Here is a 71651-nt window from a genome sequence, read left to right as displayed (position 1 = left end):
CAGCCATTCTTTGATGCAGTCACCTATTTGTCCTATGTAGAATTTACCGCACGTCAGTGGAATCTTATAAATTACACCCCTTTCACATTTTGCAAACATATTCTTATGTTTAGTAGTGCGGCGTTGTTTTTCCCCCGGTGTAGTCCTAGCGCACATTAGCTGGAGCCGAAAAAACCGCATTAACGCCTTGGCGCTTGGCAACTTTTTCTTTTTTTGTTGTGCGTCACTTTGTGGAAATAGAGCACAACTTGGATTCTTTTCTTGTTGTCATCAGGATCTTTCCTTTCGTTCATGGCGCCGCCATTAGTCTCCTTTAATAATGCTTCTCGCTAGCGCTCTTGTCATTCCCAACGGAGAGCCCGCATCTGACGAACGTTTGGCCTGTGTTGTGACATTGAGTGACATGGTGTAGCAGCAGCTTTTTTTGACAGAATTTGAAAGCAGGCCTTGCCAATACCCCTCTTAACTAGTTTCGAGGGGTTAAATTATAAGGTAAGAGTCCTTTTTTTCTCCTAGGTGAGTACATCCACCACACATGGTTTTGTCCTGAAAAAGTTAGTAACAAGTCAAAGAATTGAAGGGAGTTGTGCGTGACTAGTTCATGGGTAAGTTTTAAATGGGTTGAAGAGAGCCTAAAGGTGTCCATGATTTCTTCAATTACACTTTGGTAACAGTCATTTGGTCTAGAGTTTAAAATCACTCAAAAGTCGTCAACGTACAGTCTTTGTCAAAAGTTTAGAGCCCAGGGGGTTCACTTCTAAGCTTTATATTGGGACTCCAGGAGCATTCGTGGAAGTCCTACCTATTGCAGGAGGCAGTACCAGAAATCTTCTCACGTTCAGGAAATTTGTAGCGCTAGAGATTCATTAAGAGCGACACAGCGTGGTTCAAAAGAAAACCCCCTGGGCTACAAACTTTTGACAAAGGCTGTACCTGGCACTTTGCACAACACGCGCGTCGTCTAAACAGCCCAAAAACGACCGGTCAAGCTTTGCTAAAAATATGTTGGGAAGCACTGGACAAACGCTTGAGCCTATGAAAATTCCTTTCTTTTGGGCATAAAGGCCCTTATCAAACTCAACAACAGTCGAACGAAGGTACATGGCAAGGAGCTCGAAAAAACTTTCACTTTTGATTCCGCACCGCGTTTGAAAGGCCAAATCACCTGATTCTTCAATAAGTTCTCTCAACGCAGTGGTGTCTTTTCAATAAAATTTTCAGTCGTCAGTCCAGCCCTTTTCCTGCGTGGTTCTCTCTTGCGTATTCGTCTTCTTTGGGTGGTAAAAAATTCTTCAGCATGCCATACCAACAGACCCTCCATTCAGCCTTGCGTGAAGTGTGTCCTGCATGAACACATGACTGGACATTTCGTCAGCTTCAGCGCGTGGTTTGACGATGGCGCAAAGGTAGATCAACTGGTAGCGAAAGTCCCGTAGGCGCCAGCGTGACGACTGAGCGAAACAGGAGTTTTGTGGCGCCACATAGCAGATGCGGTTCTATGACGTTACAAGTAAACAAATTTGTGACGTCATAATAAAGTATATTTTGCGCGTATTGTGATTTTTTTAGACTACTAATAACAAGGCCAACGACGACCAAGACTGAACTGTGCTGGGACAAGTCAGTACTCAATCGCCGCCGTAACTCTTCAGTCGATTTAACTTGATAGGAATTTTGACTGTCAAGTTAAGCCAAGTGACGGCAATGAACTGGGTTAATTCCTGGCCGACTTTTCTACGCATCATTCTGCCTCCGTTACCGTTGGCTCTAATTGTCCTTCACCGCGCGTCATGGAAACCCATGTTGCGGCTTGTTTCTGCCGGCACCGCCCTAAATAAATGAGGCCTTGAAGAGAATGTTGCAGGCCTATGAAAGTGAATCACTTGGCTTGAGTGATCTCACTGTACCTATGAATGAGTGATACCGATGGAAGTTGTCTTGCATCGAAGCTGCGTTTAATAACTCATGATTACAAACTTAGATGCGTCTCGCCATAAAAAAAGAAATGACTGCCTCTCTTCTTCCTCTCATTTTGTCTCTGCGCTTTTTACCTCTCCAGCACTTCCTTACTGTGCGTGGTGGTGGTGTTTATTTATCGTTAAACAAGTTCTGCGTTTTCTATTCACTAAAGCAAAACCAAAAACTGTATATCTATAGCTTTCAAGTGATTAAAATATTCAGGTATGTTCAACCAGTCATAAGCATGTCTCCATTTGGTGTTCTCACCCCATGTCAAAATGCACTATTTATTTAGCAAACTCAATTCACAGTGAAGGAATATTTTGGGAAGGCCTGTGCTTTAAAGGGACACTGAGGACAAATCTATAAAGTTTTTTTTCTCAGCAAACTCCTGTAGGTACGCACTGCGTGGGTTTTGTTGTCGCTTGCCCTCTTGTCTGACAACGAAGTTCTCGCGGAGAACTCCGCCTGCACTTCAGCGACCTCAGCCCAAGAAAGCGTGCAATGCTTTTGAGGACTGTAGCTACTGGGCTAGCATGAATGCCAAGAACATCCGAGCGCCGACTAGGCGGCAGTGTCGTCAGCAAACAAAGCTACTGGTGGAGAAGCTGTCATCGCCGATATGCCGTGACGACTGATGAGTTCAGAATGCTACATAATGAAATTTTTAAAAGGCACTAAGCACAACGCTATCAAATCTTTTTTTTTTTGCTGGCAAAATGCGATATTTCGGCATTTGGTGGCTTTCTTGCCACTTGTACGGCAACGAAAGGTGCATTCATTGCTAAGAGGTTTGGATTCAAAGTTGAAACACTTTTTCCAGCCGCTACGATTAAAACTCAGGACTCTCTGATGACGAAATAAGAGAACAGCCTCGTAAAGCGGTGGAAACGGAACGAGGAATTCGTGACTGCTGTCGTCGAACGCTGCGCTCTCGCCTAGCAGCAGCCGAAATGAGAACTGCTGCCGGCCGGACGTTGAAGGCCTCTTATCAGCCGTCGCCGCTTAGTTTACGTTTGCACCAAAGTTGCGATGGATCCCGTTGCCCGTTCCGACAACAAAGATCTCTCAAAGAACTGCGGCCTGAATTCAGCAATCTCAACCCCACAAAGCCTTCGATGTTTTCGAGGGCTTAGGCAGTGGGTCCGGCAAGAAAGTCCTCGCTCCGAGGAGTCGGCAGCGTCGCTGTCGAGGACGAGCCACCGTCACGACTGATGTGTAGCGACTGGTACGTGCGGGCATATTTCAATTCTGTTATAATAGTCCTCGTAGGGCTGGTTTGCAGCCCAGCGTCTTGTTACGTTGACGAAGCGAACACGCCAAGCGGTGTGTTTACTAACGTGGAGGCGCGTTGAACATTGGCTATACACAGCTCTTTTTCCTTGTCGCAGTGGCGTGCCGTTGCTCAAACTTCGTCCAAGGAGCACTCAGAGAGGCACTTGGAGGTCCTCTGTTGCTCCGCCCTTGTAAATCGAGGCGCATAACGAAACCGTGTGGACAAGCAGAACGCATAGCCGCGAAGCACACCAAAACATACCGAAACTCAGCTGGCCACGTGTTGCACCGCCAACTGCAAATTTTCTTTGATCTCCAACATTCAGGTTGTCCTTTTTCCGTCTCCCTCGTGTGATAAAAGTGAACTAGTGGTTTCGAAACAAAACTTATATACTTCAATATCGATCAAACACGTAACCTTCATGAACCTTTGTCAGCCTCAGAGATCGGTAGTTTCTTTTCTCCTATTTCACCATCACGTTTGTACTTGCGAGATTGGCCTGCGTCGGCGATACCTGTATTTTAGTTTTTGCTCTTTTCCTCCATACAAGAGGTTTGTTTTCAAAAAAGTAGTGTTTTTGTGCTTGGTAGCTGATATTCTATCGATACCAGCCAAGTTCAGTTTCTCCTGAGTACCCCTTTTAATTCTGTAATGATAAGGCTAGTAGAAGAAGTTGCGCAGCTAAGCGAACACGCCAAGCGCAGTGCTTGCGGCTGTGGAGGTCCAAGCAACATTATAGCTAGCCGCAGGCGTTTCCCTCTGCGTTTTCCGAAGCGTGTTCTCGAAGTGAGTGAAAGCAGCTTCTGAAACCCGCCAGCAGCAATCGCTTACCGATACGAGGTGCAATCTTAATTATTCGCAGTGATAAAAATTACCGTACGCATTTACCGGCTGAAGGTGAACTAAGCTTACAGACACCGCCTGATTTCTCTGATTATGCAGTCGCCTCAGCAATTGTGGTCAGAAACGTATTGAACTCAATGCTACCGATGCTCCTTACTGTGGGCCTGGGGACCTCATAGAGGAGTCTTATTCAGGGCACATTTATATCAAAGCGCGCATTGTTAAAAATGCTATTATTGAGACGAATGCATAGAACAGAAAACCGAGGCGATAAGTCGCATTTTCGGAGTGTTGGCATTCTGACGTCCACTAATAATTTTACTTCAGGGCCTTATTGTGGTCCCTGAAGAGTTAGCGCGCTCACAAAACAGCTGTCGTCGCGCTTCAACGAGGCCTGCTGGGCACTTGTTACCGGTAGTATAGATGGAACCGCGAATCGGGATCGATTGCGGAGCTTCCAGAGAATCCCAAAAGACTCACTCAAGAATGCATTGAGCAAGCAGTGTTGAGGACGAAAATGTAGATAGCACACTTCCGCATACAGTGATACCCTGCATGCCTTTCGTTGTTCGTATTGGCACAGCATTCAACAAACTGGTCCGCCGCGGCTCATCTAGCGGCACTCTACAATACCCACCAACAATGCTACTGCCCTGCTGTGAATTTGCAGGGCTGTTAAGGCAACGTACGACGTCACAATGCCCGATCTTTTTCTTTGCAGCAGCCTCCATCTTCGATGTTATTGCGACGCTGAATTGTTATCGATCATTAGGAGAAGCGACTACGCAGTACGTACGCGTACCTTGGCTATGAGCGGGCACACGGGGACTCGAAGTAGCAAGCCGTGCTCTAGCATAGGGTAAACTGCGGTAAAAGCAAACAAAAAAAAGTCGTAGGTGCGTGCCGAGGGAAGAACTTTCTCCGAGGAGAACTTAGACGGGCACTTGGATTTCCTCTGCTGCTCTCGCACTTGTAAATCGAGGGGCGTCAAAAACGAAACTGCGCGGGTGTGAATAGCGGGCGTAGCCGCGAAGCGCCGGAGAGGAACTAGCTGCACTTGGCGGCGCCAAGTATAGGTTTTTCTTTAGCCTTCCAACGTTTAGGTCAACTCTTTTCGGTAAGGTTAGACACGTTCTGTCGCAGCTTTACTCGCGAAGAGACGCGAGAGCTACCTCTCGGGCGGCGACAGTACCGCGTTAGTTTTCTTGGTCTTCTCTTCGATGCCGCGAGGCCCATTGGCTGCTCTTAGTCACGTGGCCAGTTTGAAATTGTCCACGTTGGGCCGCGCTTCACACCTTCTAAGGGGATGGGTGCGGCTGCTTCCAGCCGCGGGTACCGCTGGTGGCAGTTGATAACTTCTCGGATTTCGAACTCGTGGTGTAAACTTCACATACGCTAGGGCAAGATGCTCGGGGTTGTGCCTTTGGGTATAAATCCCGGCCGAAACTGAAAGTCCTTTTGGTGGTTCCGCACTGCAAAATCGGAAGAAACTAGACGTGCCGCTTGGCCCTGTGTAGTCTGGATTGACAAAACTGGTTCGGTTTAGATTGGTTTTATGGGGTTTAGCGTCTCAAAGGGACTGAAACTTAGGAAAAGAATTTTAAAAGTGAAGACCCATTTGTCCTGTCATCTTTTTTAATTCGTGGTCAATGCTCCCTTTAGCTAAGTAACCCTCGCCTTTTTCACATGTCAGGATAGAAATATACTGCGAATCTCAGATGTAACAGCTCGTTCATCTAATGCGATAGCGTTTGAAAGCAGTACATAGACTGCTGCAACATTAAACGGGTACCGTAAAATGCTCCTTTCAGTTAAGCCACTCGCTCATTCACGCTGTAATTTGACTTAGAGATGGCATACTACAGTCTGGCTTTTTCAATACCAAGTTTGGATGATGTACTTATCTGATTTGATCAGAATTATTTATAAATACGGATCGTCTGGAGCATTGCCGATCTCCCGTAACAAGCAGCTTTCACATAGTGCGCGTTTAGCATTGCAACTGACTTTATTGTATTGAATACGCATGTCAGAAGCTGTTTGCCAACGCATCTTTAACGTGCCTGGGCGAGATTATGGTTATAAATGCCACTAAACCGTTTAGTTTCCGTAATAAAAAAGAGATCGAGGCACAAACTACGTTTGTGTTCCTTAAATATGTTTCTGTACGCACGCTAGCCGCGCCCTGCTGAAGCTCCTCATGAAGGGAGTAGCAGAAGTCCGACATCTCAAAGCGACCCCAGCGCCACCGCCTAGGTGACGATAGCTTGAGTCTGCTCCGCTGCCCGGCGGGCCGTCGTTGTTTTCAAACTGACCCAATCCAAGAACATTGATTTAGGATGTCTTTTGCCGTCTTTCTTCTGTGATAAAAATACACCAGCAGTTTGGAAACGAAACCTCATTGAATATTCAGGCCCGTAACCTTCATGCATATTTGTAGGCATCTGAGATCTGTGCTTTTTCGGTGTTTTTGTCATCGCGCTTGTACTTGAGAAATTGGCCTGTGGCAGCAATATCTGAATTTCGGTTCTTACTGTTTCCTACCTTGCAAACGCTTTGTTTTCAGTTACAGTGGTGTTTTTGTGATCAGAAGCTGGTGTTCTATCCACGCAAGCGAACTCTAATTTCTCCTCATTGCCCCTTTTAAAATATTGCTCCCAGAGTTTTTTAATAAGGTCTCAAGTACGCAATGCGCATTTTCGCTTTTGAGTGGTTCCAAAACTCTTCCTTGTTCGATTCTAGCGCAACTTTACAAAAAATGACCTACTAGCGCTGTCATTTTTATCTTATCTTAACGAAGTAAAGACAAACGTTAGCAGACTTCCATTGTTGTATCTGTAATGCTCAGTAGCCACTTATCTTATCGGTCATGCGCTACTGTCGCGAGTCGTACCGAAGAGATTACAGCAAAAGCCTGCAGAGCGGAGTCCGCAAGAAAAAAAAAAGAAAGCAAAGCGCGTACCATGCCCTTCTTGCAACTCACCTCGAACCCGTTGTTTTTGCAAAACGCTACGCGCCGGACAAAGAGCCCTGTAGCCTTCTGTAGCAGAGTGACAACACTGGATGCATAGACGCCGGCAGCCCATGAAACCAATCTAAAGAAAGAGCTCAAAAATAACATAGAAACAGGCTTCTGCCTGCAACGCTATGTGTAGTGCAAGAGGTGCTAATAATGTAAATTAAAGGCCTTACGTCCCAGAAATGTGTGGCGGAATACAAATGCGCAGGTTTTTCTAGACTTAGCCCATAGAACAAGATCATACGTACGACATTTTTGTGAGCAACACCCGCGTTGAAAACTGAAGCCCTTTACGTAATTCCACACCTTTTCGTGTTAGTTGGAAATGGGCACGCTCTCATTAAGGAAAACGGGCCCCTTTGAAATAAACTCGCCCATTCAGCGTCCTTTCCCAGGAATTAAATAGGGCTGGGATGGAGAATAGTGATCGCTTTTAGAAAATGGTTCAGTACATTTTTTTTCTGTGTGCGTTATAGTCACAGTTGCTTGAGCAGAAGCAATCTGCCCACCTCTCTGTCAACCTTTGGACTACTCTATACCAATAACCATGCCTGCACACCATCGCATATAGCCGCTGTGGTGGCTCAGAGTTTATGGTGCTCGACTGCCTGACGCAAAAGACGCGGGTTCGATCCCGTTCTCGGCGTACACATTTTGATTTGGGCGAAATTCTAGAGGCTCCTGTACTGTGCGGTGTCAGTGCACGTTAAAGAACCCCAGGTGGTAGAAATTATCTGAAGGCCTCCACTACGGCGTCCCTCATGGAACCAGTCGTTTTCGTACGTTAAACCCTATAAAAAACTAAAAATCCAAACACTATCGCATAATTATCTGTGTGAAATTATCAAACCGAAAAAGAAGTTTGGGCAAGTTCTTAATTCACTAAATAGAAACAGCGTGAATTGACACTCGGGCGAAGGTCTTCGCGGTGGCTGAGAGGTTATGGTGCTCGGCTGCTGAAACGAAAGACGCGGGTTCGATCCTGGCTGCGGCGGTCGAATTTCGATGGAGGCGGAATTCTATCGGCCTTTGTACTGTGCGATGTCAGTGCAGGTTGAAGAACCCCTGGTGGTAGAAATTATCCGGAGCAATCCACTGCGGCGTCCCTCACAATCTGAGTCGCTTTGCGGCGTTAAACCCCCATAAACCACAGTCGGACGAAGGAATACATGCAAGGACGAGCGCTTGTCCTTGTGTGTCTTCCTTCGTCCCAACCTCAATTCGGGCTACATGTTTCTACGCAATCCAATATCAACGCGCAAGAAAAGGTAGAAAAAGATAGCTTCAGTTTTTTTTGTTTTATTTTATTAGGGTTTAACCTCCCAAAGCGACTCAGGCTATGAGGGATAGCACGTGAGTGCATTCCGCTGTGTTAAACCACAGTCCTCAGACGTGGGGGTTGTTCAGCAGGAAAACATCGCCTGCAACGAATTGTATATTTTTCTTCTTCTTTCCACGGCGCTGGCCTTCGATCACTTGAGGAAATTGTTTCGTGCGAAAGCACTACTTCACAGGGTCAAACCCAACCAAGAATATTGTGGCATCCCTGGCCCTGAAGGTGCAGAAATAAAATAAATATTGCCGCAACTGGGGTTCGAACCCCCCCACGGCGCGAACAGAACAGCTCCGCTGGCCACTCCGCGACAGCACTATGCCCCAGCCGATCGCGCCTCGGGTTAAACTACAACACACTCACGCGCTACGCGCATTGCACACCCTCGTCTTCATCGGCTTCCATCTGGGGCGTGCTGAGATCAGAGCAGTTTAACCTCAATCAGAGCTTAACCTGAGTCTAATAATCGTTACCAGCCGTGCCAACGACCCAGCAAAGCAAAACCACGAGCCAACCAGGCTAAACACATGCTTTCGCATGTCCACTCAGTTTAACTACGTTAAAACCCTACCTTTATTTTTACTAACCACTGTACACAATTGCATATATATCCAGCACGAAATCCATAAATCCCATGCAGCTCTTCTCCGCAGTGCTTTCGGCCATTGTACACTATACCCGTATCGGCTTTTCCCTCAGGCATGGCGAAAGAAGTATCGCATCACTGTCTTTTCCCAGGTAATGCGTCGCTGGTGTCACTTTCCTTAGACGGAGCCTAGACTTCTTGCTGGAGAAACCATCCGTGAAAATCAGCCGGTATTGAAGACGGACAGTCGAATTCCGCCACGGCCAGCTGCTGAAAGGTTCGCGCGTCGATCACAACCAGGGCCAACTTCCTTTCGTCATCCTCTCGAAGAATGGAACTAAGGACGACGCCGTCATCTTCTTCGACGGCTCCCGGACGGGGGACGAATACGGGTTCGGATGGGAACCATCCTTCCCTTTCCCAGCGCAGCCAGTCACCCGTAGAGACGTCAAGCTTGGAGATGAACGGCCTCTGCTCCTCACCCTCGACGTTACTCAGAGTGTACACGAAGTGGTACGGTTTCCCGTTCAGATTTTGGTTGATTCGCGGCAGTTCACCGCACAGCTTGTTCTTTGCCAGGCACTGCGGTTCTACACAGACGCGCTCGTTCGGTGCTAGATTCAAAGGTAGCACAAAACGGCGCATATAGCCGCTCTTGCCCGAGGTGGTGTTATTCCCTTTCAGTTCGAAAGCCCTGATAATGCTGTCATCGTCGAAGCAGATTAGGTCTACCACAAGTTCCTCTCCGCGTTCAAAAGCATTAATATGATGGAACGTGAAAAATGCAGCGCTTTCGATCCCTCCAGGATGTAGGCTTCCCGTGTTCTTGTTCATAACGTGAAAACGAACATTTTTCTTAGAATCAAATTTAAGGGCGTCCATATAAGTTTTCTGATGGAAAAATTTGGCTTTAAGCATGGATGGTATGTGGAGAACTAGAGATTGCTCAAGCACCACCACCCAATTCTCTGTCAAACCGAAGCTATGGATGTAGGGCGCCGCCACCCGGGACTGCAGCGGTATCTTGCCCACGGCCGTCACATGGTCCACTGAACTCACACCGCCTTCCATGCCACCAGGATATCGAACCAAGATGAATGTTGGACGTGCCCCCATCTGCGTGCCAATGTTGTACGTGGTGCCGTCCCCCGGGTCCAAGTGCGGGTGCGCGGTGGCGATGTGCACAGCCACCAAATTCTTGAGGTTCTTCCTCTCAAGCGTCTCCAGCGTATTCGGGTCAACGCGGAACAAGTGCGGTGTCTCTGTCATGGCGTAGACCTCGTCGCCTATGGGCATCACATTTACGAGGGCATTGTCCGACATGTCTAAGGAGAAATAAGACGACAGCCGCTCGAACACGCTGGAGCAAGGGTCGGGGTGAGCCATTGTACCGAACTCCGAGACGACGATCCGGTTGGCTTTCTGGTTGCGGAGGAAGGACTGGCTTCGCAGGAAGCGGTTTCGGTATAACACCTGGCCATTCTCAATGCTGAACTGTCGTATAAGTGCGAGACTGTCGAACGCGTGGTTGTATCGATCAGCGCCCACTGATGCCATACCCGGCCCGTTCCGAAGCAACTTGCCTTGCAACCAAGCGGGTAGCTGTCCCTGCAGTAAGCCTGCGACTGGTTCCGACACCTCTGGTACGCACGAGCGCCCGTAAAACTTTCTTAGGTCGATGCTTTCTGCCGGTGACTCCTCTTGGCACGCTGCCATCGTGTGCTGGAGGTTGTTGCCCAGCACGAAATGCTTTTAGTCCTCTGGCGTCGGCTGTTTGTTCTAGGAGCCCAAGGAGCTGTGGCGTAGAGGCGGAACGCGGCACCTGTGTCGCACAAACGAAAACCACCAATCCGAAGAGGTGGATCTGCTGCGAAACCACTTTGTGGGCTCTTTGCGTGTCAGTGTGGTTAGAACCGCTGATGCCAGTTCTCCGTCGACATAACACGCTGAACAACGGGGCGTCAAAGGGAGATAAAACTCAAGGGCCATGAGAAAGATAAGGCCTTCTTTTCAGAACCTAACAAAGCGCAGCGCTCTTCTAGCCCCGGATGATACTATTTATCTCACTCGTGTTTACGTAGGGCATAGACTTCTGATCCCTTATTACTGTGGCAGGGGCTCATGCACTTGTTCTGTAAAAAGACCGTACTCTTATCCGAGCATTCGAGGCTGTATTTAAGTTCGTACCTTACGTAACAGTAGAGGAGAATTTACAGGGTCAAACTAAAGGGTCACATTGCCAGTTTAGATGGTCAAAGAGCGTTTACAAGTTAAGAGATTCCCCGTAAATACGTTGGCTTTGAAACCTCCTCCTCTTTTTACTATGAGTGAATGTATGGATGTACAGTGTGGTCCAAAAGTAGCCAGGCAATGGGGTTTGTTTCTTAGCCATGTTAGAGGAGCACTTATGCACCTCTTAAACTCTAAATCTGTCTAAGGTAAGGAGAACCCTTTTCCTGACATTTCGATACCTTTTGGGTTTAGGGGTGCCGTAAGGGCTCCATAATATATCTGGCCAACAAACTCCGCTCCCGGTTACTTGTCGTAAAGACGGTAAATTCATCCATAATAATGACCGTATTCTGGAACAGAAAAAAAGGCAACTTTGATGAAATTTTCTCAATTTGTGTCAGGATGACACCTGCTGTTGTCGCTCAGACATTCAACCTATAACTTACCGTTTGCACATGAGGCGGCCTCATTAATACTTTGTGACTTTCGCAAGTTAATCCGTGGCCTAACGGCGCCATCGTTATGCAATGACTAAGGGGATCTTTCACTAAGTTTCGCTCTTCAAAAGCATCGCTAGCGAAATGCCTTAAAAAATTGCCGAACCTACGATAGTTGTCTTAGGTTTAAATCAACTGGGGTAGCTTTTCTGCAGCCATTAAATACTGCACCTCGCCACCAGGCAAAGCAAATAAAGAGCTTTCGCAATGAATGATATTACGCCCCCATCTAAATTTAGTGTATAGAACGCTCTTTCGCAGTTATCGCTGAGTAATACTGAGGGTACATGTAAATGACACCCAAAATACTTATGGTGAATGCGGAACCACGTTAATGAAACTGGCACTTGCACAATAGCAAAACATGTGCAACACTTCTCATTTTACCATCTCGCTCCGCTCGTACTTCCAACATCACTGCTATGCTGCAGCGTTTAAATGCCATCCTTCCAGCCAAAATACCTATTGAACATATTTGAGCACATTTTACTCAAACTTAAGGAATTGCTAAAAGAGCGATCATATTCGCCACTAGGTATGAAGTCTCTGTTATGCGAGCAGTTGTAACTACGCGCGCTCTTGCCTTTCATTCCAGCTATAAACTCTAATTACTTTCAGCCTTTCTCACGTACACACTCCGACACCACGTCAAGCGCGCTTTCCAGTAACTTCTGATAACCTTTTGCGTGTATTTCTGTGAACGAGCTCGTTGATACATCAGCACACGTATCTTCCATGCTACGATTCCGAGTGCAAGAAGAGGTGCTCTTGAACCTTGTGTATTTTATTCGGAAAGATGCGTTCGTGATCAGCGTAATAAATAGAGCTGGACGGCGGCTGTTGGAAGTGTAACGAGTCTGGTGTTTTCAACAGAAGTGAACTGAGTCCTTCTGCCAGCTTGCACGAAATATTTCAGAGTGCTGATGCCAGTCATAACGACCCGCGTACGCCTCAAACGTTTGTCGTGGAGATTGCTGCAGTATTCCAGACTAATTTCACCACAATTGCCAAGAAAAGTTCACTCGACAGACTGGCCGAACTCTGAACGACAGAAACGTTTTAATAACACAGGTCTCGTGGCTGCAAAGGGGCGAAGGTTTTATCCACAAAAAAAAAAAAGAAAAGAATTAACCTATGTTGCTCTAGAAGCAAAATAAGTACAAATTGAAAATTGGCCTGTCTGGACAGATTGCGAAGTTCTAACAAGATATTTTGTCGCCGAAAACGGAGCTTTTCTAAGGTGGAAAAGGTCACAAAACTAAATACAGGTGTCGCCATGGGGCTCAACTCAACAACATCAAATATATTTGCGGAAGTGAGCTTGCCGCATGACACCGTGCAATACTGCTGCCTGACATCGAAGCCTTATTTCCGATCAGAATTTTAAGGCGACGACCGTATAGCAGGCACGGACGAATGGGCAAGGCTCAGGATACGGATGCGTGCTCTGAAAGTAGACGCCCTATCCACCGCACTAAGAGCTGAACAGCATTACTATGCAGTTGGCAGTGAGGTTGAAAACTACATAGTTGCGCCGTCAGTCAGCACGAAATGCTTATAGACGACAAAGCATGCACTCGCCGAGTTCTAAACCTTTTTTGCTTTGGTGTTCAACCTTATATATCTATATAACCCTTTTGAGTTGCTTACTTCTCGGCTTGTCGGTCGACGGAGGAGCCGCTTACTTTCTGTGAAAGACAGTTGTTAGGTCTCCACCTGACGGTTAGCCATTCCGCACATGCTACGAAGAGAAATAGTAGTGTACTTGCACAGTTTGGTTGGTTTGTTACTCAACGGCGTAACGCTCCCGTCATGCAGAAAATCCGGCATCGGCGTTGTGAGCGAAATATCTGGATTGATTGAAAAAGTGGCTATGTAACACGTGGAATACAGAAAACTGTTGATTAGAACGTCGCAGCAGGACTCAAACGTCTTTAGGACATGTAAGCAAATGAAGTAAATGAATTGCGCTGATGTGAAAATTGGTGAGATTCGTCGGGAATCGAACCCCAGGCCCTTCATTCACGGATCGCATACGCTATAGCTCTAGTCGACGCAGCCTCGTTCGTACGCCTTGGCTAACGAGGAGCTTTATATGTATCTTATGCGATCTTTCAGACATTGATCCGGATTTAGAGAGAGAAAAGAGTGCCCGTGCTCACGTGTGCAAGAGTAACGGCTGATGGGACCCATAACGCTGTCGCATCCTACCCTTAAAGGCGGAACTTAAGTGCCTCCCAAATTTTTATTAATGGCGAAAGAACGAACATGCATTCCACGAGTCTAGGTATCCCGGGGATGGTATTGAACTCGGAACGGCTCTCTAAGGCTTTCCTGGCCACGATTTATTGGCGAGTTTACAGAGTTCAGCAGGAGCCAACTTCACGTCGGCTGACAGTGCGCCCTGCTTCTCGCGGAGTGGTCCGACAAGTGAGTCAACCTCGACGAGAAAGCGCAGGGGCTATGGTGAGCTCGCGCAGTCTCTGCAAATACAGCCGGTGGCGAAAGTCCGCTCCAGCACCGCTGAACTGGACTCGCCGGACAGCCTAGCACGGCGGCCTCCGAGACGCTGGAGGGCGTCGTCGAGAAATCGGTCGCAGCATTTCTTGTGCCCAGAGAGCGAAGCGAATGAAGTGTAGCGTGGCCACCGCCGCCCAGGACTGTTCTCAGCGGTTCCGATGCTCGTCCATCACTGAGCAGGGGCCCCGATGTGCGCCACGCCCTGCACAGCACATCGTCCGCCGCTGAGATGGGTGATCTGTCGTTGACAAACGGGGGGAAAGAAGCTGCAATAAAAAAAAAGAAATGAAAAGAGTCAGGTTGAAAGATTTCATGGGGGTGGGGTGAGAACTGCAGCATATATAGATGACCATCATGTATATTTAAACCAGGGTGTCGAACCGGTATTTTTTCGGGTTCGGTTCGGGTTCGGGTTCACGCCTTTCGGGTTCAGTTCCGGGTTCGGTTCCAGAGGGCCATTCCGTTCCGTTTCGAACCGGTTCGGACCGTCTCGAACCGGTTCAAACGGGTTCAAACGGGTTCAGGACAAAAAAAATTAGAACGCAGATGGGTTTCAGTGATATGCATTTTCTTTTTTCTTGCACATCGCTATACAAAATAAAAAATGCAAAGATTTGTTTACGAGAACATAAAAGTGGGCTAGTTGGTAACGGTTGCTTAAGCAGCGCAGGAAACAGGACAAACGGAAGTCTGGAGACGACACAGACGCCGACTAACAACTGGTTATTACATTCTCGGAAAAGTATATGAAGGCGCAGGACACAGTGAACGATCCATAAAACAGAAGAGCAAAAATTAAAACTAAAAAACATACTGCGCATACACATCGTAGTCGAGTCATGACATCTTTTTCAATGCAATTCGAAGACTTTATTCCATAGTAGACGGCACTCCCCTATCTCCTTGACCTTATACAGTTGCCACGAAAGCCTGGCTCCTAATCTACGAAATTGATGTATGGTGAAGCACCACGCTCATCTGCATCAGTATAGTCAGAGTAGAAGCTTGGGCGAGTTGGTGATGGTTCACTTGCCACATAGCGCTAAAAAGACACGGACACAAGAGAGACACAGGACGGGCGATAGCGGCCGTCCTGTGTGTCTCCTTGTGTGTCCGTGTCTCTTTAGCGCTATGTGGCAAGTGAATCATCTGCATCCTTCCTGATCATAAAGGCCTCCGCCATCTCCCTAAAAATTCGATCAGAGTGATTAAACAGGACTTGTCTTTCTAAGTGGGGAAGCAGATGAGCGTGTTGCTACACCGTCTATCAGTTTGGTAGTTAAGGAGTCAGGCTTTCTTGGCATTGTGTAAGGTTCAGGAGATAGGGGAGTGCCGTCTACTATCGAAGATACTCTTCGAATTTCGTTGAAAAAGACGTCACGACTCGACTGTGATGTGCATACGCAGTATGGTTTTTAAGTTTTAACCTCTGTTCTGTTTTCTTGGGGGGGGGGGGGGGGGGTTGTTTCCTGTGCCCTGCGCCTTTATATACTTTTTCTAGAATAAAATAACCAGTTGTTAGTCAGCGCTCGTGTCATGTCCTTTCTTCCTTTTATCGTGTTTACTGCGTTACATTACCCATTTTATTTATTGTCCGCAGAAAAAAGACGAATTTACGGTAAGAGCCGCAAAATAAAATGAACTCGAAATAAATGAAAATCGGCTCTGTGTATACGCTATAATCCACCTTATGAGGTGTAGGACGAAAAACCGATACATTTTGCATCTACAAGACCCTCCTGCTTGAGCACTTTGAGAGACCCCGTAGCGCGAGTAATAGGTCTCGTACGCAGTGTACTTACGGCCCCGTAAGTACGCAGTGTACTTACGGGGCCCCAAAATTGCCGCCGCACGCGCCCGCTACGTTCCCGCGCACTACTGAGAAATGAAACTGTCATGTATCAGCACGTATACATACACACAGATACCTTTCCGTCACACCGAAACCGACTTGCCAGTCACCCCTCCTTTACTACATGGTAAGAAAATGTTCGAGAATCCTTCCACCGCCCATCCCCCGCCCAACGAGAGCCTCGTGGGAGCACTGGCTCTCCCTAACATAAAGAACTTACCAGACATATTTTATTTAAATCACCTATTCGACATCGCCTTTGTGACTGACGTTATATATCCTGAGCCCCTATAGCTCAGTATCTTCAAAAACTCAGCTAATCGTGGCTTCTCACTATAGTAAAGTAAGAAATTTGTTCGTGATCGAATGTTTGCGACTCTTCATGGGGCACTATCAAAGGCAACCTTTGCGTCCACGGAATTTTTTGCGCCCTTGATAGAGTGATATAGAGGGGTTAATCTGGCGTGCATCATTTGTCCACCAACTTGTTTCAGGAATTTATTTCCAAAGCTACAAACAACCCCTTTCTGGCAGCTATGCTTATTAGGTGAGTAAGTGCTTGCCTGTCTTTTCTGGACATGTTCGCGAGTGCTGATTCATTCTGTTTTCTCACTCTTGGCTTTTACTTACCTGTACGGCCTCTCCACAAGGCAGATGACAAATGTTGCAATCGGTCATTACTTCCTCTACCCATACATCTACAGCCTTACCTAAACTTTCTTGATACTAGTGTATTAAAGAGAAGTCAGCGGATGTACAGTGGAGCCCACTTTAATATCCACAGATATAACGAACGCTCGCTTATTTCGAGCGGGTGTGGTGCTACCGTGAAAATATGCATAAGGGCAACGGAAATTCGTCGCAGATACAGCGAACAACTCTGGCCACACCACTCGGTTATAGCGAACGAGGTGACGTGGTGAACTACCCCGAGATTGTAGAGGTCGTCCTTACGCTAAGCACGCAGATGAAATAGCGCCTCTCAACCTTCATTACACCGCCCCGGAAAGAACGTGCCAACCCAGAAATGGAATTAAAAGGCGGCACAACTGTGCGCAGCGCTAACCGGAAAGTCCGGCGTCCGGTAACACTGTAAATGCTAATGTAAACACGGTAACGACATGCTATAATTCTCTATAGAAATAGTAAGTAACCGCCGGCCAAATCCGCGTCGATGGCCAACGAGGGCAATCATTGCCTACGCGTTCGCCGGCTCGGCAAAGCATCCTGAGTAGAAGCGTGGTGCGCGGGAGACAGGGGCATCGTCAAAAGCGAAGCTACTGACCAATCTCGCGGATCAACTAAAAACAGCGATTAGACAATTTTTCAAATCCTTGCTGGCCATGCCGGTCACGTGGTATGCATAGCCTGCCCAGTCGTCTCAATCTTTGGCGCCGCTGCAATGTGCAGGCATTGTCATATAGCTGACAGTGCAACGGATGCATTCTGCGCCACAAGCGCTGCATTACTTCGTCGCTGCATCAGCCCAGTAACGACAGAAGAAGCTCGAAAACACGCGTGACCAGATGATTGCAGATTTCTGGCAACGCTTCGTTGATCCATAGCCGACCGGATGTTTCCTCGGATAACTACGTTCCTGCGGACCACAAAATCGCAGAAGTGCCTGCTCTGACGGAGATGTTGAACACCAAGTGCGAGCTCCTCCTACTGCCAGGAATCTCATTTACGTAGCCGAACTGCCACCAGTTGCCATGCACACTTCATCCATGATTAGTTATACCCCGTCCCTAAATTTCATAGTTGGCAGCAAGGTCTCGACGAGGATTAAATGACCGTCCTATATAGCCTGGAAAGAGCCGCGGCAGGCTCTGCTTTACACAAGTAGGCACGCATAACGCAGCTTTGTAAGAAATAATTGCCACTTTTAGCTGCCTTAGTATTTTTGGCTGTTGTAAGAAGAATCCACTTGCTACGAACATCAGATATAAGGAATGGAACCAGCGGGACCGTCAGGTTCGCTATAAGTGGGTTCGACTTAGTTTTCATCGGCCACAAAAGTCTTTTTCACCCTTCAGAGATGGACCTTACATGTTTGGACGTACTACCTTCGCGCCAAAGGGGCGTTTGTGCCGTAGTCAGTGCATTTCAACCTGTGCGAGCAACGAGAAACAATTTCAGCAATAAAATGATATTTTTCTCATGATGCTGTATTCTTTTAGAACATACTTAAGCAGTCTCTTTAAAAGCCCATTGACATCATACATTTCATTATAACATTCATGTCTGCGATGAAAAACTCTTGAATTCCGTGCGAACTCTTCGTGTTCATAGGACGCAGAACCGCCGCGTTCCACGAGGTCACTGTTCAGACACAGTGCACTTTAACGCAGGAGGAATATGCTGCGCAAGTTCAACCTCCTGACTGGTTCCCCTTTCATGACGTGTGCACCGTCTGGAATTTTCACGTGCGGGCGGACGCAGGGAGTTATGGTGACGTGAGGCCTTATGACGAGATCGCTGAATTCGACGCGGTAAAGTAAGGCGTGAGGAGGGCCCGAGAGGTTCCAAATATTCCATGCAACAACCATAAAAAGAAGCCTACAAGATAGCCGAATAGCCTAAAGCATCTGTAAACAGAGTTTTCTGTTGCGCCGCCATTAGTACGAATCCCACTCGGAGTCAGAGGTAAGACTATGCATACTCTTTTAGTTTTTCTTTTTACTGCGTTGGCAGTATAGCCTGCTTTCCCAAAAATAATCGCGCTGCGTGCGTGCAGCCTCCATCCTTGATGCACACTCCGGTGGACGACACATGAGGGCATTCACTGGTAAAAATGCACCTTCAAAAACTTTCACCCATCTCACCACCCCCCAATACCCACCTGTACCCGATATAGCCGAGGCAGATTGTTGTGAAGGCTCAACGTATTCAATCGCCCAAGCGTTCTAAGAAAAAAAAAACACTAACAATCATAAGCCTGTCGCGTCAGACACTAAGAACGGGAAATATCACTGCGAAAAGTAGATATAAGTCGCCAGACAGAGAATTCAAGATAGAGCAATGCGAGAACAGCGGATGGAGCCGCGTGCTGGCGGCTGGCAGAAATTTTTTCTTAGAAGCAGAACAACTTCAGCGAATCGGCATAACGAAATCACTTCATCGTAGTTACATTGCATCGCAGTAGCATCTTTTTGGGCGTAATCACTATCGCATGCCAGCGAGCACATGTATTTCCGCATTGCCTTTTTGTGTAATCGGTATTTAATTTTTTCCTTTTTAGTACATCTCCACCGTAGCCAAGAACCCGCCTTTCGTTGCTTATTTCCGTCGCGCGCAAACAAGAATATGCGTATTCTAAAAAAAAAAGAAGCTGCACCAATTTATACATCCTTCTTTTGGTAATACTAGTAGTAATATCTCAGGTCTAACGTGTCGAGTAGACATTGGGGCTATATGACAGACTTTGTAGTGGAGGCTCCAGATTAACGGAGACCAGCTGGGGATTTTCGACGCGCGACAGAGCACGCTGGGTTTTGTATTTTTGGAATCAGCAGCCGAGCTCCACAGCCATTGAGCCATTTTTTTTTCTTTATTGCCCTACAGGCTCGCCGTGAGGGGTTTTATTTAGAACTTGCTGTCTAAGACAATGAGCGCCTACAAAAGTAAATGTTGCACTACCCACTGCAGTTGCTCAGTGGTTAGGGCGCTCTGTTACTTATTTGATTTACCCTGGTTCGAACTCGTTCCCGGCGGCCACGTTTCGATGGAGGCGAAACGCAAAAGGCACCGTATGCTGCCCGATGTCAGTGCAAGTTAAAGGGCAACTGCGCCACCATCTGAGAATTTCGCGATACTCAAGGATTCAAATCTATACAGGCTGTAGGTAAAGGATATTAAGTTTTTTGCACTACCATTTAAAACAGTAACGTAATCAACGATTAAATTTTCCACTTCTTCTCAAAGCAACAAAGGTGTGCGGAGAAGATCAGTGTGATATCACGGAAGGCATGATTTTAAATTACTGCTGCCGTCAACCACGCCCTGCCGGGCCTCGTTGGACGCTTCCAAACAACGTTCGGCGGGCTTTGACTTCGGTTCCGTTGTTTTTTTTTCCTTCAAAGCAAGCGTTTATGCGTTGAAAATGTACGGATACGTTCGATTACGTTATCATGCGTCCCCCACTTAGAGTTGCGCGCTGCGGAGAAGTTTGAAGGCCGTCGCAATTTTAATTGGTGATTACGTCACCGTTACAAATGCTAGGCCAAAAGGACTTCGCATACTTTTCCTGGAAGCCTCCTTTCAAATGACGCCATAGATATTAGAATACATGGATCACCGTGTGGTATTCGCCTACTGCCACTAAATAATTTAGAAAATAATTTTTTCTCCCATGCTGTGTCGGTTTCATCAACCGAATGATGGCTTTGCCGTGAGTTCAACATTAGATCACGTGAGGCACGGGAAAACTAATGCAAACGCTCATACGTTGTTTTGACTCACTCTAGCACTTATATCAGCCGACTTCAAGACCTATAATTACAACGAACGACGTATCAGCAGTTATATTGCCGTTTATAGCACCTCACGTGACCTAATTTCCACTACACGTCGCAGCCATTGTTATGTCAGTGAAACCGAAACAGGATCGAGAAGAAATTCAAGCATAAATTATTTATTATGTGTTGGTGAATACCACGCGGTGCTCCATGCACACCAACGTCTAACGCATCGTTTGAAAGAAGAAAGTGCGCAAGAAAAAGTTCCGTGTCTATAGTACTTTACTGAGTTAGAGCAGTCCTAACACTTTCATTAAATATTTACGCAAATATGTAAAAGGGAGGAGTAATAACTCAAGATTTCACATAAACCTGACGTACAAGTGTTTAGAATTGGCGGCAGTACATTAGAGAAGCGTCAATTAGGCTTCTTCGCAGGCACCAGACCTCCTGTAAGTTTGCTGTCGCATATACTGGGTACCATTTTCGCACTTCCCAGCGCAGACAGCTACGGGTGGGTAAGTCTATGCGATAGATCATATCATTTTGTCGGTAAACAAGACGTATGCCGGGATGCAAAAAAAGTGGGGCTGAACCGGGTCCCGAACCGGTTCGGAACGGTTCCTTTGAATCGTTCCGGTTCGGGTTCAGTTCCAAGATGGCGAAAAAAATATGGGTTCGGTTCGGTTCCGGTTCCGGGCGAAAATTCGGGTTCGGTTCCGGTTTCGGGTTCGGGTTCAGTTCCGGTTCGACACCCTGATTTAAACAAGGATAGGTGTTTAGAGTCAACAGTACAATGAAAGGTGAGAATTAAAATAAACATCGAGAACAAAAATTTGACGAAAAGTGCACGAAAAAGATGCCAGATTGCCAGATGCACGGCCTATAATGCATAGTTGCTCTAAAAACGCAGTGGGATTTAGTAATTGGTGGTGGTGAAAACTTTTTAATAAACAACAGGAGAGTTTGCAGACCAAAAATGGCCCTTTACATAGGTGGAGTCCTTAGTCCGGGACCCCGCTGGACGAGGCCGCTACTCGCGCCCGTTGGACTAGAGCCCTTTGAGACTCCAGCCCCGAGCAGTTGAGCAGGGCTGCCTCCCATGCCTCTCGGGAAGGGGAAGGATTGGGGGGAAGGGAAGGATTCTTTTGACAGGCCCAAACCATGTGGAAGGTATCGGAAACTTCCCCACAGTGAGGGCAGCGCCCATCAATTTTGGGGTCGAAATGTTTCACTATTGCAGGACACAACAGAGTGTTGGTCTGCAAGCGCCTCAGAGTTCGCTCATCAGCTTTACTCAGGCCCTTAGCAGGGACCGGGAAAAGACGATGGCGTTCGCAATAGTCGTCCAGAATTTCTCTGAACCGCAGAAGCGGTTGCACAAGCTCCGAGCCGGAAGAGCCTGGGTGAGGTGCCCGGTAGGTAAGCGCTCGGGCAGCCGCGTCCGCAGCCTCATTACCTCTAACGCCCTGATGGCCTGGAGCTGTCTGTTCTCGCGGAAGGTGAAGGAAGAACCATTTGCAATCTCGGTCGCACATGAAACAGAACAACGGTTAAGGCGCAAATATAGTCCGACGTAACGCGCGCGCTCGCACACGCTGCGTTACGTTGCCGAAAACAACTCCTCCTATAGACCAGATTTTTTTACCCTCGCACGCCGGCTGCGGGCGCGCTCCTACTCTCGACACCAGTCGCCATCTGTCGGCGCGCGCGGCCCGAGGGACTGCGGGTCGCGCCGGCGCCGCGCGTGGAACGCATGTTTACGTGTTCGCTTCTGCCGTTGTTGTGCTCCATCAGCTAACGTATGAGGGTGTGTGCTGTGCGTCACTACTCACATTTTCCCTCTTCCAGGCAGTACTGCGGTTATCTTGTGCGTAGTTACTCGTTAACGTGACATCCGAGCGTAGTCGACCAGGACTGGAAACCGGTACTTCTAAGCAGATTTCTGCGCTGTCGTGTCGTTTGTTGTCGCCTTTTACGTGCGATATCATCTATGATAATTTCATGCATCACAATGTAGATCTATTGATGTTACTCAGTGGAGTAGTAACTGGATAGGCGAGCTGCAGACTGAAGGTTGTCCCGACGGAGCGCGTGTTTTCGATCACCAGTACGTGTTCGGCATCCTTGCGCTGAGCTTGCTCTTGTTCCCATTAAACACATTTCATGCACAGGATTGTAAGCACGACCGCTACCGATTTCAGCTGCTTTTTCCGCACGCATGTCAGAGGGATCTGGGGGGAAAAGGTTTATCTATAATATCTTTCTGCTGTTGGTATACCTACACTAGTTTGGTTTGGTTTATTAATGTTTTACGTCCCAAAGCGACTCAGGCTATGAGGGACGCCGTAGTAAAGGGCTCCGGAAATTTCGACCCCCTGGGATTCTTTAACGTGCACTGACGACGCTCAGTACACGGGCCTCTAGAATTTCGCCTCCATCGAAATTCGGCCGCCGCGGCAAGGATCGAACCCGCGTCTTTTGGGCCAGAGCCGATAGCCGTAACCACTGAGCCACCGCAGCGGTGCGGTATCTACCTTATTCATAGGAAAATACTATGCGCGATTTCATTACATTTTCCACACTTGGTCAAACAGCTGCGCAACGCTCTCACACGCGGCGAGAGCTCCTGAATAAAATAACGCGACTTCGGACCTCAGAATTAGTGAAAGCTCGATTAGCTGCTCATATCTATTCAAGCTTTGATAAATTAAGCGAAAGTACGTTTTTATGCACCAGGTTGCATAAATCATGACAAAATTTGTTTTCTGTTGGCACTGCGACTCAGTTGAGCTCACAGCGGTAATTTGTTGATAAACTGGCGCGGCGGCAAGAAAGCCCTGTTTGTGGAGGGAGGGGGGGGGGGGCTTTATGGCCGACAGGCAGGAATGAATAAGAGTGCATGGGAATTGAAACTGCATGCTAGCCGCACACCTAATGCTTGATATTGAACAAAAAGTTTGTTTGCGGTGGAGCACCAAGACGCAATTCGATATAAGGACGAGCGCGTTCTAAGCGCAGGCACAATTGACCTGAATGCCAAACTAAATGTCATTAAAACGCGTCAATGTTATCGCTTTGATAACGTAAATACTTCCTGCAACATAGCCACGCAGCGGAAGTATGCTCGACAATGTTTTTTTAGCGCCCGAAGCGCGGCTATATGCAGGCGCGGCCGCGGAACTGCCGCAGCCCCGCAGTCCCCAAAGAAACGCCCGCACCGCGGCGCGCCAGTCGGTGCAAAATGGCCGCGCCCGGGAGAGGCTCAAAATTCTGGACCAGAATTTTGAGCCTCTCCCGGGCGCGGCCATTTTGCACCGACTGGCGCGCCGCGGTGCGGGCGTTTCTTTGGGGACGGCGGGGCTGCGGAAGTTCCGCGGCCGCGCCTGGATATAACCGCGCTTCGGGCGCTAAAAAATCTCTGCCTCTCCCGTAAACGAGAGTAGAGTAAGCATGAAATGTTTACGGGCCTAATGTCATCTCGGTGGACACCCGAACCGCACCGTACAGGAAGGGAGGAACGCCACCACCCGTTCAGCGCGATGCCTTGCCATTTGAACGCAAGGTTTTTTGAGGAAAGGAAATGGCGCAGTAATTCTCTGCCATCTCGGTGGACACCCGAACCGCACGGTAAAGGAAGGGAGGAACGCCACCACCCGTTCGGCGCGATGCCTTGCCCTTTGAACGCAGCGCTTCTCCCCCGGATCACGTATGACAACGAAGTGTAACGTGGCATTTATGTGCTTTTTGCACGCGTTATTAGAAATCGGAAATTATAATTCCGTGCATTATCAAACCGACAGCTCCACTGATATCTTGATAAACATTGAGAAGGCACTGGCAGCAGTTATTTTTTGTCTCGTTTGGAGACCGACCGGCGCTTGCATGCCGGTCGCGTAGGAGGGCTTAGAGAGTCTCGTTAAATCTCGTTAAGTCTCGTACGGTGCCCGGATGTTCTCGTTTCAGAGCCCGGATGACTGGAATTCAGTGCCCGGATGAGTGGATTTCAGTGCCCGGTTGAGTGGATTTCAGTGCCCGGATGACTGGAATTCAGTGCCCGGATGAGTGGATTTCAGTGCCCGGATGACTGGAATTCAGGGCCCGGATGACTGGAATTCAGTGCCCGGATGAGTGGAATTCAGTGCCCGGATGATGGCTCTCGGTCTCGGCGTGACGTCACCACACTGCCGACAACGGGGGCTAAAAGCATTTCATGCTTAAAAACATTGTCGAGCATACTTCCGCTGCGTGGCTATGTTGCAGGAAGTATTTACGTTATCAAAGCGATAACATTGACGCGTTTTAATGACATTTAGTTTGGCATTCAGGTCAATTGTGCCTGCGCTTAGAACGCGCTCGTCCTTATATCGAATTCCGTCTTGGTGCTCCACCGCAAACAAACTTTTTGTTCAATATCAAGCATTAGGTGTGCGGCTAGCATGCAGTTTCAATTCCCATGCACTCTTATTCCTTCCTGCCTGTCGGCCATAAAGCCCCCCCCCCCTCCCTCCACAAACAGGGCTTTCTTGCCGCCGCGCCAGTTTATCAACAAATTACCGCTGTGAGCTCAACTGAGTCGCAGTGCCAACAGAAAACAAATTTTGTCATGATTTATGCAACCTGGTGCATAAAAACGTACTTTCGCTTAATTTATCAAAGCTTGAATAGATATGAGCAGCTAATCGAGCTTTCACTAATTCTGAGGTCCGAAGTCGCGTTATTTTATTCAGGAGCTCTCGCCGCGTGTGAGAGCGTTGCGCAGCTGTTTGACCAAGTGTGGAAAATGTAATGAAATCGCGCATAGTATTTTCCTATGAATAAGGTAGATACCGCACCGCTGCGGTGGCTCAGTGGTTACGGCTATCGGCTCTGGCCCAAAAGACGCGGGTTCGATCCCGGCCGGGGCGGCCGAATTTCGATGGAGGGGAAATTCTAGAGGCCCGTGTACTGTGCGATGTCAGTGCACGTTAAAGAACCCCAGGTGGTCGAAATTTCCGGAGCCCTTCACTACGGCGTCCCTCATAGCCTGAGTCGCTTTGGGACGTAAAACATTAATAAACCAAACCAAACTAGTGTAGGTATACCAACAGCAGAAAGATATTATAGATATACCTTTACCCCCCAGATCCCTCTGACATGCGTGCGGAAAAAGCAGCTGAAATCGGTAGCGGTCGTGCTTACAATCCTGTGCATGAAATGTGTTTAATGGGAACAAGAGCAAGCTCAGCGCAAGGATGCCGAACACGTACTGGTGATCGAAAACACGCGCTCCGTCGGGACAACCTTCAGTCTGCAGCTCGCCTATCCAGTTATTACTCCACTGAGTCAAATCAATAGATCTACAATCTGATGCATAAAAGTATCATAGAAGATATCGCACGTAAAAGGCGACAACAAACGACATGACAGCGCAGAAATCTGCTTAGAAGTGCCGGTTTCCAGTCCGTACACTACCTGGTCGACTATCCTCGAATGTCACGTTAACGAGTAACTGCGCACAAGATAACGGCAGTACTGTCTGGAAGAGGGAAAATGCGAGTAGTGACGCACAGCACACACCCTCATACGTTAGCTGATGGAGCACAACAACGACCGAAGCGAACACGTAAACATGCGTTCTACGCGCGGCGCCGGCGCGACCCGCAGTCCCTCGGGCCGCGCGCGCCGACAGATGGCGACTGGTGTCGAGAGTAGGAGCGCGCCCGCAGCCTGCGTGCGAGGGTAAAAAAATCTGGTCTATAGTCCGACGCACTGCAGCGCCGACGTAACCGGCGGCTGCCAGCGCGCCCCAACGAGCCCGGCGCAGATTTGGCTTCTGCTCCATTCGCGCGCCGGCGCCGCCGACTGCGTCGACCCAAAATGCATCGCGCAGACAAACATGGCGGATGTCTTTGCGGGCAGCATGAGTGGCGCCAGCGGCTCAAACGTCGAACTTGAGTCGGATAGCGTGGTGGAGAGGTTCATTGAAGCAATAGAACAGCACCCCTGTGTGTATGATACCAAGCGACTCGATTTCAGGGACCTACCGCGCAAAGAGAACGCGTGGGAAGAGATACGGCAACGCAGTGGTCTCTCCACAGGTGAGGTGTTTAGCGACTGCTGCGTTCGGCTTCATTTGTACGGTTGTCGGCCGAAGCATCCCAATCCCACTTGCTGGTTGCGCCGTAATGTTTGACCTATTTTTTTGTCCCTTGTTCCTGTTTGTAGTTGCAGAGTGCCACAAGTTGTGGAAAAAGCTGCGAGATCGCTTTACCCGTGAACTCAAAGCAATCGAGCTCGCAACAAGGAGCGGCAGCGCCTACGTTGCGAGGCAGACGTGGGAGTTTGCCGATGCGATGAACTTTTACAAGAATTGTGGTCGTACAAGAAAGTGAGTTGTTTTCTCTCTGTTTTGGAATGCCTGTTTTCGCGGCTCGAGGTACGTGCAGTTACGAGCATGAAATGTGCTAGTTGTACTGCATGAATTGTGTGCTACGTTCACGCACATGTTGTTCACTGAGCCTCCTTCGTTAATTTATGCTTTTTTACTGTGACTTTCACCGTCTTTGTGGGAGCATTTAGTACCTTTTTTGCTTTTTGTTTTGTTGCATGTAACTGAGTATGAACTATTGCGCTGTATTACGTTTAACAGCATAGCTTCAGGGGAAGACCCTGGAGAAGCGTGTGGACAATTGCTGGTCTTTTCGGAACGTTTCGCAGCTTTTATGCGGCTCAGAAATGAGAGGACTCAATCCGTAATAAAATCAGATAAAATTTTGGCCAGCTTTGAAAAGCTAGAGTAATACCAAAGATGCTATCAAATGAACTTGCCGGACGGTCAGACATCTGTTGCGAAAATTGTGAATCCTCGAGCTTCGGATTCTGCTTCGGTGTTGTGTGTTTTTGCATGTTTGGTTTCATGGGTTTTGCTCAGATGCATTCTTGGAACTCGCGTAAACTTTGTTTTAGGCTAACGCGGCATGTGCATTGGTTTTTCGTTGCTTGGTTGTTCGGCCTGTGTCTTCGCTGTTTGTGCTGAGGGCGGGTCGAGGGTTGCATAGGGTCTGTGGGCAGCCTCCTGCCTAGGACATGGGTCGGGGAGGTGGCTCCTGCTTCTGGAAGGTAAAGGCGTTGCTCACGGTAGTTTGAGGACAACACTTTGTGACACTAATACTAACGGGGACAATTGGAGCAGTTGGTTTAGTATTTTGCTTACTGGAACAGCGCTACTCACCGGCACGAATACGAAGGCAAGACAAACACATGGGTCCTGAATTTCAACTGAATTTCAAACATCAGTTGAAGTCAAACCTCATATGTTTGTCTTACTTTCGTCTTCCCTGTGTGTAATGCTTTTCCACTCGACAAGACACTGGAGCTCTTTTTGCAGTAAAATAAAAAAGTGAAACGACAAGACTGAACTAACTGGAGTCAAAACTGTTTTTTCAGGACTACCTGCAACGTGGGCTCAGGTGCCCTGCCAAGAGGTGATGACAGCGCCTCAACAGCAGAAGAAATTTTTAACGCAATTCAAGGTAATTCGTCAGCACCGTCGCCCATCGCCAATATTGATGAAGACCTGGAGCCCTTGGCATCAAGTCCTGGTCAACCTGCCAGTCAGGAAGACATCACATTGAGCGAGCCGCCCTCAAAACGGCCAAGGAAAGGAAGGGGTTGTGACACTTTCGAGCAGCAGCTCCTTTCACAGCTGGGCAAGCACAGCACAGAAAATGAGGCTTTTGGGCAGTCCATTGCTATGAGCCTTGACAGGATGCCAGCGAGAATTGCCTCAAATCAAATCAAATCAAATCAAATCAAATTTATTCATTTTCATTTAGTACATGAGTTTTCCCGTCCAACCTAAGCACAGCGTGCTTGTTGGTTGTTCAGGCAGTACAGTGAATCACCGAATCTGTACAAAAAATTATGCACAAAACAATAAATTTGAGAACACTAATGCATGCATATTATACAAAAATTATGTATGCATATTGAGCAAATAGGAATGCAACTCGAGAAAAACGAAAACAAACATGAACAGACGTCATCACAACTTGAAATGAGCCATCTAAACAACTGAACAAATCTAAAAATATCTAAACAACTCTAAAATCTGAAGCAAAAGGGAAAGTAGATTATAGCAAAAACAGAGAAAGTAGATTATAACATGTAAGAGGCCATCAGTGATTTATCTGCAAGGATATGCACCATTTTCTTATTGCTTTAGTCATTTTACGTTTTGTTTTGAAATTGTAAAATTCTTCACCAAGTGTATTGAATACCTGTGGCACGTAATATCTCCGTATCTTTTTCCCATAATGCGTGAAGCAGCGCGGCTTAATATAAGCTTCTGTCTTTCTTAAGGCAGCGTTTTTCTTGACGGGTATTTTGAAAGCATTTGTAAAGTAATGACGTGTGAGCACTGTGTAATAAAATAGTTCCCGCATTTCCAGTACACCTAGTATACTGTATTTTTCCTCCTTATCAACCTCCTGCAGCATAGTACCATAAGTTATACTGTTTACAATTCTTTTAATTATGCGATTTATGGATCCCATTTTGTGATCAGAGCAGGTGCCATATAATGTAATGCCGTAGGTTATAATAGATTCAGCTAGTGCCTTGAATATGACGCGCCTTAAGTGCATCGAAGTCTTACCTCTGAGGTTGTACATCATCGCGGACACGGCTCTAAGCCTGTTACATATATACTGCACATGATTAGTCCATGCCATATGCTCATCAAATATTATTCCGAGATATTTTACTGAAGGTTCAAATGGTATGACATTACATGTGCACGAATCACAATGCGAGCCATGTAAAAAAAGTGACTCATTTAGGAGTACTCGCTTGTGCGGGTTTCTAAAACAGAGAAGTTTCGTTTTTTGCTGGTTTAAATAAATTGAGTTTTGAGCAAGCCAGTCTATTACCTTGCATATATCCTGCTGAAAGCTTTTGCTTGCAAAATGAAGATCAGTGAATTCTAGTGCTAGTGCTGTGTCGTCTGCATACTGAAAGATTCTCAACGTTAATTTCAAAAAACCGAGTTCAGAGACGTACATATTGAATAGTAATGGGCCCAGTGTACTTCCTTGTGGAACACCAAATTTGATCGCCCTAAATTCACTGTATTTATCATCAATTCTAACGCACTGTGCTCTGTCTGTGAAATAGCCCTGAAAGAATTGATGAAATCGTCCCCGGAAACCCATGTTTTCTAACTTTTGCAACATTAATGCGTGATCAATAGTGTCAAAGGCTTTCGATAGGTCTAAAAATAGTGCTAATGTAAGATGATTGTTTTCAATGGCGGTGTTAACGTAATCCGAGAATTCTTCTAAGAGCGTAGTTGTGTTCCGGTCCTTTGTAAAGCCGTATTGTGCCGGGTTATTTAAAGAAAACTTCTCGCAAAAAGACTGCATAACTAATCCCACGTGTTTTTCCAAAATATGCGCAATAGCAGATATAATAGAAATCGGTCTGTAGTTTGCGCAGTCATTTCTTTTTCCGCTTTTATACACAGGCCTCACTATCGATATTTTCAATTGTCTGGGCATTATTCCGGTTTCTAATATGCCGTTTAGTATTTTGAGGATCACACCTTTTAATATGTTAAAGTTGCAGTACAGATCGCGCACACGGATCTTATCAAAACCTGGCGGCTTGAACATCTTCATTCTACGTATGATGTTCCACAACTCAGTCTCTGTTAACTCGGGAAGGTACGCTGTTTGTGCGCATGTAAGTATTGGCTTGTATTCTAGACGTTTTGTTCCATGAGCGACGCGCAGCTTATCTGTTGCGTGAATGAATGTGTCGTTAAACAGTTCACACAATGACTGTGTTTCTTCCTTCGGAAAGTTTTTTTCGATCGTCTCCTCAATCGTAGACTGTTTGACCCGGCCCATTAAACTGTTTGCTAATTTCCATGTCTTTTTTCCGTCGTTCTTGTTCAGTGCAAACTGCTGGGATAGGTATCTTCTTTTAGCCAGTCGCGTTTTGGCTGTTACAAGATTTCGCAATGTGCGAAATTGCTGTCTAAGTGCAGTGTTTTCAGGGTCCTTCCTACAGTTTTGCCAGGCTTTATCCTTTAAGTAACACAACTCCATAATTTCCTGCGTTATCCAGTGGTTGTCTGGTTTTCTTTGTTTAATTTTGACAGATTTGTATGATGTCGAGTATATTAGGTGCAACTTTGCAAGAAATGTATTATACAAAGTCATGTGATCCAGAGATAACATCGCATCCCAGTTTGTTTGCTGAATTGCATTGTCTACACTCCTGTCGTCTAAAATTTTCCTAGCTATAGGTCTTATGTTCGCACTACCTTCGTAGTTGGAAGTTTCTGTCATGGTTACTAGTGCCACAAAGTAGTGATCTGCGAGTTTCAGCTTAATTACTCCTGAAGAGCAGTGTTTGTCTGCCATGCGAACAACTATATGGTCGATGCACGATGTCGTTATCTTGGAACCTAAAAATTCCTCTCTAGTACATTTATTAATAAGGTTAGCTAAGCCAAACTCTGCCAGTAGATCAAGATAGTCCCTGACTACCCTCTTTGACTCTTGCATTATATCTATATTTAGATCTCCGGCTAAAATAAAATGCTTCTCGTTCATATATGTTTTTACTAGTGAGCTAAGTTCTTCCAGGAATAAAGTGGTGTTCTTGCTGGGTGGTCTGTATATTGCACACACAGTGTAAGTTACATTCAATTTGTTAAGAGAAACAACAACCATTTCTGCGTTGTCTATGGATACCTGAATTTCGTATGACAGCCAGGTATCATTAACAAACACGATCACACCTCCTCCTTTTCTGTTTTCTCGACACCAAGTGTAATGAGAGTAACCAACAAGGCTGTAAATGTTTTGTTGTGTTGCGTCTAGATTAACCTCGGTTAGGACAATTACATCTTCTTTCTTCTGCCTCTCGCTTGAAAGTGAAAATAATGGAACTCATAGCAGATGTTGACCAGTGTGATGCTTAATTTTAACATATACCTTTTGAAGCGTAGGTAACAGCAAAGATATCTGCGCTTTGTTTCTTTAGATAACCTCAAGTGCATTTCAGTTCATTTTTTTTGCATTTCCTGTCATGCAATGCAGTTTTTTGATATCATTGTGTTCATGTTCCTATTGTTTTAGTCAGCTGCATAGCTGTGATATATTTGTTATTAGACTGTTGAACTGTTTCATTGTAATTATTGGAAGTTTCAATGCGGTTAGTAGTCTCCTGCCTCTTTCACCACTTTATTTTTTTGCAATGCAAGCTGTCTGTGATGTGATGGTAACTTGAAAGCATTTTTTTCAGTGCAAAATTAGGTAGGATGTAGGAAAGGGACACACGAAGCAGAAATGCCGTGTCCTGTGTTTGTCCTGGGTGTGTCTCTTTCCTACACCCTCTCTAATTTTTCACTGAAAAAATGTTTTCGAATCACTGAGACCAAATAGCATGTCTTTATACTCTTGCAAGTGATCTCATGCTTCGAGACTTATACTGATTGGAAACAAGAAGAAAAAGAGGGCCACTGCTGAACTTCCACCATATATTTATTCACATGGCATGTTGATTTATATATCAAACATCTTCCGCAACATAATCAATCCTACATGCCTTGATGTGTTCAAATGAAACGTTAAACACGAAAACAGTTCAATAATAAGGTGTATAAAACAAGCACACAACTTTATGTGGTATGCGTGTACAAAAAGCAGAAACACAAATGTTACAAGAACCGTTGCAACACACGTGTGGCATGTCATTAGTGCAATCCATGTACAACTACTGAACTGAATGATCACGAGATTGCTAAATAAAGTTTCCCATTTTGAGCTGGCGTGTGACTTTTGCTTGTTTTACATGGAAAAGAACGCAGTTTACAGACAGAGAGGCAACAACTTCGTGCTGTGCATTAGCATCGCCTGACTACCCTCAGTTGCCATGGCAAGGAACCCCTTGGGGACATGAAGTACTCTGCAATGGAGTCTCGAATTCTCATGGCATCTGAAGCTGAGCGGCTGCCATTGCGAGTACCCTGATGGTTTATGTGTGCTATGTTCTGCCTCCAGCCGCCTTCTTGGACTCTGTCACCACTGACCCTGTCACCATAATCATTAGGGCAATAGGCATTGTCCGACAGCAGAAAATTGTGCAGGCACATCGCCGCGCTAACCATGTCCGTTAACAACTCCACATCACCACTAACGGCTCCTAGGAAGCAGCGCCAACGTGAAACCAAAATTCCAAATGTGTTCTCAACGCAACGACGTGCCCTTGACAGCCTGTAGTTGAACACCCGTTTTGTGTCATTAAGTTGCCTGCCGGGGTAAGGGCACATTAAGTAAGGCTGCAGGGGAAATGCTACATCTCCCACGATGCACAGTGGCCACCCGTTATGCCCCGAAGGCAAGTTAAGTGTGTTGTCCTCAAAGCTCTTTCTGATGGGGCTTTCTCGAAAGAAAGAGCCATCAGAGAGTCGGCCCTTGGCACCAATATCAACCAGTGTGAAGCGGTAATTTGCGTCTGCGACCGGCAGCATCAGTAACGAGTAAAAACCCTTGTAGTTATAATACTCCGAACCACTCTCATCAGGGCACGTAATAGCGAAGTGTTTGCCATCTATGCACCCTACACAATTGGGAAAGTTCCATTTGGTGTCGAACCCCTCTCTGATGAGCTGCCATTCTTCTGAGGTCGGCTGTCGCAGCACAATTGGGGAAAGGCAGTCCCAAATGGCAGGCAGAGTCTCTTTCAGAATGCTGGAGACCGTGCTTACATGCATGCGATAGCTCATAGTAATGCCGATCATAGAGCCGCCGGTTGCCAGAAACCTGGGACGGGTACAAACATGAAAATTGAATTATAATGCAACAGTGCTGTTCGTTCCCAGAAACAGAATTGGGACTCGGGTAGCACGCACGTAAAGTGTCACTCAGTTGAAAAGGAGTGTTAATATTCAATTAAGCTGGAGGGGGTGACGACGCAGCTGTCTTCAGCTATGTTCAAGCGTTAAGTCATTTGTGACGTGCTGTTTTTTCACGGAAAAGAATGAAATGCGCGGTATGCAGGTGGAAAGAAAATGTGCGTTTGGAAAGACAAGCGCGAGAAGTGGTCAGACGACACAGAATTGTTTTCCCTGCTATTTCACTGCATAAAAACAACAGAGATCAAAAGAATAAAAATTTTCTAAACCTTATCAGGACGTTATGTGCTTACTTTCATCTGGAGATCTAGGAAATACTATTCACAGCGATAAACACACGATAACCTCGTAGGTAGAGCATTATGACAGATAAAAACAAGTGGATCTCGGTAAATAGACTATTGAACACAACTAAAAGCCAAAATATTTACCGCAACGTGACTGCCAGCCTTTCTCCTGGGCTGATCGGGTTCTTGTGGTTCGGCGGATGGAGGATGCGGTCATGGACAAGGCTCAGGAGTTTATCAAACGAGGCCTTGGTCATCCTGCGCGGGAGGTCGTTGTACATAACGGCTTTCAAGCATGCACTAAGCATGTTCAAAGCAACACCAAATCCCATTTCGACAGGTTACATACAGTACAGCCATATTTTTAAAATGGGCCAAACAGCATCACATAGTGTGAAAGCATTCGGCCCTAAAGCATAAAACAGGGCTCCATTTTCCTTCGTGCATTTTTATAGAAATAAAAAGCTGCTCACATACTTCACAGCGAGCTAAAATCTACTCAAGAATAAAACGCACCCTTTGTGCGGTCTGGTTACCTGAAGTACTTGCTATGGTACTCTGGGTCCTTCTGCCGCAGTTCTTGAACAAGCTGGTGGTACTCGCCTGTGCTTTTCCGCTCAGAGAAAATCTCTCGCACATACATCGAGCGCCTGCGCTTTCGCCGCAGGCGGCGTACTAATAACGCGAGAGCAAGCTTCTGTCGCGCAGATAACATCCCAGCCATGGTTAGTAGTAGCCGCGATGCCGTGGATGGAGCGAAACGGATGAGCCGCCGAAGAAAAAGGCGCGAACGGAATGCAGACGGCCCGCGGGTCGGAAATTGGCGCGCGGTTCTGCGATCGTTCTGCGCATGCTCCGAAGAGTGCCGCCGGCGGCGCCCAGCGCCGAAGTATAGAGGGGTTCGAATTTTGTCTGGCGTAGCGAAACCAGCGTAGCGTGGCTGACCGCGAGCGACGCTTGCCCGCGCGCCGACCACGTCGGACTATAAACGCGCCTTTAGAATAGTTTAAAACAAGCTATCGCATGCAGGTGTAGTACGACACGCATGGCAGTCCGTGTTTCGGTGGAACCTGGACGCATAAATGACCATGCAGTAATATTTGAGTATAGTTATTGAAGTGGTTCACTCAAATTGAGGACAGCGCAGGTAGCTATGGAACGGAAAATGATACGTGTAACTTTAAGAGACCTGAAGCGGGTGAGTGGGTACGTGAAAAACGCGAGTTAATCATCTTGCAGTCAAAATCAAGAAAAAATGGGCGTGGGCAGGAAATGTAATGCAAAGGAAGGTCACAAATGGTCATTAAGGGTAACGAACTGGATTCCAAGAGAAGGCAAGCGTAGTAGGGGGCGACAGAAAGTCAGGTGGCCGGACGACAATAGGAAGTTTCCGCGTATAAGGCGGCCGCAGCTGGCTTATTACACGGTTAATTGTAGAGATATTGGAGAAGCCTTTTCCGTGCAGTGAGTATAGTTATGCTGCTACTGCTGACGATGATTGAAGAGGTTTATGCAGGTCATTGAGGTTATTGCACAGGCTTCCTCCAGGGCGTCCATCAAATGCGCGTGCAATTCAAGGATGCGAACGTCTGACAGGTTTTAAATTTCGAAAAGATTAATAACTAGCACAACTTCTTGCTGCACATACGGTTGTTTGCAAAAATGCTCAGGACGCTGGCTATGCTCCCGGGCCCTGTAGCTGCTTAGGTCTGGTAGCGTCTCTGGCAGAGCAATGATTACGCCATGTAATGCTGCATAGTGCAATGCTGTATAGTGCACGTACTATAGTACGTCTTAGCGGGATTGCACTGTGCAGCATTACACAACAGAAAATTTCACTGTGTTCAAAGCTAGCCGTGTTTGCGAATGCGTATAATGCCTCGTGAAATGTGTGGGTGTTGAGTAGAAGGGTGTCACATGCATTCTTCGCGGCCAGTAGGCGGTGCTCAGCATACCCCCGATGTGTCGCCGTCGATGCGGCCTTCAGTATGTCTCACTCGTGCTGCTCTCGTCGTCATTATCGATTATGGACTCTATCTCGAATTGAATGCAGAGCAAGAATGAGACCTGTGTTGCACGGTGGTGGTGGTGGTGAAAACATTTATTCAGAAGGCACAGGAGGTATGTTTGGATCAGCCCCTAAGGGACCGATCCTTACAAACACTCCCGTGAGCTCTTTTTATGAACTTCGCGAGTGGTTAGGTATAAGTCGTGATAGCTTCTACGCAAGTCCGCACATACTGCTGAAAGCGCAAGCATTGTTCCTACAGTCTGCATGGCCGGCTTGGAGCTGGCACTGCAGACGACGCTGCTGAGTGCTTCAGATGACGTCACACTAAGTACCTCAACATGGCGATCGCTGCTGATGGAGCTTCATGGTCAAGACTTAGTAGCTTTTTTTGGAATAAACAGTGGGCCTATAAAATAATAATCTACACTATTGGTTACTGGAGTGACTATGTCTCATGATCGTGTTTGTTCGTGTGAATCGTGGGAAAAGCAATGGAGGAGAATCTTATTAACTCGAACTCAGTTAACTCAAAATTTCGGTTTATCTGAATGGATGTTTCGGTCCTGTCAGCATCAAAGAGAGAGATATAGAGAAATAAACGGAGAGGCAAGGAGTTTAACTAGCCGATGCCGAGTATGCTACCCTACACGTGGGAAGGGAAACGAAGGGACAGAAAGAAAGTGGAGAGTGGAAAGGGAGGTCACTTTTTCACGTGTCCGTTGGCCTTTACTAACAGGTACACAGGGCACACACTGAAAGTTTCAAACTTTGAAATCAGTCCTGATTCCTTCGGGACCTGAAAAGCTCCTTCACAGCTGTCCTCAGCGATGAAGGTTAGTTCAAGGACTTGGAATTTTGGCTCCTGTAAGGGGACGAGGATCTAAGCGGCGGAGCGCTTCAGCCGGAAGGCACGTTCACCTTCAAACCGGAGCCACTCAAAGTAGGTGCTCAATTGTCTCGTCGCACCCGCAGTTCTCACACGCAGGACAGTCTGTCATTGCGATTAAGCGGTATTAGGCATTTGTGAAGGCCACTCCCAGCCACAGGCGAGACAACAGCGTATCATCGCAGCGGGAGAGGCCGGTCGGTAGATTGGTTTGAAGTAAAGGGTCGAGGCGGTGCAGACGGCATGCCGAGTTTGCACGGGTAGACCATTACGCTAAAATCTCATTTCGGCCAAGCACTCGCAGATGTCTTGCAGCGTCGGCTCTTGTGAGTGGTGTCCGGACAATATTGGCACGGTAGTGAGCCCACTGAGCTGCAGCGTCAGCTGCGTTGATTCCGACGTTGCCACTGTGTCCTGGTAGCCACTGGAAGATGATGTCATGAGCCTCTCCAAGTGTCTGGTGTTGTACATGTTTTACCTCCGCTACGAGCTGCTCGTGAGCATCAAGGCGCAAGCAGCATTGGGACATTGTGGCCAACTTTTGAATCGTGGAACACAGCGCATTTGTGGGGTATTTGTGCACCAACGCACTGCACGGCCGCACAAAGAGCCACCAATCCTGACCCGATGGAGGTTGTCCGATGCGAAATTCCCTGGTTAATACTGGCTTGTCTCGCAGGAATGACCACAGCGCAAGCTAAACTATAGTAGGTGAGACCGAGCCCTCTGTATATACGTGAATGCGGTCACTATATTCGTCGTGCAGTAGGTAGAGAGTGAAATGCTTAAGGGCCGGCGTCGATTGATAAGTTCGGTTTCCTCGCAATCCCCGGAATTGCATGTCGCACACGTAGCCCTTGCATACACCACAGCGCAGAGGAAGGCCGTGCTGACTGGGTGAACTATGTTAGGATGGACGATTGGTGGGTTGCTATTACCTTTGAAAACGCTGCGTATGGTCTCTGTACCGCCACTGGAACAAAGTGATGCTGTGGATCCTTGTTAAATAACCTATGTGGATCCGCAGGGTTTAAATGGCTATATAAGACGAAAGTAGGTAGTCCTTGGCGATAGCAGTGGTTGGAACTGTTGATGCGCTGCGAGGGAAACCCAGGCATGTGCGAAGAGCCTGATTTTATACAGTCTAGAGGGCACGCAAATTCGTCTTGCATGTGTTTCGTCGAAAGCACGGGTGAACTATACCGCAGAAATCCCAAGATATGTGCCCCATACAGCTGCAGCACTGACTGAACCAAGGAGCCCCATAATTGTCCACCCAGAAAGCTGGGTAGGTGAGCGATAGAGATTAGCTTGCTGGCCTCGCTGAAGTACTGGATTGTCTATTCGCTGTCGGGGTCGCTGGGAAGGCTGCACCGCTTCCTCGAAGAACTCGAAGAGCAAGCCGCCAGGCTAGTCGGATGCCCAGGTGGGTCCAGATCCATCGCGGTATGACGGGACGTTTTTGTTGTTGTTGCTGTTGCCTTGGTGGCATGGCACATACCCACGACGGAGGATAGGCCAGTGTTCAGCGAGGAGAGCCAAAAGAAGGTAAATTGGTGCCAAGCTAATGGTTTAACTTTGGGTAAGAATTCAGACGAATTAAAGATGGAATTATAGATTTAAAAAATTAAGGAAAAATAAAAATGAAATGGAAAATAAAGCGGCGAAAAGAGTAGAGAATTGAATACAAGAAAAATTGGTGAGATTTTGCAATGCGGAAAATTTGAATACCATTAGCAACAGAATCTGCCGGAAGCAATTATGTGATTGTGGAGGTATTCGCAAGCTTGATGCAATGCGAAACCTCTGGTGCTACCACCGAAGGAGAGAAGAAGCGGAACCGACAAAGTGAGTCCCATTCGAGTAATTGGAATTTCTAGATACATCCTTCTCTGAAGTGCAAACCTCCGGCAGTAAAGTAGCAAGTGCTCCAATGTTTCCACGTCTCCACAAGTCACAAAAAGGTTTGAGGAGCTGAACCCACATCTGCATAAGTAAAAATTTAAGCGGGGGATTCTGCACCGCATGAGCTTCATCGCTACCTCACACTGCCGGGATTTACATGCAGGATCCTTCCATGGGTAGATGAGATGGTGGTAGTCAACGGTAGAGAGCAAGGGATCGCTGCACAGGGTGGTAATATACTGAAAGCGCTTAAAGCGAGACATTCCGAAAACGATGATAATGATGATGATGTCCTCAGGCTTAATGGCACATACCCACGGCGGGGGAAAACATTCTGGAAAGCTGCTCTTCGTTGTCCTCTCCTCCTGTCAGCATCAAGCATATTAAGAAGTCTCCACCTTTATATGATCTGCTCGTAGTTCGAAGAAATTTTTGGCCGCTTTCAAGTCAGGATCGTCGCGAATCGATAGTATGAACAGAACGGTCTCTATGGATGTTGTCCTTGGAAGAAACTCAGGCAGAGAAGGGAATGAAAAAGTGTCATGCTTTGTTGACGACATATTTAAATGCCACCCATAACACGCGCATAAATACCTGATCACTTGAACAAACGCATAGACTACGTGACTATTGCAGTAAATAATAACCCTTCTTTCCACAGAGGATGCACTTAAACTTTCGATCCTTCTTATTTATCAGTTCTGCAGCTGCAGCTCTACAATCTGCAGCTCTACAAGTGTTAAATCGTAAAGACAAAAAAACTTTCGTTAGACAAAGCTTTCTTTGCTGTAAGTCGCACCGCAGCAATGCCCTCAGATCTGGTTACGGCCCTCCTTGGTTCTTTAATGAGTACTGAAATTGTAGTGCACAGTTTTAAGGCGGAAGCCTTTACTGCCTCATCGTTTTAAGCAGAAGCTGTCGACAGAAATGTCACGCTTTTCAATTAGTCGAAACGGTCGTGACGTCACAGCGCGCGAATTTCAAACGGGGCCAATTGTACTTTGCCTAGTAACCATGCAACCAATTACAGGGATCCTATAGTGATGCTCCAAGTGGGAATGAGTTGAGTTAATTGCTTAATTACCTAATTGGCCTAATTAACTTTTCTAGTCAGGTCGGATAAATAAATAAAACCGAGTAAGAAACTGGTCGAGCTCGGGAATCGAACCCCGGTCTCCGGAGTGGGAGACGAGCACGCTACCACTCCGCCATGCCAGCTTGATGGTTTGGAATGAACAAAGGCGCGTCTGGTGAATACGGTGCCTTCGTTCACTCCCATCTTCCTCCCTTCATGTTACGGCGAGGTTCAGGTGTCCACCGAGGTATGCGAGACAGATACATTCCCTTTCCTCAAAAACCAATTTACCGACGAGCAAGGTGAAAAACTGAACAGGAGATGGCGTTCTGTGGAATCCCTGGCAGCGTTGCAAGATGCTGTCGCGTTCCACTCTTAGAGGCGAAGCTTAACATCTTAACCACACATCAGTGACACAAGCAGTAACACTGCGCTTAAGGCTTTCGCCTAACCACACTTTAGGCCAACAAAGTGCCCCCTGAATTTTTCACATTTCTCCTCCATCGATTAGGGGCTATGTTATGATCACAACTTTGTTTTATCCCCTCTAATACTGAATGATGTCTCTTCAGAATAGTGGCTTTTGTTTCCTGGAAACCCTTTGACTGTTTCTTTTTGTGTTCCACCTCCCGAAAATAGTGGTTTTAAATTATAGGTTGCGAAAAAGCAACTTACAACGATTCTTGCAGGGGGCGTACTTCGTGGGAAATGGTGTATTAAAAATCATGGAACGCAGACCACGCCGTGTCGCCTCTCTGAAGGAGCTGATCGGCTTATGAATGCATTGGTTTGGACGTACCGTTTTAGGATGAATGTTTAATCTCAAACGAAACGTTTGGACAGGTGTGTCGGCAGAGCACAGTTGCTCTTTCTTCTGGTTATCGGTTCGTGAGGAACGAGTTAGGTTCCTTCTTCACTTTAGCGCTGCACCAATGTGTTTACCTTCTACTCGGCGAATTTTCCGGTGGTGTCTGTAGGCCTCGTTCGGTGCATCTGGAGATCCGTCTCTGGCGATTCCAGACTCCTCCAGGCACACTGACGACTTCTCGTTCCCTGCATCGAAAAAAAAAGTGAGAATGCTCAGTGTGGGTTCATCCATTTAAGCGTGCGGCGTTGATTTTAGGGATGTGATAATCACTAAAAAGAAATGACCGCTAAATACAAAATTGATGTAGGTTTAGCCTTTATTTTAACCGGCAGTCAAATGAAGGCATGGTAGAGAGAGGGCAGGTAGATGGTGCCTTGATACATAGGAAGGGAACAAGGGAGGGGAATGCCTCAGATGCTTGCCAACGTTTCGACAAGAGCCTCTTGTCTTCGTCTAGGCTGATCTTTAGGACAAAGCTTTCAGAATATTTGACATAATAGGCCCCTCGAAGAATAGCAAATAACAAAGGACAGTGGAGCTAGACGCAACGAAGCGGTACAATCAACTAAGTCCTGTGCTTTTTGAGGTTCTTCGGTCCTATTACGTCTTACTAACTGGCCTGCAACCTTACCCATCTGAGTTAATCTTCGAGAAGTCTGGTCGCTGTGACAAACACTGCGCAGTGAAAGCGGCACTGTGAGAAACAGCGGTAGCGTTCTGGGAAATGGCGGGAGGTGGCTACGCGAGAGTAAATGTAACGAGAGTACAGCAACGTGCATTATTTCGGCGTGCTCATTTTACCACGCATTCGTTTAATGTGCTCTTTCCCCGTTCTCTCCCTGATTTCGAGGACGATACGATCGCTGCAACTAGTCCCCTCTCGCACTCCGTGGAGGCCAGCTCTGGGACGCGTCAGTGTTATGCCAATAATTTGACAACTGCTTTTCTGTGCCCTTTTCTTGACAACTGCTTTTCTGCGCCCCTTTTCTTGATATCTGCGGAAATTCTTACAAGAAATTGGAACCATGCGCTAAATTTTAATCGCTGAGGACGATGAACGCCTCCGTTGCTTTCGTATCTCCCTGGGGCATGGATACCTACATTCCTGCTCTGAAAAGCTCGATAATCCGGGCCGCGTCGCTCCGCATAGAAACTACCTTGTGCGCCAGAGTGCTGAGCATAAATAGAGGAAGGAGAGACAGATTAGGGCTTGCAGCTCATTCACTGGAGCGTTTCCAGTGTAGAAATACACAACTACCTTCATATTCAGTTTGGTGTTGCGTTCGCTGTTGTCGCATCTAAAGTAGACAATCTGACCGACCGACCGACCGACCGACCGACCGACCGACCGACCGACCGACCGACCGACCGACCGACCGACCGACCGACCGACCGACCGACCGACCGACCGACCGACCGACCGACCGACCGACCGACCGACCGACCGACCGACCGACCGACCGACCGACCGACCGACCGACCGACCGACTGACTGACTGACTGACTGACTGACTGATTGATTGATTGATTGATTGATTGATGCCCCTGCAGGCTGCATGGCAAGCTGTAACGAAGCAAGATGCTGCGGTGTTGGAGTCACTGGCTCCGAGTACTGAATACCCGAGGCACCAGCCGAAAGCAATCTATGGAAACAAGTTTTTCAAGACAGCTGTCCTTATATTATACACCGTAACTATTAAACTTCACTTTCCTTTACAAAATTTTGTGTTCTTTATGAGAGCGTGATAAGATATAGACGATATTTGATAGGGGCTTTATTTCCAGGTCCCGAGGGCATATCCCTGTGGCAACAGCAGGCTACTGAGAAAGAAACGCGCAGCCTATTAGGGCGTATGAAACCCAGAGGTTTCTTAGGCACCGATTTCTTTTTTTTTTCTTTTTTCAATGTTCAGAAATCATGCAGCCATTCCGCATGCAGGTTTTCCGTACATGTTGCAAAAAAACAGCAATATGGGATAGCTTTCTTTCAACCCCCGGTAAAGAAATATGTCACGAGTTACTCCTTTGATTAAATGACCCTGCAATTTCACTGACCGCATTTTTCTCCTTTATCTTCCTTGCCAACTTCTACGTCTGCGTCAGCGGCGTTGACTGTGGTGGCGGCTCCCAGTTGCTTCTGCGTTTTGCGGTGCTTGGCCCTTCTGTTTTTAAACCACACCTGCGAAGACAAATTGCTTGGTTACTTTGATTCTAATTAGGCCAAATATAGCTGAAAAGAATGCGTCGAATAATATCATCTTTTGGGAAACTGTAGACAGAGAAGGCTCTGAGCTGAGAATACTGATGTCGATCAGGAGCGTCGAGGACGCACCCGTCTTCTTTTCGTGTGCGTTTTGTAATTCCTTGCATCCTTCCTTGACAGTTGACTTTTCTAGATTGTAATGGAAGTGATAGCCCCCTGCAATCTAGCGGGTGGACATCAACCGCTGCGAATAAAAGCAGTCGATCGAAACTGGCATGTCGGAAACGCGGTCCCCAGGGGTGCTGAGTGCAGTGCACCATGCGATAACATTTAGTCAACACAAACATTAGTTTTATCCATGCCGCCAATGATAAGGTGTGCTACTGATGTGCAGCAAAAAAAAATCTAAATCATGGCCTAACATCGGTGAGAATAAAGCGGCGTCATGAGGCGCTTCTTAGCGCTTCTAAAATATTTATTTCAGAAATTTCGCATATGCTTCAGCCCAAAAAATTACACCTTGAACTTTTCATCCATTAAGCAACTAAAATCCCCTGTCCTAATGCATTTGCTAAAATAAGAAGAAATCGCTGGCATTGATATTGGGGTTTCTCATGCCCGAGTTTCTCATGCGTGACGAACAGGGTAAAGCACACTTGTAGCGATGTTGTACGGGCTGATCAACAATAACTGTCACAGGTGTCTGGTCAGAAACGCCAAAACAGTGCCTGTCAGGAAAAAAAATCGCAAGAATGTAAGACTAGTTACCCTTGAGATAACGTTAAAGACGACTAAAGATAAGCACACTGGACTAGTGTCTAAATACGACCCGCCGGCGGGTGACATGTTTCTCACCCTGACATAGAGCGTTCATGCCAAGACAAATCTCTGGCGCCGCGTCTCGCATCCCTCACTTTCTTTTGCTTTGTTCCTTCCTCCTCAGCTTTCGTTTGCTGTTCGTATACGTGAGATATTCCTACGAATTCCGCTCCAACTTTGAAAGGCGATGCTGGTTTCAGCGGAGAGATGATTAAGGAGGGGGGGGGGTTCCTTATCGATTCCCAGTAATCTCATTCGCATGTGCGAAGAACGTACCCTTTGTGCAATCATTGTACGTTATTAGAGCAAAGAAGCAAAGAACGGCATCAACTGTGTAGCCCGGTGCACCAGTGAAGGATTGCTCTCCGTTAGAGCAGTCTAATTTAGTCTGAACACTTTATTGCAGCAGTTACAGCTGCACAAGCATGCTGAAACAGCATATGTACTGCAAAAAAAAGAAAAAAAACTACGGCGACACTTAAGTCACCTTAAAAGTGGATTGCAATAGCATGAAATTTCGCATTTGGTGCAACTTCTGTGTGTGTTTGCTTTAGTTTCTCTGCAGTTGTCGGTTCACGAAACGCCATATTCGGACTGATATAGCTGTAGTAGCAGGCGTCTGCTATGCTGTGGCGGTGCCGATGTTTGCATAAATCAGATTTTTTTCCGATATGTGATTTCTATTTTCTATATTGGTTGGTGTCTACGAACTAGGTTGCTCAGAACCCGGTGATTAGATTTTGATCACGTCACAAGGTCACGTGACCTCTCTCTCGACCATTCATTACTTTTTTGACCACCTGCCAGAGTAGGCATGTTGCTCACAATCCAGTGGCCAGGCGCGCATTCTGTAAGCTATCTATTCCCCATGGTCCATTTCGCGTTCATTCTGTCCTCTCTCAGTTGTCCCTTAGATATACCCGCGGCTTTCAAGTGTCTGTGGGGAGCGACCCAGTCTTTGAGTGGTTCGCAGCCGGACCTTACCATTGGTTGAAAGTGGATGCAATATGCTGCCAATGGCGACGTGCATCGCAGTGCTCTGTCAAAAGCAGGTGACCGGACCTGACCACTGGCTTCCATTGGCTGCGACGTGCAGCCAATGGTGGGGTCGGGTCGCCGGCCACCCATTGACCGGGTCGCTTGCCACAGACGCTTGAAAGACGCGGGTATATCTGAGTGACCAACGGCAGTGGACCTAATAGACGCGAGATGGACAACGAAGAATGTACAGCTTGTAGGATACGGCCCCTGGTGTCGAGATCGCCTCAGTGTGCCAGTCTAGACACCAGGAGTGCATCGCCAGGTGGCTCCCGCATGCAGAGGGGCACGTTTCGTTACTTGAAGTGGGCTCAGAGACTTTTGACCCCGACTGCGCGCTGTGCACTTGGCCGCGCACAGGACACACGGCATACGTGGTCGGGTCGGTATAGGGGGACTTATGTTATCAAGGCGTGCTTCGAAGGAGAGGAAGATGAAGGAGAATACCGAGTGGATGTACACAAAGAAGACAGATTCAATGTGATACAGGGGCTTCTATAGGTTGTTGCTTAAACCCGTCTTGATCATGTGAGAGCTTCAACTCTACTTTGAACATTCATACTAAAATGATTGTTGCGCCAAGTGAGCGCCCGTGTTGTCTTCTTTCTTGTGTGTGTTGTCTCGGTGCAAAAATCTTTTTAGTATGTATGATGACCAACTAGCCCAGAAGTTAACTGTTTTGAACATTTCTTCCGTTCGTAGTAAGCGGAACGCGTTTCTGCAAAAGGAAACGCGTTTTTTCGCATTTGAGCTTTTTGAAACAGAATATGCTCGCCATCTCCAAGTTTTCACTAATTGTTCTGTGGACAAGGTCAGCGGAGCTATCGTAGAGGAGTTTCATATTCTATCTTTGAATGCTGTCTCGTCTGTCCGCCTAGCTCGTGTCGTGTTCTTCGCAACAGCTGAAAGCGTTGTCTCACCATCATTGCCCTTGATGATCTAGTGATCCAGATCAGCATAGCAATCTTTGTTCCTGAATTGAAATGCATCCTTTTGTCCCATAGAACGGGGCTTATCCCGACACTGCTTGACGTACCTTTGCTTCGCGCTTTTTATGCAGGAATAAAAGTCCGAAGTATAAACTTAATGCGTAATAAAAAAAAAATTGCAGCCAACTACATCATCCGCTTGCAGGTGCTGCGAATCATATGAATCAGTACACCACTCTAATCTGAAACTAGACCCAAAAGGATAGTCAGCAATCGGAGCACAGCTACCTTTCTTCCGTTTGGCAGTTCGTTAAAAGACAAAGCATGCGCTAATGTAACATGGACAGACACTGTCGAAGGGTCTCGTAAGTCAGCTATATTGCCGAGATAAATCTAGGCGTTTTGGTGAGAAGATAGCCTGAAGAGAAAGAGAAGTGATACAAGCTACGCGAGGTCTGTCCGCAAATCATCACACCAGATGTCATGTCGGCGAATTAATGCGAGACTTCGTGTGTAAGAGGCATCACTATCGGCTTCCTACATTGCATGGATGTAGAGTGTGACGCCACCGAATGAAGGAGCGCTAAACGCCGGCGTCACATTGAAACTCGTGGAATGACTACGAACAGCCCAATTGTATTAAGGTCAGCTTCCAGGTTGTGCATTCTTCTTTCGAAACATCAAATAATTAGCCAAACTTTCGGACATAGTCATCTCAGCGCAACACAGATAATGTCATGGGACCACCGGTTCAGGGATGTCCATGCTGATGACGAAAGTGAGACGCGTTGTTCAGGTCCTTTAATTGCTATCGAATGCCCAAGAATGCGACACAGGTGATGGTCGTTCTCGATTAAAACTGCCGACAATCTACGAACTAAAATAAGAAGACCTTGGTACCTCGCGATACTGCCGCTTCAGCGCTTGTGCGAAGTATGTAGGCATGAAACACGTGGCGGTAAAATATCATTAGCGAGGTCTCTTAGCCACACTGCAACACAGACATAAGCCCGCTGCGACTGCTGTATATTAAGGCGAAAGCCTTTAATGCCTCATACTGACGTTAGCAGCCGTGTCGGCAGTCGTGTCGGCAGATTTTTCCGCGTTTCGGTGTCACTACTTAAAAGAAGAACTGTGTCAAGGCTGGGAATCGAACCAGGCCCTTTGGCATTTCAAGCGGAGACACTGCCACTCCGTCACGAAGGCTCAGGGTTTGAGCATGAATAAAGGCTTATCTAGTGAAGGCATGGGTACAAGGGCGTCCGCAGAATTTTTTGCAGGGGGGGGCCCATTGGTTGTTGGCGCCGGAGGGGGGGGGGGGTATATTCGTAGCGAAAAGGCACTATTTGCGGAGTAAATTTATTTATTTATATATAAATAAAAAATAAGTAAAATACACACATGAAAGAAAATTACAAGCAGCAAATTAAAGCGCGGATTGTAGAGATACATTGGAGTTTATCAACAAAGAAACAATTAAAATTAATAAAAATGCAAAAAGATACTATCAATACTCGAAGTGCTCAGTCTTACTGCATACGGGTTCTCGACTCACCCGAATTGATGACCAGCACACAGCGCAATATGTTCACAAACACGCAACTACAGTCACTCAGTCAGTCTTCCTTGAACAGCAACTGTAGGCGCCTCGGATTTTTCTGGGCGAATTGCGTAGTTACACGGGTGATATTCATTTCTGTGCTTCATTACACGCTCTCAGTGCACAGTCATCATATATATTGATTGGAAAAATGGTTGAACGAGTACGTTGAAAACAAAAGATGACTATATATACAACGAAAACTTATTTACAAGATAAATGCACGCTCGCAGCTTCATATACCTCGCTCCATCTTGCTCGCGCATCCGCACAGTCGAGCAACCGCACACACACTGCTCGCCGCTCGTCGTTTTCTCGTCCGCTGTCTTGGTTGTTCTCACCTTCGTTGACAACCCGCCACTAAAAACACCGAAGCACAAACACAGAGGCGCGCACACGTGCAAGGGCTTACTTGCCACAATATCCACGAATGCGCACTTTTGGGGTGTAAGGAACGCCGCGCGACTTCCGAGGGGAAGGGACACCCGCAACTAATTCGGTCGGAAAATTTGTTTTTGTGCTTTTATGGGGTTCAGAGCCCCAAAACGACTCAGGCTATGAGGGACGGAGTAGTACAGAGTTTCGGATAATGTCGACCACCTGGGTCTCTTTACCATGCACTGACACGCACAGTACATGGGCGCTGTTGTGATTTGAGGCCCAGCCAGAGGGGACAGGCGAGCCAGGCAGGCGCCATCGGGCTGCGTTGACCAAAGGCGCTGGTTTTCGGAGAAGACGCAAGGAACGCTGGTGTGGGGGCGCCTCTGGAGACTGCGTCGCCGTGAACAAAAGCAGCTAATCCCCTTTGCCGAAGGTTCTGAAAGCGGCGCTTCTACCGCACTGAGCTCTCCCGTGGATCGGAGGAGACAGCGAGCGGCGGCGGCGCCAACTCGTCGCCCGCTTGCCCCTGAGCAGCCTGACAAAGCGGGGGTGGACACGGCTGATTTGTCCTTCCCCCCTCAAGAATTCATCGGTGGCCGGCGTGCACTGTGCACTGTCTGCCTCCGTGTCGCTATCTCTCTAGAGATCAAAGAAACAGACACCCATCTCAAGACAGCTCGAAACACATGCTCGCCGGTGCCGCTGCATGTCTGCAACAGGTCGTCCTTCAGCAGAGCTGGCGGTGGCGTGGTTTGAAAACGGCGGAACGACGCGCGCCCGGACGCGGCATTTCGCAGATATGTGACCAAGCGTCGAAGCGGGGCTGCTTTTACCCTTTTGGCTGAGCGCACCACCGCCCCTGGCGTGCGGCCATCACTCACGGTTCGAGTGAGTGATTTTCCAGGGGGGTGCAGCCGCCCCCCCTTGCCCCCCCTCCGGACGCCCATGCATGGGTAACATAAATAGAATAAAAGAAATAAAAAAAGATAAAGAAGGAAAACTAAAAAATAAGAAAAGCATCAAAAATAAAAAATAAAGTAAAAACAAGGTAAATCATGAAAAACTAAACATTAAAAAAAACAGTGCACCAGGAAACGCTTTCGCCTTGCAGCACTTTAGAGAGCCAAAGTGCCCCCTGAATTTTCTAAATGCTAAAATGTCGGATATTTTCCGGGCAGGCTTGCTGCGCTCAGATTTCAAACTTACTGGAACATAAGTGCTCCTTTATTTATACGGTAACATTACCATTTATCATGTTCTCAACCGGCCTAATTAGGAGCACCTTGGTAGCCTGGGAGGATCACCCAATGCACCGCCGTTGACATCAGCCAGTGGTCGTTACTACGGAGCAGCCTTTTATTCTGAAGGGTACTGCAGCTAAGAGTAACCAAAGTTTTTAAAAAGACGGAGCCGAGTCTGTTAGGATTCGCTTGGCCTAGGATGCCGTATTTTTTTCCATTATGCTTGGTTTATTATTTACTTAGAACGAATTAGATAGAACTTGAACTCTTGGCTTGAGAAACTAAGTGCACTAAGTACACTGGAAAGTCGGAACAGCCGGCTGCATTACATGCAGCAAGGTACGCTTAACGTGGCTCTCTTGATCAGCTTGAAAACAGTACCCGCTCAATACAGAAAAATGCGACATGGCAACGTTAGTTTTCAGCGTCCCCAGAAACTCTCTCAAATAACATATAGCGCATTCCAATCGGCGATCCAGGGCAAGTTTTCTTGCTGCGCGAAACCGAAGAACGTGTTTCAATGGGTTATTTGGAGTCAGATCCTGAGTTCTCATTGAACCGCGACATATACCGGGCTCCTTCTCCGTCTCCGTGAACTGCTCCTGATCGCTGATTGGAATACACCATTACTCATCTCAGGGATCGAAAATTCAATAAATGTCAGTCTTGATAAACTTAGCTGCAACAAAGCCTGCTACTTGCACGACACAGCCTTTAGGAGCATTGTACGTCTTGTTTCTGAACAACATTCTTTTGTTTGTTTTCTTCTCGCCAGGTAAATTTAAATGGAACACCCTGTGTACATAGCTTTCAGTTTTATTGAGTTCAGCTGAGTACGAATGACAACTTGCGGCAGCTTCAGGCGCGGAGCTCGTTGTTTCGACGACTGCCACTCAGGGTCTTTATTTGGGCAAGCTGCATCGGCATATGACACAACTTCAAATTGCCGTTTTTTAGTACTGTCATGGAGTGGGAATGGCACTAAAGATGTCGTTATCATCTCTTCTCCCCAGGAAACAGTAAAAAGTACGAAAGCAGCCTGTCAGGATGCTTTCTGTGCTGAGAGCATGGTTAAACCATCTATGCGTAATCGGCATATACGCCACGTCCTCTTAGGCCAGTATATTTCGTAGAATCCCTGAATATTGATTTAGTTTTAGTTGAAAGAGCAATGGGCCTATCACTAATGCAACAGCGCATGGCTCATGCTTAAAGGCCATATACTGTCCCTTATTTAGGAAGGTCACGGTGCTCTGCTTGTCGCAGTGTCCACTAGTTAGTAACTGTAATGTTAGCGGCAACTCAGTTCCAACGTTTCCTGCTCAGTAGCATAGCAACAGGAAGAGAGCTGGCACGAAAGCTCAGAAACAAGCACAGCCTTCAAACCAAGAAGCAAGAATGGACTGTCAAGGAAAGGGGTGGAACTGTATACGTACAGTAAGATTCAACTTATAAAATACAGCAGAAGGCAACACCAGACCATGGTCCCTAGGCAAATCTACTACTCCGCTAACAAGTCGCAGCTGTAAAAGAAATCAGAGTTTTAATGCTTTACTCTATATTAAAGAAGTCGGAGACGTGAAAATTTTTGGTTTCATAATTTCGTCTCGTGGTCAGCTTTTTCCTGAGGCAACAAAAAAAAACTGCAACAGCGGACTATTTCCTTGTCGCAGAGGAACAGTGTGTGGCAGTCATGAATATCGGCTGCAGACTTAAGTTTTATCCGACTACGCGAAAAATCGTCCAAGGGGTGCAGGACATAAAATAATAAAAAAATCGTGTAGTTCATTTCATCGCTATGCCAGGTATACAAGGTTTTTTGAGGTCTATAGATATGCATTTGTGCTGATTGTTTCTCTGTATTTGCACTGGTCCATGTTCGACAGAGCAGAAATCATTTGTTCTCTTTGCCACATCGTAAAATCAGAAAACCAAAACCTCTTTGTGACAAGCCTCACGCAATCCATCCTGGACAGCAGTGACAGCTAACACACCTGTTATTAGCAGCAACATAAGTACTCAGGGGCTGGCACAGAATGGCAGCCAGACATACAAACCTTGCGGGGGATTCATGTTCGTTTACAAAACACACACACACACACACGCACACACACGCACACACACACACGCGCACGCACGCACGCACACGCACACGCGCACGCGCACACACACACGCACGCACACGCACGCACACGCACGCACACGCACGCACACGCACGCACACAAAGGCAGTAGGCACGCAGATAAATGTGGCATAGCTATCGTTGGCATGCCTTCCTCGTTCAATACAGGCCTGACTGTTTTCGCCCAGCCCGTTCTCGCCTCTCTCGCTATACCTGGAGCGAGAATCACAGACCTTCTCACGGAAGTGGGCATCATGAGCGGCCCTGGACTTCTCTTTTTGTCTGTCGGCATCATTGGCTATGACGACAGTCCAGCGCTAGGCCCCGCTGCTTCGCCTCAATCGTACCTGGATGCGTGCTTCTGGCAGGTTGATGCGCATCGCTAGTTCCTCTCGCGTCCACACGTCCGGGTAGGGCGCTTGCGCGAAACTGCTCTCCAGCGCCGACAGCTGCTGCTGCGTGAAGGCGGTGCGGCTGCGGCGCTGCTTGCGGGCCACGGGCCACGACAGCAAAGCCCCTGCGCGGAAACGCCACGTGATTCTTACGCGCCAAAAGGGCCTCTAACCAGCAGAAAGAAAAAACACAGGGACACCAAATTCGTTATGTGTCGCCAATGCGATAGCATTTGAAGCTGTTCATGCCTTTGTCGGCAGTCACCGGTGGGGCTCGTAAACCCAGACTGATCTTCCCGAGCTCCTCCGTACAACATCTGCCACCTGCAACGGTTGGCAGGTGGAGGCTTCACGCAGACGAGCCTGTTCTAGTGACGTCGATTTCGGTCTGGTGACGTCAATTCCGAGTGGCGTTACTGCCGGGCTAGTGACATTACCTCCTTCCAGAAAGTGGGATTTCCCCGCTCTTACTGATCGCATCACTGCCTACCAGCCAATCAGTACTTTTCTGGACGACGCCGGTCGTGGCTGGGTTTTTGCTCTGGCGAGTGTTCTATGCGGTCGTGTAAAAGAGTATTTTGAACGCTCAGACCTGCGCTCTAGTAACAATTTTACGGCTATTCGTGGAGGTGTAGCACGCCATTATGCAGGCACTGGATCACCTAGAGAGGCAGAATGACTGTGACAGTCGGCCAGCACGACTGTTTGTTTGCATGCCTGTGCACAGCAAGTCATCGCTCGTTGTTTGATTCACATAAGAATAAAGCTATTTCGCTCAATTTAAATTATGTCCTGTCTCTGGTAGCAACAGCATATTTACTTCTTTACGGAGTGCAATAACGCTATAACACGCGCTGATGAGTATGATCGTCTTCCTGAGTTGGGAAAGCTTGTTAGCCCAATTTCACAGCGTAAGACCGCTTTCTGCTGTTGATTCTAAAATTTGTATCATTCGATACAAGTCATGTTTATCTTCAACTGGCTTATGAAGAATAAAATTCGACGCCTGTAATAATAATGAAAAAAAAGGATACATTTCTCCCACATGCGACGTGGACAAGTGCTATCTGCCGCCTTCAGCAACGTTCAGTAGACGCTGCGCCCACTCATAGCAAGCGCGTATTGCGAAGTAAACTATCATCGATTTCAGATCACTGTTGCCAACACTACGCGCCAGCACTCTTTTCACTCTTTAAGCTGCTGAGTTTGCCTTCCGCAATCGCCGACATACATCAACACAGTGGATTTAATAGATCTACTCGTCAGCGAAGGGGGAAGCATGACGCAGCATGACGTGGTGCTTACACAGTGCCTCCCAGAAAGAAAAGGCCCCTGCATTCCTTTTGGGACGTCGAGCGCCTTGCCTGTCTGACCATGCATAACAAAATCTGAAATTACAGCATAAAAAATTGATGCGGTGATATGGTCAATCAGGCAAGGTGCATGACGTCACAAGTGGAGTGCAGGGGCCTTTCCTTTCTAGGAGACACTGGCTTACCCCTTAACTTCGCACTGCAGGTAGCAAAGAGGAGTATAAGCATACAGTTTACACACAGAAAGAAAAGAAACGTCCGTGAGGCAGGTTCCTAACTTTCTGCACTGTAAGCAAATTGCAGTTGCATCCAGAAGAACAAATGACAGTATATAAAACGTTCGAATGAGACTCTTTCAGGCGCTGTGTCCACATATTTGATTTTCATTACACTGTAAACACGGATACGCCTATGTGGGAGTAAAAGGAGAGTTAGCTGTCCTCTATAGCGCACTCCCTTCTAGGGCAGGGTATGCTGCCCAAGTTTCGGAACAGATTTATGGGATTATGGATGTTTAACGTTCCGAAGCGGCTCAGGCTATGGGGGACGACGTAGGGAAGGACTCCGGAAATTTCGACCACCTGCAGTTATTTAACGTACACTGGCATCGCACAGAACATGAGCATCTAGCATTTCGCCCCCATTAAATGCGACCACCGCGGCCGGTATCGAACCCGCGTCTTTCTGGTCAGCAGCCGAGCACCATAACCACTTATCCTCAGCGGCGACGCGGAGATGATTTAGATCAATAAATATACGGAAAGCTTGACAAGGTAAGTTGTTGGGCGAATTGGTCCGATATTTCATGACTACAGCGCAACGAACGGGACAAGAAGGACACAGGCAGGGACACAACACAGCGCTGACTCACAAGTGAAATCTTTATTAGCTGCCAGCCGGAATAAATACCTAACTGGCGGCCAAAAATGGAAAGTAATGGACACAAGTCATGCAGAGGAAACACAAAATTCAAAAAATAAAAATCTAAAAAAAGCACACGCGTGTCAACATTCGCATTCGGGGTAGCGTTTTTCTTTTCCTGACAGCAGTACAGATGGTGCTTATACATTCTTCTGGGAGCTTTGCTATCATGTGTGCTTCTACAATTTCTTCTGTCAGCGAATCGCGGTTCCTACCTATCACAACGCACTCGTTGTACAATGGCTCGCAGGCCCGGTTGTAATCTTCGTCATCAAAGAGCATGATTATAATGTCGCATGTGGCCCCATCGTAGGCCACGTAGCGAAACACTGCAGCAACTGCAAAAGTGATAATGTTGATGACGAAGATGACAACAGTGCCTGCAAGTCATTGTACAATGAGTGTGTTGTGACAGGCAGGAACCAACACTTGTTGTTGGGCTAGTTGGTAATACATGCTTCTGAAGGAACCAGCGCGAAAAACACAACGGACAAGAAAAAGGCGGAAAACGACGGACAGGAGCGCTGATACAGGAGCGTTGAGGAGGAACCGCGATTCGCTGACAAAAGAAATTGTAGAAGCACACATGATAGCAAAGCTCCCGGAAGAATGTATAAGCGCACCATCTGTATTGCTGTTAGAAAAAGAAAAACGCTACCTCGAATGCGAATGTTGACATGCGTGTGCTTTTTTTTAGTTTTTTTTTATTTTTTGAATTTTGTGTTTCCGCTGCATGCCTTATGTCCATTACTTTCCATTTTTGGCCGCCAGTTAGGAATTTATTCCGGCTAGCAGCTAATAAAGATTTCAGTTGTGAGTCAGCGCTGTGTTGTGTCCCTGCCTGTGTCCTTCTTGTCCCGTTCGTTGCGCTGTAGTCATGGAATAATAGAAAGCTTACTATTGGCAAGGGAGGTATATCCCCACTTCGAAGCACATAAACTTGATGCAGTTATCAATGAGATGACGTTTTTAAACGCGGCACCGGAGGTCTTTAAGTTAGTAAATAGTGGAGGTGGAATTCTCGGTTACAATCTTCATAACTGCTTGAACTTTGCGTGTTTTGAAGAGGGAATTTGTCTCCATTGCCAACTGTTCCGTATTTTTAGTGATGGAAATCTACCCCAAGGCATGAGCAGCATACGCTGCCCTGTAAAGGAAGTGCGCTAGAGGACAGCTTGCTTATTTCTTTCGTATTTAGAGTGTACCAAATCTCGCGTCTACAAGGCGCAATTTCCACAAATGTGGAGGCAATAAAGAGTGATATTCCTTGCTGTGACCGAAAGTTCCTTCAGGTATGCCGAATATTCCCTATTTAAGCCCCTTTTACCATGTAGCTGCTTGAAAACTAAGTGAATTTGGAAAAAAGTAAGCCAATCAAGGTTCTTAAAGGGTCAGTCTACTGAATTTTATCGACCATATTTTCTTTGCGGCAACCGATAGCTCTTTACTCAAATTACCGTTTAGCCAGCTGTGGTGCCAAGGAGTGCGGTAGAACATTTTAAAATAGAATTTATTAATGTGGGAACACATCTGTATGAGATGGTAGTCTCATCTGGCAACCATCTGGATTTCCGCCGCGCGGCGACAAACATGGCGGCGCCCGTCTAAGCTGGACCTCTCGCTTCGGACTGAATTCTCGTTGTTGCTGCCTTTTTCAGTGCGTTCACTGGCCATAAATGGGGCGCCTGTCTTTCGCTTCGTCTCATCTCGCCTATAAGAAAACATATAAGAGATAAATTGTTTTATTTTAATAATTAGAGTGACGATTCTGCCGCTCCTAGGCTTAAGTGGAGAGTCAGTTTGTTTACAGCAATGGTTCCCGTCCCGACGACCAGATGGCGCCACTATAAGCAGAGTTTATTTTTGCGTCTCTGCTAGCATACGCTGAACTAAAAGTGGGAATGTGCCTGCGTTTTGCATACGTGTAAGTATAAATATTCATGTGATTTACAGAAAAAGCGAGCGGTACGCCTTCTACAGTTTACTAGAACAAAACGTGCGTTTCTCTGACATTGGGGCGTACAAATGGTACGTAGTATATGCACTTATGCTTCTACAAAAAAAAGACTACCACTTTCTTGAACAAAATGAACGTTTGGGGTCGCCACCATGCTTTTTTACGCGACTTTTAACGCCGAAATAAAATATAAATTCCCGCCTTAACCGGGCGCAGATCCCTCGTTATTGATGTTATATGGTGCCAACTACCAGAATATGCCATTATTTATATACTCATCTCGGTGAGTAGACTGACCCTTTAAACCTCCTTGAAATTTCGTAACAAAACTTGTATCGCCAAATTTTGCATATCAAATTCCCTGAAAAAAAAATGCCCGAATGGAACATCACAACAATACAATGGCTAAAGTGTGAACAATCCTTTGTAGAAGGATACCGAGTCATGTATACAAAATGAACGTTGTAATTTGTTTTGTTGTTGTTTGAAATGAGTGGCTCCGTGTTTTACAGTAGCCCTGGTATGGCTCTTTTGAGTGTGAATTTTCGTTGGCTAGTTTTGCAAGCATAAGCGCTTTAAAATGCGTAAAATGCGCCAATTTGCTGACAGAACGGCTTATTATGACAGCAATTTGCCAAAAGAAGTGCAAGCGAGATCCTTAACATACAGGTGATTTAAAATTTGGATATATGGGGACAGTACATAAATTCATTATTTAGTCCTCGATGAAGGCTGGAATTTCGGCGCAATCCTGGTAGGCTCACTGCAGAAATCTGAAATTATGAAAACTTCCCCTCCACTGGACCATAATTCGCGCCTGAAGGGGATATGCGATGTAATGGTGTTCAGGTGGGCACAATACTACGATATATGGGCAATATATATAAGTGTAAATATCCGTGCGCGCACATACATGCATAAATGTAAACCCTTGTGCATACCGGGAGCCACGCCGAGTGGCCACCCGGCGCTCGTGGCGCCGATAGTCGCGGCGGGAAACGAGGGCGTGCCAGAGGCGAAGGCATGGTGGCGGCCCCAAGCGGGATCCAAGCAGCTAGCGGCGGCCATGCTTGCGGCTCCAGTTGATGCGGCCATTGACAGCACGGCAGGGCCCGTTCCTGGGTGCAGGGGCCAGCAGCAGGCGGCGAACATGTCACCCCTGAAAATGCGCTGCACTTAGTCAAGTCCGGTACGTTGCTAAACGCCCGCGGGTTGAAAACTGGAAAAGTGTTAAACGGCACCTATTAGGTGCCGGTAACTGCCTCCGCTTAACGCGTTCCGCAGCGGCATAAAACAGTGCGCAGCTCTCGCTTCCAACGAGCAGGCGGCAAACAAAGCGCGCACGCCAGCATTTAACTATGCAGTCACTTTCCACGTTTACGCGCGCAAAATTGCACGAGGTGAAAACATTAAACGTCCCTTGCAGGCGCAAAAGGAGACTGTGTCGCCTTAACATTGATAGAGCAGCACGAAACCGCCACTCGGGGGACCGTGTACGTCGAGCAGAAGCAGCTGACATCTTCGCTTCCTCGATGGCTTCCTCTTTACGAAAGGATGAAGCGTGCTTGGCAAGAAAACCGCTAGCACAGCTCTTTCCAGGAGAACGACCTTCCTGTGAAGTAGTTGTGCAAGATGCGTGTCTCTCAACCGCAGCCACTCTTTTTCTCACCCGAACGATGCGTGCACACACGGAAGCAAAGAAGACAACAACGTTTCAAGACAGCTGCAGTGGAGTGCAGCGCAGATTGGATGAAGGCGCAAGGAGGACGATACATGCACACAGGCTCACACATGGAGTATCAGTCTTTCGTACCGAATCTTTAATCTCGACTGCCTGGGGTTCTTGACATTGTACGGAACGCAGATGTTTTCAACCTTTCCCTCCATAGAAATGCCGCTGCCTTGCACGGAATTCGAGATTGAGACCTCAGACTCGCCAGAAAACGCCTTAGCCACTGCGCCACCGCAGCAGGCACACAGGCGCTAACCTACAACCATCCATTGCGGCATAAACTCGAGCAGCAGTCTAAACAATCAAGACCGGCGACACGTTCACGCACAAGGTAATTCATTGCAACCACAGGTACGCAAGCTCTTTATGCGATAAAGCACACCAGGCGATGAATACCTGTTTTTCTCTTGAACTCCTCTTTTGCCTCCAAAAACAAAAGTGAACGCTACGTTGTCAGTGTGGTTTGACTGAGACGGGAGTGGGGTTTTCATGTTTTCGATTCTCTTATGGTTGTCTGGAAGTTAATAGATTAAATTGCTATAACTGGTTCTCATAAGAGGGTTCTCACGCAGCTTCCCCCGTCTCAGTTCGATGACGTTCTACGTCACACCTGCGGTAACTCAGGACGTTCTACGTCCGCCGCTTATGAACGTGGGTGGCGCTGATGAACACTCTCAAGATTAGGTTACTTGTTGTAAACATAAATACCCCCGAAAGCAGAAGGTTTGACAGCCGTCGCCGTAGCTCAGAGGTAGAGCACCGGACTCGTAATTCGGAGGTCGTGGGTTCGGATCCCACCGGCGGCATGTGGTTGTTTTTTCTTCTGATTTTCTATCAATTAGCTTTAAGCGATAACATATTCAGTAATATTCTAAATTGATCAACACCACAAAATAAATATATTGATTTAAAAAAAACATCCCCTGTGCCCCTTGGTTTCTGTGGCTGTTGGCTTCTGTCATATAACTGGTAATGTGTTTCGGCAGCATCGTTCTAAGCGGTTTATGCTGTAGAAAACGATGCAGTGGCTGTCAATTGTTACACCCGATATATTGTTCTAAGCAGTATTCTTATAAGTATGTTTGACTGAACTTCAACTATTTCTTAGCGGAGCTGCATGATAGGTGTGTTTTGGGGGAGGCTATGAATACAGGAAAGGAATAACTCTTCGGAGTTACGGGGTACAGTTTGTTTCTGGGCCAAAGCTAGTTTACCTCGGAATCTGAATACATTTTTAATGAATCCTGATATTTTCAACACAAAATATATGTCTGATGTGGAAAAGAGCATGTGTCACCGCCGTAAAGAAGCGTACCTAAGTCCTATAGTGGGTACTTCCTGAGTCACTATCGTTCGAACCATTACACACTTAGGGTGCCATGAAAAGCACCCTGTGGCGAAACTCTTTCGTAAGACCACATTGTGGGTAGACTAGGCATCGGACGCGAGGTTGCCTCAAGCCTGGCAGCAGCGGTTAACCGGCGAGGACTGCAGGTATCCCGGCCGCCACACAAGCACGACCGGTTGATGCAATACACAAAGTTTGAGTGGCCATGACACAAGCTGTGATCATATGCCGTAAGCATGTGAAATCAGTACTGTTAAATTCAGGACAACGCAGACCTAAGCAAAGTATTTTGATAGCGGTGAGGTTAAGAGACGTGAAGAGGGCAGAGTAGCGGGTTGGGGGATAAGCGCGACTTTAGGGCACTTTTGGCTGAAATCATGAATCGGACATGGGCGGGGCAGGTAATTCAGAAAAGAGATAACCGATTGTCCGTCAGGGCAAAGAAATGGACTCCATAGGAAGTGAAACTTAGCAAGGGACTGCAAATGGGCCGACGAGTTTAGAAAGTTTCCCTCGCCACTATCGCCACAGCTTACGGAGGAGAGGGTTAGCTGGAGGCCAGTGGGAGAGGCCTTTGGCCTGCAGGGGCGTAACTGTGCTGATTATGACGAAGATGCCCCTAAGGACCTCCTCTTCAAAACAAAAACCTCCTTCACACTTGCCTTGCCTAGAGTCGGTGTACGAATGATGATCGCCGACTGAACTTTCTTCGCTCACTGAGAGTCACAGCCGCCTTCACTTCCGTCTGACTATGCAAGGAAAGTCGCGGTGTCTCAGCGATGGGTGGACACTAGAGCAGAAAAAAACTACAGGGGGGCACTTAGATCTGTTTGAATGCGAAAGCATTGTGCACTACTGCTGTGTTTGTGGTTTGCGCGTTCGTGTAACTGAGTTCGTGTTGGTCACGAAACCGCACACCATTCGGAGCTCCATGGGTTGTTGCTCATATATGCAGAATTGGTCATTCTCTATTTAACATTCATAGATTGCGGGGAGTCCTAATACCACTAGCAGATGTCTGTACCGACCACAGACCTATGCGACCCATGCTGATCTTCCCGAGCAAATTCTCGCGCAGCTGGCGCGACGCACCTCCGAACTTACCCAAACTTCCTCCTATTGGCTGGAACTTGCGCAGCGCTCCTCCGAACTTACCCGAGCTTACGCGAGTTATTATCAAGAAACCGAGTTACCGAGCAACTCGGGTAAGCTCAAGTAAGGGTCCCCATTTTCTGTACACACTTTCCACGGACGCAACGTGGGGGCCACGTAATGCTCGTGCATTAAAAGCAATGATTTTTACCTTATGAGCTACAGAAGACAGTACACGTCTGGGGCTGGCGCATACATGTCTGTGCTTTCTGCACTGAAATGTAGCGTTTGAGCCTGTGAGAGAACTCTAATTCGACTGTAGATTATGCACATTTTCTTGTTGTCTATGTTGGTGTGAATATATTTTTCTATTTGTATATGCTGTTTGAATAACCTACTTCTTCCTTCTACTCTGTCCTCAATCTTACGCGTTTTCTTCCTCCCTATATTTATTGGCGTTTTGCCTCCACCGATATGCAAAACATCCAGTTTGCTGGGAAAATTGGTTATGAGGACAGGAAAGGCCCAGTAACTGCATCAGTCAACGGTGGACATCTCGATCGTGACCTTACACTCTAAGAACTGATACTCTCTATGATAGAGTATACCGACTACTGTACTCTCTCTAGCAGCAGTTTACTCCGCCCAAACTGCCTAAGGAGTGAAACGACTCCTACGGTAAAGAGTAAAACTGCGAGCGCACTCCCTCTAGGGCCTGAGGGAGTTGGAGGTTGTTTATTTTCTTAGGTTTTGTACTGCAGCGGAGCCATATATATAGTGACCTGTGACTCGTATCTCATGCAAACTAGTGATAAGCAAAAACAACCAAACAAGAAAGTGCGCTGTGCTCCGCCCACAGAGCCAGACCTTGTACATAACCGATACGTGCAGTGTACACTTTGGAGATTATTGCGTTGCATTCATACAGCATATTTGATTTGATTTCAATGAATTTTACGTCCCAAAGCAACTGCACTGACATCGCGACATCCCAAAGCGAAGTGCACTAACATCGCGCAGTGCATGAGGCTTTGGAGTTTCGCATTCATCGAAATGCGACCGCCGCGGGGTTCTGAATAGTCTATACCATTCAGCGAAGCCATGCACTTCCGTAGAATGCGTTTAAGAAGAGACTGTCATGGTAACTGTCGCAATTTATCCTAAACATTAGTTTATTGCTGTGTGAATATATTTTCTGCCCTTCGGAACCGCCATTCGCATTTTGCAACATCTATTTCAGCACAACAACCTCCAAGAAAAAGCGGTTCGCAGAAACGAGCGATGCTTCTGTTAAAGGAAAACACTTCTGTCAGATCCCGTAAACCTTCGCGGTCGACGGCGAAACATTAGTCTAAACACTTTATATGGCATTCCTACTACGGTATGAATGATCGACGAGTGCTCTAGGGAAGCTACACATAATTTTAATACGAATAATAGTGCATCAGGACGCCAGTTAACTCGTTCGCGAATGGCGAGTCAACGTACTGTGCACCATGAAATTGCTGTCGAGTAAAGATTTACCGTGGCGTTGTGGCGTTCAGATGTTGCCTTTACTGTTTCATCATTTACTGAGCTGTGCCAACTCTAACCAGCCAGCGATCTACCAATTTAGAGAACAGAACTCGCGACATATACGCACGAAACTGCCGCTGAACTCAAAATGTTAGCATATATAACTAGTGAAAAGCATTACCACTCGTCCCAACTAAAGTCCCTTTATGAGCTTTTCTAAAAAAAGCTAAGTACCGAAAACGTTTGCGGCGCCGCCGACGCACACTATTGGACAGCGCCCACTTCCGGTTGAGAACTGGTTCCGTTCCGCCATGTTCTTCCTAAGTCGTCCGGCTGCATAGTTCGACGGCGCTTGCACGCTACGTTTCTTCATGACGCGAGAAGCGCCCGGACTAACCTCGACTGATCGAAGCCATGCAGAGCTGCATCTACGTTTTGCCAGATTACTGTAGATGATCCTGACCTGGTTGTCTCGAAGTTTCCTTGCCGGCTTTAAATTGAGCGATGTCGCGAGCGGCGGGCATTTCGTAGTTCGGCGACTGACGAGCACGTCTGTTGCTTACGGCGCCGCCGAGTGATTCAGTTGTTTTGTGGGCGCAAGTCAGCCCAAATAAAGAGCTTCGTTTGCAAGTTTAGTTGCTGTCTTCCTGACCGCTGGACTGCCGTCACTACAACGTGACAGTATAGTTGGGCTGGCCACGGACATTCAGCGGAGGTGACTTTTTTATATTTGTCGCTGTTTGCTGGAAGTCACTTTAGTTTATCGGACGCTTTTTTTTTTGTGTCCGCAGCAGCACATGAAATGCCGGGCTGTTGCGCCTTCGGGTGCTCAACCCAGTCAGGAAAAGGGCTGGCGTTGTTTTCAGTGCCGCTGGCGAAGAACGATATTGTGCGACAGAAAGCGTGGCTCCACAGGATTGGGAGAAAAAATTTCAAGCTGACGAATTCTAGCAAGTTATGCGATGTAAGCTCAATTCCTTTTTTCCATCGTTGAGATTCGATGCTATAGTAGCAAACTTTGGCTGGCGAGTCAGAATTGGTAAAGCTCCCAGCTCGCACTATGCTTGACGATTGTTTGATTACGCGCTGCTGTCCGCCTTTGTCATTTCGTAAACATGCATGTCAGTGCAAGTATGCGCGCGTATTTCAGCCTACGGCTCAATTCCGGCACCTACTGCAGCTGGCCCATTGAGATCAAGTAGCCAAAAACTTTTCGCTCAGTAATGCGCCCTGAAACCGTAGCCTCTTGCGAAGTGTTCTGCAGTACGCCCCGCCAATTCTTAATAGTACCGCGCGACCGTCGACCAGCCGGCTTGTCAGCGCCTGATGACAGCGCTGAGCGGCAAAACGAGCGAGAAACAGTGCATCTGAAACAAATGCTCTTATTCTCGCTTGATTCGCGCTCCGCGCCATGATAAGGCGCTGACAAGTCGACGCTCGCGCGGTACTATTAAAAAATTGGCGGTGTGTACATAACTCGCGCTCCAATTAGATGAATTTACATGTGTTCACACTCGCGCATAGCATGTCTGATTTATTGGGGTGTTAGCTGCACAAGTGCTCTACGTGCCAAAAGTTTGTGACACGGGCGCAAAGGAATTTTATTGCTGTGCGAAACCAAGGGTCAGTCTCAGCGTCCAGTGCCCATAATATTTATTTCATTCTATTCCCGCCATACAAGTAATCCGCGAGGCAGCACCGCAATTATTTCGCGCATACCGGCCCCCCGCAGACATCGGATTCCCTGTCTGTCCTAGAAATTCATGAAGGGACTTGAGTGTGCTCACCTGCACAGCTGGGTTTTTGTATTTTTCATCTTCATATATATTCCTAATACGACTACCCTTCTTTAAAGCTCCATTTTACTGAAGATCAATTCGAGCCCATAATTCTGAGGAAGCTTGGCATAAAGAAACTGAAATGCACTGCTGTCCCGTCAATATTCTCTCACCGGCCAGCAAAGCTGCCCCGCAAACCGCCGTTGGTAGTATTTGCAATAATATGCTATATATAAAGTTGCACGCGTGTCCGTGTTCTCTCGCGAACTGGCCGCCGCACCACAACTGCAGTTTCGCCGTCTCCGACAAAACTCAACGCAAATCACATTCGGAGCGCATTACTGGTACGTTTCCCTTGTTCTCATACCAAGCTCATTTACATTTTTCACTGCCCATTACAGCAAAGCCGCGACTCTGCAAGGTCCGCCGTTCCAGTGCATACAACCGCGCCGCCGGAACGCGTTAGGAAGAACATGGCGGACAACTCGAGCCGCAGGGGAAAGGGCGGTAGGAGAGGAGGGACTTGTCGCTACTTAGCAAAGCTGATCTAGGGACCTTAGTCCCAACCATAGGCGAGAGGTAGCGCACTCGGCTCGCAATGCACAGTTTCCCGGTTCGAATCCTCCCTCCGGCGCAGCTTTTTTTTCCCAGCCATTCGTAATAAAGGAGTGTTTCTACTCCTGCAGAGGGAGTGCGCCTAGCAGGAGTGCGGCGACTCTGGATAAAGGAGTGAAATATGGGACAAGCGTATACTCCATCGAAAGGAGTTCCCCGCACTCCATTTGTTCTTAGAGTTTAATGGAAGAGATGGTTAAGGGTTGGAAAAAAAGGCGCCGCAGTGAATCGCTCCGAATTAATTTAGACCCATGAGGGCGGTTCAACAGCGCAAACACACACAGACCAAGAAAGAGACAAGACACGGTGTGTGTGTCTTGTCTCTTTCTTGGTCTGCGTGTGTTTGCGCTGTTGAACCGCCATTATGGGTCTAAATTAATCCGGAGTCATTCACTACGGCGACACCAACTGGCCCAATCTGCAGTTCTTCTATAATTTAGACCACCTGGGGATAATTAACATGCACTGACATCGCAAAGCACAGGGAGGTCACCGTCGTAAGCTGTGCGATATCAGCGCACGCTAAACCGCATACCTGAAGCGCACCTTGAGAAAAGGCGTCGAGAAGAGGGGAGAGGAAATACAGCAAGGTCTTAGTCACGAATTCCATCCGCAGCCGACAGTTGTACTTGGCTCGCGCAGCGCCTGAAAGGTAAGGTTACTGACGACAAGCAGCAGCCGCGCTTTCAGAAAACAATTTTGTTTTTGTTTTGAGTAGACGTTTAATTGTGTATATATGCGGGTTACATGCTTGACAACATGAGGTAGGTTGGATATGCCTTGTTCCCTAAAATTATGCGACGTCAGCGGCAGGAATTAGACCCGCACCTAAAACGTTCACCGCTGCAGCAGACGCGCGCTGCCGTTTGAGCGCCTGCATGCATGTTATGCAATCAGTCAAGCTGCGAACAACTCCAATTCGCTGCTATTAAAGATGAAATGCTTAGCTTTCGTTCTCGGCAAACACAGGCGTAAGGAGAACATGCGGCCGAATTAAGAAGAACGTGTACCCGGTGAGCCTAGTGAAGAGCATGAACTCCAACCTGAAGAAGAACATGAAGCCGAGCTTATACGAAGTACTTTTGAATTTTTGGTCCTAATGGAAGAAAGCAGAACAAACATACCACAATTATAGCCCAGAGAGGGATTCGAACCGCCGCCGACGCAAACATATTAGCTCCACTTTCCGCTGCCTTAGACCACTCGGTTATCACCGCAGGCTTTCGCGCCGCGCGTTTAACTGGCAGCCTCTCGCACTGTGCTTTGTTGTTGTTGTTGCCTCTGCTGCGATGGCACATACCCACGGTGGGGGACTGGCCAGGGGCCAGGTTTGGTCCAGATCCAAACAGTGGAAAAAAATTAATTCAGTCTTATCTCAAGCGGTTCTTAAATAAAAGCTGAGGAACCTGAGAAAACGAATAACAAATTTTAAGAGATTTTGAGATTGGAATGAAAATCGAGAAAACAAAGAGGTGAGGATTGAAATAATTTAATTAAAAGGTATTAATAATAAATAAATAAATACTGAGAGAAAACCACAGGGAAAGAAGAGTTAACACAAAAGCATACATGTGAAGAAGCTCACATACAAGCTTAAGGTCATGCTCTTTGACGGTTTCACGGAAGGAGAGTAGGACTTGAATAGTAAACGGCAGCCCTAATCAAATGACGGGAATTTGCAAATACTTTATTCTCTGCCCAGCAAACCGCCGGCAGAAGAGGATGAAATGACCTAAGAATTCAACGACCCCGCATGACGCACAAAGATTCGGCGGTGTGAACCCATAACGGCGTAAATAAAGATTGAGACGAGGAATCCTGCAGGGCCATAGCATCATGGAAACCTCACATTGCCTTGAAGCACTAAATGAACGTTCCATGGGAATTTTAAGCGTTCATAGTGTGCTGTAGCAAGGGTGGGCTCATGGCTCAGGTTTTGGTGCAGTTGGATACGTGCACAGTCAGCAGGGTAAGATTTGGAGCGACGTGGGCAACAGGCCGATTGATCGCTGATTTCGCTAAGAAATCGACCATCGGCGTGTTGTGCTTTGAATATTATAGCCTTCATCGTCTTTCATCAGTCCGTTCCGCGCCATTGGCGAAAACTGCCAAGAAAAAAAATTATTTTGGGAAAGGAAAGGCGCAATAACTGCCTCACTTCTTGTGAAAGCCTCTAACGTGCCGTGATGAATGGGATGAAAACAGGAGTGAAAGAAGTGAAGAAAAAGTTAAGTGCCGTATAGTACAGGATACCAGATTAATTTCTGCCACTTGGTGTTCTATGGCATGATCGCATCCACATTTTTTTTTGTTTTCAGTTGCGTTGACGCACTGGCCGACGTAGCCACGGCGGCAGCGGCGGCAGAGGCAGCGTCCGGCCGAGGCGAACGTCCCATAGTTCTGTGTAGCACATGCTGGAGCGCCCCTCTTTGGCATGTGTCAAGCGCTGGTAAAACGGGTGCCACACAGAAAAGGGGGTGAAGGAAGTCCAGTGCGCTGTCGCTCTCTAAGCAGATAGGAAAAAAAGTGCCCGATAAGGCAGGCTCAAGACTCGAGTGCGGCCACCTACACCTATGGACGTCCTAAAATACGCAACGCCTTACCTCCAGTGCATTTCCTGCTTACATATACTCTCGACGGCAAGGTATCAACTTTAAATTTCTTATCCTTAAACTCTTTTGACTGCACATTTGGCATAAGAATCTGGCGCAGCCGTGGAAGTGCGTAATTCTTCTGTGCTTTGAGAGTAAGTATCACCATTTAGCCAAGCAATATGCCAAGAGCCATGAAAAGACACCGAAGCACTATACACCACACTCTATTAAAATGTGTGTCCTTCAACAGGGACGACTGGCTTCAATCCCAGTTGGGATTGTGTTGTTTGTGCACTGCTTGCACTTGCTTTCACCAGTGCGTTCGTTCCCAAGTTTAGCGAACGATCATGGTTTTTCACTAATGCACGCTGTGAACCATTTTCCGTCCTCTCATGCTTGCAGATTTGCTCTCGAAGGTATCGCCACGTAAGAATACCGCAGATTGTTAGTAAATTTATCAAAGCAAATATTAACATTCTATGCCATCCTTTAGAATGGATCATCAGTTGTCACTCTTAACAGGAGTCTATCCCAGCACCTTAAAATTGTACACTACCATTACAAAAAGAGGTTGATCAAAACGTTTTTGCTGATTACAAGCCTATCACCTTGTTGTTATGCATGAACACGCTTTTTGAAAAACCTATAGCTGAGAGTTTACTCGAGTGTTCAGGTAGATCTGTAGCGCCCGGCGACGCTATAAAGCGCAGGCGCTGCGATCGGCGTTCCCGCGACAGAAGAAAATAAAGAACGACAGCGCGTGCTCGGAGCGCACGCCCGGCACGCGCAGTTCGGAACTAGAAGCCTGCCACGCTGGTCGTCTCTGTCTGGTGCTCCGCTGCGACCCCGCAAACCCTCAACAGTGGTGACCTGGCGAACCGTGCCTTCTATCTCAGCGGCGTTCCAGCATGGCGTACTGGCAGCACCCAAGTTTCGACCCGCCGCTCCCGGCGTTCCGGCCTGCAGGCGTCGGCGGGTGGTTCGCCCAACTGGAGGCTGCGATGTACCTGAACGGCATCACCATCCAGCCGTTCAAACACGAAGTCCTTTGTGACATCCTCCCGGCCGACCTCCTGCGTCGGCTCACCTACTCTGCTTTCGGCGGCCGGCCATACGATGAGCTGCGTGCGGCCGCCTTGGCGTACTTCGGCGCCTACTACGTTCCGCCGCCGCTCTACGACGCAGCGGACCCGTTTTCGCCGCCGCCAGCCTCTGGCCCTGCACCGGCCTCGCTCGCGCCCACGCAGCCTTCATCAGAACCCGGCCCGCCTCAGCAGCCCCTCGCCGCATCGCCGCCACTCCCGTCCAGCGTCTCCAGCCCGGCTGTCTCTCTCGACGCCACACCAGGTGGGATCCGCACGAGCTTCGCCTCGCGTCCTTCTCCCACTGCTATCCGACCCGCGTCTCTGGCTCTGCCTCCTTGCGCTTCAGTGGCCTTGTCGCCAGAGCCTCCTGCAGCCAAGGACGACTCTGCGGCAGCAGCCGTGCCGAGGCTTCCGGCATCTCCATCTACCTCGTCACTACCGCCAACAGCTCTGCAGGCCTCTTCTGTGAGGTTGAAGCCGTCGCCCGCTGATGCTAAAGAGCCCTCGACAACGACCAAGCCTGCTTGTCACACTCCCAGCCCCTCAGAAGGTCCGCAGAGCACTACTCGTCATCAGAAGCAGGATGAGAAAGCCAACCCGATGACAGCAGTAACAAGCACGGCGATCGCCTCCAGCCCCACTTTGCCTGAAACAGTTCCTGACCCAGTGTCAGCGCTTGCTCTCACGCCCGACCATGCCCTCACGCGCATCAGCACTGGCCAGTCGCTCCGGACGGCCACTCCCGCTTTACCCCAGCACCTCGAATTGAACCCAGCAACTTCCTCCGTCATCACCACAGCTGTCACCGTTGTCTCGTCGGTCACACCTGTGCCAACCCTAGTGGCCGGACCGCACTGCTCGCGCCCTACATCACGGGCACCTGAGCCATGTAAGCCAGCCATTTCCACCTATTTGGACGACTTGAAGCTGGCGCTACAGCAGCGACACGACACCACGCTAAAGACCACATCTGTCCACGGAGCCGTTTCGACCGCTCCCTTGCTTGTGACGGCGTACTCCGTGTGCCAGCTTCCCGCCGACATCAGCTGCAACGGTCCAGCACCAATGACACTTGTGCCAGCGGGCAGCACTACAGTCGGTGACGGCCCCACCATGGCCTCCATTGCCCTAATATGCTTTGTCAGCTCGGCACTCTGCCTCATTCGCCCGTTGCGCAGCAGCCAGGCTCGTCCACCTGAGCCCGTGCACTCCACCCGACAGCTCTTCCCGGCCCCCGACATGAACTTACCGGACCTTGTAGCGACCCCGTGGGGACACTGTTACTCCAGCTGCCTGCTTGCCTGCCGTTGCTACTCCATCTCTGCCCCGTCGGCGCGTATATTTCGACGTTCCGTCTAGGCGGGGGGCCCTGTAGCGCCCGGCGACGCTACACTCTCAGAAAAAAACCGGCCCAGGGGGGAGTAAAGACAACTTTAGTCCTAAAAAGGGCTCTTTAGTCCCTAAATTTGCACACGACACACTCCTTGCCAAAAATGCGCGCCGTGCGCAAACTCAACGGACTAACTGCCGAGAAAGAGACTAACGGGAGGCGAATCGCAGCACAGCAGCACGCGAAAATTGCGCGAGAAGACCCTGACTGCAATAGTACTCGATTTTTGAAGCGCATGGATGTCGTCTAAGGCCAGTGAGGGCACTGCCGCTGCCTGTGACGAGGCGGATACCCTTTTCCGTGAGAAATAGGCTTCGTGCCACCGAAACGGCTGGCAGCTGTGCAAGTGCATAAACAATTACTACGAACTTCAATACGTGTCAAATGTGAGTTGTAAAAGTTAGGGTGGAGCAAGTACACGTAGTTTCATACCGTTGCCGTTGTTTACGAGCTTATGTGATGCTGTGTAAGTATCGGCGACACTTAGCAGTCAATTCCCTGTCACCGCTCTCCGCCGGTAACAAAAAACGAAGTGAACCATCGCCTTCTACCTTTGTTTTCAACAGGCTGTAATGTGCAGCTGCCAATTGCAAGGAAGAAGACCACCTTATACGCAAAAAAAGAAACAAAAAGAAAACCACTGTTGTGGTTGTGAAGTACCTGCCGTAATGTATACACAGTTCAGCACTTCTTTTTTGGCCAAAACGTGACTTAGACCGTTGTGCGTGCGCATTAAAGCTTACCGCAGGTTTCTTCAGAAGCATATGACACCAAAACCACCACACTGTGATAACAATTTGAGTGGTACAGACAGACCGTGTGTGTGTTTCCCATACAAGGATTTTATTTTCTACCGTGGACTGTCCTCTGTGGTGGCGTAGTCATATCCGCGCTCGGCTCATAATCCAAAGGTTGTCGGTTCGAATCCTGGTGTTTTCATGTATGTTTATTTCTGTTTCCTTTATCGTTGTTATATGTGTGAAGTTCTGTCGGAAACTATCCCGCTATAAATTACGCTGGAAATCACGTGTCATTTGCATTTTTTCATTGAATGTCTGCTCCCGGGGACTAACGGTTGCACCCTTTCGAAGGGGACCAACAGTTACACCCTTTGCAGTTAGTCCCGGAAAGGACGATTGCCAGTGGCAGGTCAGTTAGTCCCCAAAAAGACTAACCTCTCGCCCCCTATTCGCCCCTTTTTTCTAAGAGTGTATAAAGCGCAGGCGCTGCGATCGGCGTTCCCGCGATAGAAGAAAATAAAGAACGACAGCGCGTGCTCGGAGCGCACGCCCGGCACGCGCAGTTCGGAACTAGAAGCCTGCCACGCTGGTCGTCTCTGTCTGGTGCTCCGCTGCGACCCCGCTAATACCTCAACAGATCTAATGTACATTGTTCAAAATGAGCACGACTTTATCAAGGATTCTTTTACCGCTACATCAGTACTTACAGTTCAAGAAATTTCTTAGCAGTACACTTGACAATAATCAGGTTGTATCAGGTGCAATCCTGGGCATTAACAAACTGTCGATTCTTTAGGCCATGCTTTATTCGCAGTGGTCGCTGAGGTATGCTTGAAAAATGTCTCTCTGACTTCATGTTGAGTAGATCAATATACCTTGTTTCAAGGCGCTCTTTGGCCAAAGCTGCCCTTGCGCCATTAAAATTCATCATCATCCGCAGCAGCAATATTTTATTATTAATCTCATAAAGCGATGTGATGTGGTTTTGTGGTCTTACCATTAAGGTATTAAAAGTAATTAACAGGCCATATTCAGGTTACAAAAATAAGTGCAATAAGTTCGCAGCAAAGCAGTAAAAATCCAAGATGCAATAGTTTACAGTCATATTTTTATACATGTATATTTTTGAACGGCTGCATTGCTTTCCTTTAGTTCGCACAGGGCGTTTAAACGCCGACGGCACAACCTTAAGAATTTAAACACAGGTCACTTGATCAAAGCCGAGGGGTACTTGCAAATAATGAACTTCAGAACACAACGATATGATTACAACGAAAAAAAAATGACATATTTGTTATAATAAAAAAATCTTGAAAGAGACACTTAAGCTCCGCCTTAAGGGCATGATACAATAGCGTTAATCTGTTAATGCCCATATAGACGCTTTACAGCGGCGTGACATGGGGGCTGCCATCTTTGATCACGTGATCACGCCGCCATTACTCACCTCCTGACCGCTCGGCATGCGCCTCGTCGCGACGGCTGCTGCGTCTGATGTTTCGGTTCCCACAGGCAGTGTTTCAGCTGATACGGTCGTAAAGAGTGGGGAGACGACACTGTGGTTGGTCCGAAGCTTCGAAGGACATGTGAAAACCCCAATTTGATCACTTTAGGCGTGAAAACGTGATCGGGCTTCATGTCGCGAAGAGCCGCTGAGCTCTCCGCCTCTTCGAGGGAACGGGTGGATCGCCTGAATGCCGCTGAAGGCTTCGCTTAATATTTTTTTTATTGTTATTATCTAAAACAGCAAGGTTTATTGACCCTGCGGCTGCGCAGGTCGTTGTCGTATTGTGTACATGCATGCAGACACTTCTCTAAAACGCTCACATGCATATCGTGCTCATTTGTTTACAACCTGTTAAAGGTGCATAGGGAACCAAAACTATTTTCTGTTGGTTTGCTAAACAAAGGAAGGAGACAAAAATAAATAAACAAACAAATGTTACCCAATCATTTAAGCAGTACCATGCATCAAGCAGCCTTCACAAGCTGGCATGCAATTGGTTACAAGGATTCCGCGATATAATTGTTATAACGCGCGCATGGCAGAGCGTTCACTACACGAAGTTCACAGTTATGTCAGCCTCACATAGTATAAAATTGTGGTACGCTCCATGCTTGATATGCGGACATGAAAATGCTCGAGGTCTCGTTGGTTGTAAGTAAATCAGCCAGAGTCACTTCTAATGACTGTCTCGCATGGATCGCGAGGAAGTGACAACCGCAGAACACAGCAGCCGTAACACAAGTGCTTTATTCCGATCGTGGTCCACGAAAACCGCGCTACTTGGAGCGAAGTTCAACAGTAGCACCAAGACGTGTGTAATACACG

General features: G+C 47.5%; 2 protein-coding genes, 1 non-coding gene and 1 pseudogene across 3 annotated transcripts; 2 read left to right on the top strand and 2 right to left on the bottom strand.

Moving 5' to 3' along the window:
• Nucleotides 1-9205: 9205 nt before the first annotated feature.
• LOC149358077 (beta,beta-carotene 15,15'-dioxygenase pseudogene) lies at nt 9206-10737 on the bottom strand (annotated as a pseudogene).
• A 3390-nt stretch (nt 10738-14127) lies between these two features.
• LOC149358075 (uncharacterized) lies at nt 14128-56582 on the bottom strand. The gene is made up of 5 exons (XM_089576723.1): nt 56372-56582; nt 51195-51364; nt 42569-42692; nt 40588-40698; nt 14128-14531 (listed from the first exon to the last, which is right to left on the bottom strand). Exons 1-5 carry the CDS (start codon nt 56580-56582, stop codon nt 14128-14130), a joined length of 1020 nt encoding a protein of 339 aa, XP_089432849.1.
• Nucleotides 26453-31546, top strand: LOC149358076 (uncharacterized). Its single transcript, XM_089585041.1, has 3 exons — nt 26453-26944; nt 28003-28338; nt 31483-31546. The coding sequence occupies exons 1-3, from the start codon at nt 26568-26570 to the stop codon at nt 31544-31546; spliced, it is 777 nt and encodes a 258-aa protein (XP_089441167.1). The 5' UTR covers nt 26453-26567.
• A 1314-nt stretch (nt 56583-57896) lies between the features above and the next one.
• TRNAT-CGU (transfer RNA threonine (anticodon CGU)) lies at nt 57897-57968 on the top strand. Its single transcript has one exon. It is a non-coding gene; the product is annotated as a tRNA-Thr (tRNA).
• Nucleotides 57969-71651: the final 13683 nt, after the last annotated feature.

This window comes from Amblyomma mixtum, chromosome 3 (assembly GCF_055824585.1).
Source record: "Amblyomma mixtum isolate Tamu chromosome 3, ASM5582458v1, whole genome shotgun sequence".
Taxonomy (NCBI): domain Eukaryota; kingdom Metazoa; phylum Arthropoda; class Arachnida; order Ixodida; family Ixodidae; genus Amblyomma; species Amblyomma mixtum.
This window is presented reverse-complemented; position numbering and strand designations above follow the sequence as displayed.

Coding starts and splice junctions, on each gene's coding strand:
- LOC149358076 (XM_089585041.1), top strand. CDS start 26,568: ATGATACCAAGCGACTCGATTTCAGGGACCTACCGCGCAAAGAGAACG. Junction 26,945..28,002: donor AATTGTGGTCGTACAAGAAA/GTGAGTTGTTTT, acceptor CTGTTTTTTCAG/GACTACCTGCAACGTGGGCT. Junction 28,339..31,482: donor GACAGGATGCCAGCGAGAAT/TGCCTCAAATCA, acceptor TCTTCTTTCTTC/TGCCTCTCGCTTGAAAGTGA.
- LOC149358075 (XM_089576723.1), bottom strand. CDS start 56,582: ATGTTCGCCGCCTGCTGCTGGCCCCTGCACCCAGGAACGGGCCCTGCC. Junction 51,365..56,371: donor GCCACTCGGCGTGGCTCCCG/GTATGCACAAGG, acceptor GTTTCCGCGCAG/GGGCTTTGCTGTCGTGGCCC. Junction 14,532..40,587: donor GAAAATTCGCCGAGTAGAAG/GTAAACACATTG, acceptor TTTTTATTGCAG/CTTCTTTCCCCCCGTTTGTC.